Source organism: Platalea leucorodia (assembly GCF_965183815.1).
Source record: "Platalea leucorodia genome assembly, chromosome: 2".
Lineage (NCBI taxonomy): Eukaryota > Metazoa > Chordata > Aves > Pelecaniformes > Threskiornithidae > Platalea > Platalea leucorodia.
Window position 1 is genome coordinate 100,948,656 of NC_138824.1, and position 72,089 is coordinate 101,020,744.

Genomic DNA, 72,089 nt, shown 5'->3' on the forward strand with positions numbered 1-72,089 from the left:
GGACTCAGGAGCCTAAGTCTTCTGCTCTTGACATCCATCAATCTTCTGTTAAGATCAGAAATGGGCCCCACAGAAAAGAGGGACATGAATGTTTGACTGACCCAAGGTCCTAATTCACAACAAATAACGTCACATATTTAATAAGAAGATGGTGGGCTCATCTCTAATGAGCATATAGGATTTTCCTACTGAATGCAGGCATCAACCTAGAAATTGGAACAAATTAAATGCAAAATTTAATGCTACACTGAAGGAAACTGAATAAAGACAAACATACAACATTTGTATGTGTACAACCTCTGTTGACAATCTTCATTTTGTGAAGTTGAAAGCTTATATATTTTCCTTTCTACCGAAAGGAAATCTAGGGCCCAAAGTCCTAGCCAGAGGCAAAGTGACTTTAAACTATAGGCTTTCTGTTCACTTGCTATTTAAGAAAAGCTTCTGAGAAACTTTTGAGTAAAACACATTCTTTAAAGCATTCTGTATTTCCCTACTTCTAGTTTGTGCTTTCTACGCTGCGAACCTGAATTTTCAGCAGCCCACCAGAAAGGGCGGCTCAGGGAGCCAAACCCGCAGCACAGACTGACAAACCTACGGCTCCTCCTGGCTAAGCTCACACCCGTATGGAAGGAAGGTCTCTCCTACGAGCAAAAATCATTGATAAGAAAAGCTCTGCCTTGAGCAGGCACTGGTGCACGCAGCAACCACATGATCGAAACTGGCAGTAACTACACAAAAAAAAAGCACACCTAATATAGATCTGGCTTCGGTAAGCGTGTAGTGCATTCTCTCTATTCTCCCAACATTTTTTCCAGGAAAGGAGAGACAAAATGTGACAGTCTGCTCTTAAAAGAAAAGCAGATTTAAAAACAGAAAAAGGAAAAACCATGGGGATTGGGGGGAGGCAGGGAGCCACGAAAACCACAAACTCACACACATTCATGTCTCCTAAATAAAGATGTAGAGAAAGAAAATTTCCTCTTTCATTTTTCTCATTCACTTTTTCCTTAAAAAAAAAAAGAGACACTCAAAAGAAACACTCATTTCTTTCTCCCCCAAAGTTCAGAATCTTAAAAAAAAAAAAAGCAGCATTCCCCCCCCCCCCCCCCCCCGAAAATGACGCAGCTACCTCCACAAAAGAGGACAGACAAACTCATGATGAAATAGCACGCCAGAGAGCAGCCTGTCACAGGTCTCCGGGAATCTGACCTTGGCCTCCAGACCGGCCTTCCCTTTGGCAACGCACAACACTGGAGTGCCAGAGGAGGCAGCTTCTAGGTGAAGGTTATTCATGTAAAGAACATCCTCTTTGCCTAACAACTCATCTCTGTCAACTTACTTTTTTCTACAGAAATTACAAACACACTCCTTAGTTGTGAGAAATGGCCCGTGCATTCCTTCGGTAGCATGGGGGAAATACGGAGATCCTCTGGAAACCACTGAATTTATGTTAGACTTGCAGGAGGTCACACTGCATTAAAGTCATCTTTCACACCCATCGCTGTTTCTCCTGTTTCTACAAGAGCAAAAGCAAGACAAAATATACGTTAAGACCTTTGTCCTGACGTTTTTCTCATATTGAAATGTCCACCTGGGTCTAGCTGATGGTAAAACAAAGCTTCTTTTATTCTTCTGTTCATATGTAAGCATGGTTATTCTCTAACCTGCCACCTGGAAGTTTCTGGCCTTTTCTATAGAGAATAATTTTTCACCTGTACTTTGAACAGAGTTATTACCTTAAAGAAAGAAGTATGACGTGTCTTTTGGCAATGTAAGTTATTTTTTCTTGTACCTTTTCTGCTTTTAAAAAAAATGAGTCAAGTTTTATTTTTAATCACGCTTTTATTACCTTTTTCCAAAAACAAGCAAAAAACCCTCCAACAAATCACATCCCATACTGCTATATTTACACTGTAGACTTCTTAATCTCTTATGTAAATACACATATTCTGAAGTAATCTGTCTGTAGAAAAGAATGCTATTTTTAGCATTCTGATGATGGATAAATCTTCATTATCAACGTAATGCTCTAAGAGAAAAGAAAATCAATTTTCAGAGTTGTCAAATATCAAGATAAGCATACAGATTAAGTCTATTCAAATCATTTGAAACAAAAAGAAACCTCAAATGTTACAGTAACTTAAGATAGTGTACTATACCACACACGTAACATGGCCAAAACTCATTATTTTTGATGGACATTAGTTATCACAGTTGTTTTCCAAAGCAGGAATAAAAAATTTTTTAAAAAGTTTCAAACATGCTATTTGGAATATTCACTTCTTCTTGGCAATTAATTTATCTTCATAGTTGATTGGGATTATGCCACTGCATTCTTCTGTCTTTGATACAGGATGCTTTATAAAAGCACGTCTAATTACATCAATATCACGTCCTAAATGATCCATCATGGTCGATACAATCGAAGGTGGGCCCTCTAAGTCTATCAAAAAATACCTGCAATGAGAAACATACACACAATAAAAAAAAATACCTGTACTGCAACAACTTCAATTCAAGTAACTGTTCTGTGGGATTTCTTAAATGAAACTTTCTAATTATTTCTTACATTTTGGTACCAGAATTGTTTTAAATAGAAGCTCAGTATTATCTTGATTTCAAACAAGAAAAATTCAATTGAAGCAGGCTCAGCCTGAACTTTTCTTTGTTGTACAGCACTGCTTACCCAAGGAGATTAAGAGAGATCTTACTCTTCTTGTACCTATTCGATTCATTTCCACACCTTGATTTGAATAGTCTTAAAAAAAATAAAAAAAAGGTAGGGTGGCACATTCATTTCAGTTACAACACGCATTCTCCTTCTTCGAATTCACAGCATTGTTTCTTTGGGGTATAGATGCCAGTGTGAAACATCTCAAGCTTACATACATACAGGCACATTTCTTCCTTGAAAGTTCTACTTCGGAGCTGAATGGAAATGAAAACAAACAGCAAAAGAAACCCAAGGAGATGGACTTATCCCAAATTAAGCACATCTCTAATGTGAACACGTCTTAAATTTTCAATCTGAGGGCGGAAGCCGAAGCCGCCTACAGGCAATGCCCACTTGCGCAGCTGGCACCTGACAAGCATACTGCCGTGCTGACCTTGGCAGGACTGAAACGGTCTTACTTCCACACGTGCACAGTGCGTATAAAATGCAGAGCTCCAGGTAAGCACTTCGTGTCCGCCACACAGCCATCTTTGACATCTATAAAGAAAAAGCCAACCGCCTACCTACAGGAAGGAGATCGTTGCTCCCCATTAATATCTCAGGTCACCAAGGTCACTTCTGCAATAAACTCCTTTGCTGAAAAACTGAACCTTCTTCACGAGCTCAGCTATGATTTTGCAAAAGGCTTTTAAAACTCCAGTACACCCAAACAAGCAAAGAGGCCTACTGCACTTCACGAGCTCCATTTCAGACAAGGGACACAACCATGCACTGCGCATTAACTTAATCTCAGATATGCCAATTCAGACCCCATCTCTTATCATGAGATGTACCTTAAATTCATTAGCAACATTATGTCTGTTGCTCCTGCAAGTTATGAGCGACCTAGTGCCAGCCACCATACTAATGCAAAAAATGAGTGAGCCATGTCACTGGCCATCCTTCCTCCCTTGAAATGCTGTGAATGAACCAGCGTTGTCAATGGAGCTGTAACCAGAACACTTTTTAATCACTTTGCATTTCGGATGGCACTAACTATAGTATAGCAACAAGACACTGCAACTGTCTCAGAAATCCTACTGAAGAGAACTAACCACTCACCTCGTTTCCAAGACTAGCAGTAATTTAAAGGCTAAATGTACAGCACAGCACTTCCCACCTAGCTATTTCATTCTAATCTTTATGCATCCTCTTATTAAAGCTCCCCTTTCCTCCTAGTCCACTCAAGCACACCTCCCCATGAAGCATCGGTATACCCTGAAAGCGATGTCCCTTAAATGAAGTCATATTACCCAAGCAGGAACAAGCATCCCAGTTTGATTTCAAAAACTGTACCTAACAGAGGGGAATTCGTTCTGCAAGAGGAATGGATTCTTACTAAGTCAACTACAGCGTGAACATCACACTTCACAGTCCACCTTCATAAGGGTAACCTTGAATGGTTCAGTCCCCAAGACCAGAAGCTGAACTCGGGAGTCTGAACAGGAAATATGGGAAGATGGGGTCACGAACAACAGACGCTCATGTTCTTCATCCTGCATCGCGTTCAGTTTCATCCAACTAAATGTGTTACTTCAAAAACATTACACACAGAGCAGACCCGTCGGGCCAGAAATGACTCAAGCAGCGTGTGCTGGATTACTGCACAGGGGTGGAACCCACCTGTGGAAAACACAGTGAAGAAACTTCTCCTTAGCCAGACATCCTAATCCTGAAAATCTTAATAGCCACAATTTAGCTCTGAAATCTTTTTCAGAAAGACTAGACTGAAGCACTGAATTCTCATATGTGAGGGGTCTGATGGAAAAAAAATCTCCCTGCAGCCTGTACTGAAGCAATGAGTCCTCCAGAAGAGATGCCCAGCTGGTGCGGGCTGTGGCCGAGCGTCACTGAAGCCAAGGGACCAGTGCCAGGTCACGTCAGCGAAGGTGCTGCTCCTCCGACTGCAGCGGGGCTACCGAGAGCTACAGGAATAACTTGCCTCAAAAAGGATTTGGAAGAACTCTGGTGGGCTCAGTCCTCCTCACAAATCCTCACAGGCTTCAATGGGAACAGGATTCGGCTTAATATATTTGGAAAACTGAACTGCCTGCTGTTTTCTGGTCTCCAGAATTAAGAGATGCCACCCGGTTAAAAGTTTAAGCAGAGAAACGATTTTTAAGCTTGGACAACTTGTTAGAAATACCGCACAGCAACATCTGAGAGACGCACACCCCTTAAAAAGGGGAAGTCGTATTTTCTGTTAAAGCCATTAAAGCCACTGGTAAATTTACCAGATGACACTTAACTCTTCTCCTTGGCAAAAAGCCTTCCAAATCCTCTCACAGTTGCAACTAACAGAAAGGAGGATGGGGGTAGAAATTCTAGCTAGTGATCCACCACCACCACTTTCATGCCCCCTTCCTTTAGCAAGACCATTCGTTCGTATCGCAAACCGTGCTCCTTGCCACGCCATTTTAGCCCCACCATTTCTCGAGAATTTAATTTCATTTCTGCTTGCAAGTCGTATGCTGCTTTTCATTGTGTTCCTAAAACGGCAATACGGGTTTTTTTTTTCTCCAAAGGCTGCTTTGCAACTTTGTGCTTTCTCTCACATTAGCAAAGGGTGGAAATTTCCACTGACGCACTGTTGATAACTGAAGGAGAAGGGGGGGATGGGAGGATGAGCTGTTACAGCATATCTTTATGACTCCTCGCAGAATAGGTATTTTATCTGACGATACAAAACTGCAGTAATTGGGGACAATGCGAGTTTTTAAAAACAACCACCACTCTTCAACGTTAACAAGCAACGATTGCCTTCCTCTGCCAAAAAAGAGAGAAGGAAAAGAGGGCGAGCGTAAAAAAACATTATTTCTTCATTAAAGAGAAGAAACTACCAGCTACAAAAGCAATAACCAAACACAATTGACAATGCAGTCCCTGAGGAGATCTGGAACCCTTTCCCCCCCAAATATACACATTTAAATCAGCTGTCATGAGGCCATGGGTTTTTTTTAACCCAGCCTCAATAAGGCATGCAGCAACCTTAATTTCAGGCAGTGATCTATGACCCAATACACAACGCAGTAGCTACTGTTTGTGTAGTAAACAAAACCAAATCCCAGTGAGACTTAAAGACAGGGAAAAATACAGGAATGCAGGAGGGAAACCACCTCATTCTTGCAAGCAAAAATGCAAAAGCATTTAGGCTCTCTAGGAGTCAGCCGAGTCATCACAGGAGAAATGCAGGAAAATTCCACTGATTCACTACAAGACCACAGTTATTTTTGTCATCCTGCTCAACTGTAAATAGCAGGATGATTTAAACACAGGAGAGCTGACTGAAACATATTACAACAATGCATTAACTGAAAAAAAGAATTAAAAAATCATATTATCTCAAACAAAGGAGAACATACCTTTGCCGGGGGGGGGGGGGGGGGGGGGAGAAAAAAGCGAGGTTTCATTTATTCTTTTTAACATCTTCAAGGCAGAAATTGTTTGAACCTTGAGTCCTAAGGATACTCAAATATTTTGCTTTCAAATGGACAGTATAGGACTACAAAGAACACTGAAAAGCACCTGGATCACAACTCACTTTTGAATCCTCCTAGAATACAACTCTGTCAGCCTGGCGAGCCAAGGGAAAAGCACACATATGGTGGAGTTGGAAGAGGCTGTGTGGTCCCGTGGTTGTGCCCAAAAAAATGCCTGTATGCTTAAATTTCTCCTTTACATAGCAGCAGTAAGTCTGTGTAAGCTTCCCCAGCAGGGAGGTGGAAGATAAAAAGGAAAGATGATGTTCTGATGAACAGGTAGAGGTGAAGCATCAACCAGGGAAACAGCAAAACGCCTGGAGGAAAGCAAGCTGCAGCACTCGCGTGAGAGCAGCTGGACATTTGTTCTCATTCAGGTAATCCTATAAAAATGAAATTGTTTTGCTACCTGAATGATCACTTCATCTTTGGGACCACTGCATTGCTCTGAAGAGAGATAGTTTGCTTTTCTTCTCCACTCTGGTGGTAGCTACCCTTCCTCAGCAGGGCAGGCAGGCAAGTTCATGCTCATAAGGATTATCATTTTGTAGCTGGAAGGACTAGTACACGTGTTACTTTTAGCTTTTAAAAAACAGGTATGGAATAGATGGACATCCCTTGAAAATCACAAGGACAGCAACTGGGAAGGACCAGATCAAAACCAAAAGATGGTATCTTAGTAACTAGACTGTGCCACAGCAATGACGCAAATAATCCATAATGAGCAAGTACTTTGGGGAAAAATACATTTTACCATCCAGAGTCTTCAGAAATTTCATTTGCCAAATTCTATACATAGACGCCTGTTATTAAGCTAATTAAATAATGGAAAGACATTTTGCGGCACAGCAGAAAAATACAAAAGAACACTGTTAAACTGCAAAAGAGAAACCAGCCTGACATATTTGGAGTATTTGAAAAGTCCTGCTCACTGGGCAGCATTTGAAAAGTTTGCAAAGTTGTTATGAGCAGGGCTGAAGTTACTAAGCGGGTATTAATTCTACTTGTGTCACTTCTCTGCCTTCCGTATAATTCACAGCTTAAAAACCACCAAAATGGTGACTGATTCCCATCCCACCAAAGCCACTATTTAAGAGTGGCCATCACATTTAATCAATGTGCTTGCACAAGGATGCTACAGAATTTAGTGCATCAGAAAATGACACTGGCGTCTCAACGTCACCAATTACTGCACCGTGCCATTTCTTCTGAAAAGCACCAAAGTTGCAAATTGCACTCCCACAGATAAGGTGAAGGAAAAAACCACTTCAAGGCTCTGATACCTGAGGCACATGCACGCATGCATGTGGACAAAAGCATTTTAAGGAAAAGTAATGGTTCAACTCATCAATGAAGAAAGCCCCATCTAGTGGAAGAAGACAATCAATTTAGCAGAAAATACTACAAACGTAATACTCAAATATTCAAACTGGTTTTGTTCTCATCCAAGTGCATTACAGACCCAGAACTCCTTTTTGCTGAAACAGATCAAGATGTTCTAAAATCTGAACAGCAACGAACAACACAGGTTGTGCATTAGCTATAAATTTAGTTTGATGGTATTAAGAAAGGAAAGCTTGCCGTCTCTTTCATCTGTTTTTCTTTGCAACCTCTTTCATCTCTTTTTCCTTCCTCCTCTTTGGTCTTCAATAGCCATGAAAATCATCAAGACGGTCTACCTGAGTGAAGCTAAACACGTCGGTACAGTTATCTGCAGGATGAAGTCCTTTAACTATGCAATAGTTTGTATTTTACTAGGGGGTGGGGAGAAGAGAAGGGTTGTTAAAACTTGTAAACGCTCCAGAGAACAATTGTGATGGGTAACTATTATTTCACTCTTACAAATAAAGTAAATAAAATTGCATCTAGACAGCGTAGGTTATTGGAAGACACTTCAGCATCTCTTGTCCACGTGGAATACTATTCTGCCACAAGCTGCTTGTTTAAAAATAAGTTTTGTAAGTACAGTTCTTCAGCTCAGATACTTTATGGAAAGAGGAGAAGTTTGAACATGTAACATAATTTACATGGATGTGTTTCCAAAATATTCAGATCCCTTAAACAACATGATGCTCAGTTACTGAAATACTCTTAATAACTATTTCTTGTGCATTGGGCCACTGAGTCACCGAGAAACGGGAGAGTCGTGCCCCCTTTCCTGAGCAGGCGCTTTGGCAAAGCAACGTTACATCACGCACCACATAATGAAGACAAAACACGAGGTGCTCCCGCAGGATGGCCAACCGCTTCAGACCCTAAACCACCCAGAGGAGGTGGGAGTGATTTGTGGGAAGGCCAGGACAGCCTCCAAGCCTTCCCCGCTGTAGCAGAGGGGAAACCGGTACTGAAGTTTGGTGCTCCCAGCTCCTGGGCAGTAAACGCAGCACTGCAGGGCCTGGAAGCCAAGTTGAGTTCATCATGCTGCGTCCTTGGGACAGGACCTCCTTGCCTTGCCATCTTCCCCCATCACACAAACAAGTTCACAGCACAACTAACATTGCAACCTGGATTTTCTGTCTCCTGATCCCATTAGATGCTATCTGTATATACCCTGTGCTCCTCAGCGGACCCTGGCAATCACCAGAGTCCCTGCACACCTCCCACAGAAAATTCCCCATGCACATGTTAAGATAAGCTCCCAAAATACAATTCAGCAAGAACAAAAGTAAGACCTGAGGAGTTTGCTATTTCAGAGAACAAGTGGGTTGATGAGATAACTAGGAATGAACAGCAAAACAAAAAGATTAAGAGACAAGCAAGCAAATAACAAAAGAAAATTGCCATCTTTTCAAAATCAGATTTGAAAGGGAAAAAAAACAAGGCAATGAAAAACTGGCAAATAGAACATGGAAATTGTTATGAATAATCAGAATTACACACAGTTTCGCTGGAGAACTCACAAATAGAGTAAATGAAATAATAAAAATGTGGGGAGAAAGGTCTAAAAACATTACTGTGTTACAGGTAGATTTAATAGGGGAAAGCACACACATCCACAAAACAAAATAGAAGGGAAAAGCCACAGTGCTCTACTGATTTACAAAACTGTACTAAATCTGAGCATTGACCAGGCTGATGTATGTCATCTTTTCTACAACAGAGATAACAAAAATAAGAATGGAAGCAACATTTGGGGGGGAAATAAAATCACTAACAACAAATCTCTAGGGGACAGCAAGATACCCAGTATTCAAAACCCAGTTACACCTGGCCACTTTCTTCTCCCCAAAGCCCCTGTTGTAGCTCCTTCCAGTTTAATAGATTCCTGGTCTGCAAAAACTTTGAGCCATTACCTTCCCAAAGGAGTGTCTGAATCTTATTTTTTAAAAGATCTGTTTTGCAGCCACCCTTGCACCATCTCCCCTGAAGTAAAAATATCCTACATACCAACCACGTCCCCCAAACCACCTCCTTTATCTGATGCCCTGAAGCATGAAGTGTCACAAGCATATGATTAAGGCATAGCCTGGCAAGGCCAAAGAAAACAGGTATGCCACAAAGTGCAAACCCACAGACCGTGCTACTGAGATCTATCATTTTACAAGCAGTTGCAATATTCTCCAGTTTAGCACTGACCAAATATGCAGCAATGGCTCTGCAATGTCATCCCCCAACCCCAGTCTGGACCCTTTATTTGAAAGCTGCTTTGAGGGATTCGATGCTTCTGTATCATCTTAAACAGTCAACAAATCCAGAGTTTAACATTCCCTGAATTCAAATACTAGTACACACCTTATTTAAATCAGTTCATCTTTGTTTGTTCCAGAAATAAGCACCTCCTGACACATGTAATACAATGTTAAAAAAAAATGCACTGTGTTAGAAGCAATTTAAATACAACTCATTAAAAATTATAAACAAGCAGCAACTAGTAGAACAAATATTTGGCACAAATCTATTGCCCATTAGGAGATAAAGTTGGGAATCCTTATTTACATTCTTCCACTGTTTTTTCAGAGGCACGGTGGCCACGGGCAAGTCACTCAGGCTCAATGCCTCAACTAAATTTACATACATAACCCACACTGGAACCAATGTATCCTTGTCACATTTTATTCATCTGTAAGGTGAATACTATTTGTTACAATTTTGTGAGATGTTACTTGAATCACGCTCTTAAATACTTTAAAAACAAAATATTAATGTTCTACTATGGCAATTAATACCATAAATGTGAATTAGTAGCTAATTCAACTTCAGTTTAAAATATCAGTAAACCATTGATTTAAAAGTTTGATTCTTCAGACATATCTACAGAGTTCCTGAAACATACTATTTTCATAATTACTTAAATGCAAATGCTGTCAATATTAGGTCTCTCTCTCTCTCAAAAAAAGGGTGTTTTCTGCCAAAAGAGATGCATTTAAGAGAAAGACCTAAATTTGTTTTAATATACCCTCAATGCACATGCACCACCTGCTCAGTGAATATAATTTCCTGAGAAGAAACAAGTCAATTATATGTGTGATCTGAGGTCTTCAAAGCTGCCTGGGAGAGTAAAACTGCTCATTCCTGTGACAGCTGTGGGCCACAATCCCCTATGGCAGGCTTTGAAAAATCTCAGCTTTACAGATCAATTGGCAGTAAAATTCTCATTCTCTGTGAAGTCTCCTGTATATTCTTAAATTTGTAATGTGCCTGTAATGCAGTATATCTGGGACAGATGATGCCAAAGCACTACAGAACTCAGAGGGGGGAAAAGCGCTTTATTAAGGAGACAACTATCCTCCCTATTGACCTATGAGTAGGTGTTTTGCAGTTTAATTCTTTACTGTTCACTAAAGACACTACCAAAACCTGGCTAAGTCCAGCAGTAGTGTTGCCGTGCACATCGCGCTTGTGTGTCCTTTTGCTGTCAATCGCTCAGTTTTATGATAGGCTGTATATAAAGACTTGAATTGCCGTTAAAAACGGAATTAACTAAATGAATAAAACGTACAGCAAAAGCCTGGGAGAAGGTTGACTACTAGGCGTGCCACAGAGCAAGTCTCAGTCGACCTGCAAATAGCTGGTGCTGCCCTACTGATGGCCCTTGATTTGAGGTTAAGAGACGCAGCCTGGATAGCACTGGGTGTTTTATAAGGGAGCAAAGCTAGGCTCACTACGCTGGTGAGGAAGATCGTTCCGGTCTGTTTTTCAGGCAAACACCCCACGCAGGTGGGGGGGATTCCATACCATTCTGAGTGACAGGAAGATGGTTTGTGCAGCGGTCACTAGGACAAGGGCTGTCTCTAAGAGATATGCTATTGTATTGCACTAATTTTCATATAATTTGTTGCTACGAATATTGTGTTCCACTAATTTTCATATGATTCACCAGCCAGGAGGTCCAAGGAAGTAACGGGTTCAGCGTACATCCTAAGTCTCCAACCATCTACATACTAGTGGAAAATAAACTAGCTGAAGCTCTGCTAAGAATCACAAAACTAAAATAAAATACAATTAAATTTTAAAAAGCAAACAAAAAAAAAAAACACCAACCACAAAATGAAAAGCTTTGAAAGATTCAACACTCTCCCCCGCCACAGACACACAGTATCATTTGCACTCTCGCAGAAGCCCTTTCAGTTATTTCAGAAAAAGCCCAGACTAAGGAAAAGGTGACACACACTGTACTACCTAATACACCACTCTATACCAACTTGCTAAGAACGGGAACATAGACAGAATTAAAAATTGGCTATGAAGGAGAAAAGATCTTAGGATTTCTTAGTAAGTACAGGTGTATATTCAGCTTAGTGAGGTGTCTTGAAAAGCCTTTTTGTTCTTTTTACCTTTGTCCTGTTAAAAAAAAAAAAAATTCCTTTTAACAGATGGTGTAAAGTAGAACTGACTGATTTTATAAGGTGGATCAAGAACTGACTTTTCACTTCCTATTCCTAGATTATGTTTAACATCCTGAGTAACAACTTCTCCAGACCACATAAAATATTGGATGGTATACCAGGAATCCACCATACCCGTACACTGAACTGCAGTCTCCTCAGCAAAATCTACAGAAATACAATTCTCCCACATTACTAGGTACTAAAACTGCCTGCTGCTTCCTCTTGTAATATCTCCTGTCTCCTGTATTTCAGTTCTCCAATTAAAAGCACACAAACCAACTATTTCCTGTCGTATCCTCTCTCAATTGCTTCTCCCTTTCAAGAAGCCAAGCAATTTAGGGGAGGGAACTGTCATATTCAAATACAGCGGATCCAAATCCTGGGCAAGCAGAATAACTGCTAAGTATTTAGAGACACTTGACCTGGGAGGTGGAGGACGAGCAGAGATGGCGACATTCATCTGATGGCTTCCTGCCCATGTTTCAAGACACAATTGCAATTATTTCCTACTAAAATCTTGCCTCATTCGCAACGCAAAATATGTCTGCTCTAAGGACTCTGCAAAGAAGAGGATTATAATCTACACATCCCCTCATCATGCTTATTAAGCAGGTAATCTGCTACAGTAAATGAGTTAAGCTAGTTTACATGTCTGAAAGATCCCCTGAAGAAATAACTTCTATTTATCTCTGCTACATAGTTCTTGTGATGCTGGTTACTGTCTTCTCCTGTCCTGGTTTCCCTGTTGAAGAATCCAAGACCTGATCTGCAGAAGTACTGCCACCCAAGCCAAGCTGAAACTGTCATCCGAAGCAGTGAATGTTAGAGAGTGTTAAGTACTCGGGGGGGGGGGAGGGGGGGGGCGGGAAATAACCTAGAAGCTAAAAGTCTCAACTTCAGCATCCAAAATTAGTGGAACTGAGGCCCTCTGCCTTAGCTCCCCACCTGTACAAGGAGAGTTAACACCATCTCCTTGTTCTGCTGAAGCTGTCGGAAAAGACTTTAATGTTTATGAAATGCTTCTACTCCAACAGAAGCACGAGGTAATTAGTAATTCTGTCTTGAGATGAGGCTTTGATTAGCTCCCGTGCGTAGGCAACAAAACTTCATCCTAAAATGCAAAACTGGCAGGATCAAGCCATGTTTTGAAGGACACCACGGAGCATGAGCGCAAGACAGTCACGGCCACAACGCCATTGCTTTCAGTTAAGTAACAGGCACGTGGTGGAGATTCCCTCCCTTACCCTTTCTGTCAGTCTGCTCTAACTGGCAGCTGTCACCTCTCCCACTTCGCAGAGAATGAAGAGGTCCTCAGATGAGGGAGTGAAACTGTGAGTCACCCCCGGGGAGATGATCCAAGAAGGGCTTCGTGAAAGGTGCACCTCTGGAGTCGCCTCGCCTTCCCTAGCGCCAAACGCCCCTCAAGGAAGACGGCAGGTAGGCAGGCTGGCCAACCATCCCATTACGCACAGTTGCATTACAGGGATTAGGAGGAGTGCGTTGCTAATTGTTATTTTGATTACCGCAGGCAGCCCCAGCGCAGTGCGGGTTGCCTAGCAACATTTCCCAGTCCTTGCGAGAGCCAGCATCCATTTCGGAGGTAGCCTCAAGGAGCAACAACACACTGGCGTAAGCGAGCAGGGGGTGCGATCCACAGCACCTTCCTCCTGCACTGCGGGGGAAGCCCGACATCCGAGGTGCCAGTTCACAGCTTCATTTACATTTACTTCCCAGAAACCACACGGTCATCTTTAACATCCTTAACAAAAATTGTATCAGAAACACAAGCGAGTCTTACAGGGTACACATTTAAATTAACATTTAGTTCAGATGCATTAGAGAAAAAGAATCAATCCTGCCAATTAGCAACCAGCAGATTAAGTACAACTTTTATCAGTAAACAGCCTGACTGGCTTGGAAAATAGTTATGTAAAAACGACATAACAAAATAACATTGTGTATGTCGAGGAAAGTGGTTCTGCAGGCCTGGACTCAGGCTACTCCTAACACGATGACTAAACATCAACAAAAAGCCAAAAGCATGCAGAATAAAAGACACAGACCACCTGAAGCAGAACGCACGCATGCACACCCAGCCACACGCAACCTTACCGAGATCACAGACGTTACAGGCGTACTCCCAAAAAGCACAAGGAAGACCAAACAATGAGAGTTACAGATGTACATTTATAATGGAGCACTTAAAGGATTTTAAGGAAAAGTGCATCGTGCATACCCTCCTCTTCTGTGACGCTCCTTGTGCTTGGAGATTTTGTAAGGTAGAGACCTTTCTCCCAGGTTTTCTAAGTTCCTCACAACAGCTCCTCTCTCCATGAGAGCCTCAACAGTGCGCTTCAGCACAGCTGCAGTCTCAGGCTTTAAAAGAGAAAAAAAAAAAAAGAGAAAGTGGGAAATGTACACAAATCTGGTTATTCTTATTATGCAATCAGAAGGGACACCTGTACTCGCACAGCTCAGCACTGGAAGAGATTGTTCCGTAATCCGGGAGGGCAAAGTGGAAGCAGAAGCAGACCTCTTCCTAAGGAAGAAAAATTTTAAGAACAAACAGCCTATTCCTCTGTGAATTGTGGCAACAGCAAAGTTTTCACCGATTTCAAAGTCAGGCCCCAACAACACCAGAAAAAAGAAAATAGTTTATGGATTTAACTCACCTGGTATCACTTTGGCTGACCCTTGCACAGGTGTAAGTAAACATATGTGGCAAAGAGCAATTATGAATTGGCAAGTTTTAAGGTCCCTGGACCATCGATGCTCATGAATATTATTCACCACTATATTTAAAGTGAACGGGGGGCGGGGGGAACACAAGTCCATGGCTTGCTACAGAGACAATTAGCACCACATTCCTTTCCCATGGTCATTTCAACTGCACGTGCGTGATAGATATTTGGACCCTTGGGTACATCACTGCACGTCTCATTACTTTTGCATAGCCGACGTCCAAGCCTCTTTAAGAGTTAAGGAACTGACATGCAGTAATTAGTCTAACATGCAGAGATTTCACTCCTTAGAAAAACAAGTTTGAGGGACAGGCAGCCAAAAAACAGTAGGTAAAACAGATGCAACGTTTTCTTGCTCATTGCGTATCAGAGCTCTTCAGAGTGCTGAATCATTTCGGTAATGACACTCAACAATATCTATGAAAATGTTAATAAAGTACAAATTAGACTGTTTTGAAAACAACTGCAAACTTATACACTCAGCAACAAGAAGTACTTTAAGAAAAACAGATCTCCTCCAGAGAAAGGAAACTAAATGGATGTCCAACTGAACACAAACCAAACTGTATAGCTTTCTTCTGCATTCCTTGCAACATTTCACATGAAGATATATTCCCAAGTCTACTTGTCCAGTGAGACTGCAACAGCTGTAAATGGAAAAGTAATGAAAGAGCTGATTTTCAGCTTTATTCAGATTTTATTTTGTTAAATCAGACCACCATAATAATTCCACTGTCCCTTCTCAGCCAGAATAAAACTTCTGTAAGCCTTCAATCACCTTATGTGTAAGATGACTAAAAGTTAGTTTCCTAAGTCTAAGGTAGAGATGTACAACTTGACTAAGAAAAAAAGGCTGTTTAATGTCCATGTCCCGTAATGGAAACTGGTAGAAAAAGGTGGTACCAGAATCTCACAACATGCAGTGCAGCCCATGCTCCGGCATGTGAAATTTCTCTCTCATTTTCCTGAGGATACAAGGTGATATGAAAGAGCCTCCAAACGCAGAGCAGAGACGTTCAACGTATGACGTTTTGCAACGTTGACTGCTCTTGGAGAGACCTGAAGTACAGACAGCCCATGGAAACAAGAAAACGTTTCAGGCCTACTGCCCTGTGGCAGTCAAGAGTCAATCACGGAATCACACTTACTGCCCCTCACCATCAATCAGAAATTTTATCCCCCTCTCTCCAGCTGCATAAACTGTTTGGGAAATTTATTTTCAACACGAAGAGCCTAAACAGTTATAAGGCCAGCAAAAATGCCTGGACTTTTTTTCAACATATGTTTAGATTGTGTTGCAAAACAATTACGGGGACCAGACAAGTATGTTCACACATGAAGAACTGTTGCTACCTTGCCAAAATTCATCAACGCATTAAAACTATTGTTTCTCACAACAGACAAATACTAAAGGTATCTCTTGTCACAGCGTGAAAAGTTAGGACAAAGGGATTAAGAGATCTTATGGATTATACTAAATTAATTTAAATCATATTTTAGCTCAAAATCAGGAATTACACTATTTTTCAGTTGACTTCGGATGGCTGCCTCCATTATCACTCAACTATATTTTCAAGTAAGCACCTTTCATGCTTAGGATCTCCTTCCCCAAAGTGTCTGCAGAACTAATTGGGTCTCCTTACAACGCTTTTTGGTGTTTGTGGTCTTTTGCCACGAAGCAAGCCATTCCCACAAATGTTACAGGAGTCTGAATTTCTGAAATTTCCAAAACCTGTTCAAGCTTACCTGGAACAAAACCAGTGTGTTCAAAATTTACAAAGGAGAGACTGACAGATGGACAGGCAGACTGCAACTACACAGCCCTTCACTAGAAAAATAGCATAAAACCAATTTTGTAAGATCATGCAGGCACTCGCATATCAATGTTACAGCTGATGATGCTGACCATGTAAATACTTTCATTCCCCCCTTTAAATCTATCTCATCTCTCAAATACTTCTGCATACTAGATTCAAATACTAGAGAGTATTGCATTAACACAAGGATATTCTTCCAAGACTGGATTCTTAGTCTTCTCTACATGCTCATATTTTGTGTTACTTTTCATCCTCTAATATGTCTGACAACTACCACCAAGCAGTCACATGCAGTCCTGTCTCTCTCCACAAACCCAAGGAAAAGGACAAGCAAATACTATCAGAGAAGAACTGGGAAGCGACAGCTGTGGCATGTTACTCCCTCAGTACTTTGAGCAGTACTCAAGGAGTAGGAAGGGTGACTGAAATCTGTTGGCTGAGCTGACAGGACTGAAGGTGAGGAACAGAATGAAGAAAAGCCAAGTAAGGAGATCAAGTAGTGTCTTCATAATAACACCAGCAACTAGGACAGATCATAGAAGAAAATCTTATTCTGCCTTTCACCCACGTGTTGTTTGCCATAGTGGAAAGTGTTCTTTCAAACTTCTGCTATTGGAGAAACAACAGTAACAGCCAGAGAAAGGTAGCAGCTCCGCTTTACTTGACCCTGTCCTCCACACTCCACAAATGCCAGAACACAAGGGGAGAGATGGGAGCACAGGCTCTTTTCTTAAGACTTTCCCCATGAAGAATTTCTACCCAAGCTCCTTATGGCTGTTTTAGCTCGACTTACATGGCACAAAGGCAAGAGAAGCTGGCTCAAACTCTAGACAGTTTTTATGCTGCTTCCATCAATGCAGGATCTCAGCATTCAAACCCATCTAAATCAGGAGCTACTAGTGAGATACCTTCATTTGTTGTGAAGCAGCAGCTTCACACAGACAAGCCAAAAACTAGGGTAACAGAGCTACTGGTGATAGCCGTAGTTTAATGTTGTAAGAACCATACCAGAAATGTGGCTTCAAGAAAGAAGAGAAAAACAAGAACAAGTGAGTTTGTGAAGCAGGCACCAAGGTACTCGTTACTATCTAAAAGGTTCTGCCTTTTAAACAAGAATCTGACGCCGACCATTAGGATTTTACTTACCCACATTAGTAAGGGAAACGAGCAGTTTTAAGAAAGAAAGGGCAGCTAACCTAACAGCTTTAATATCTTGTGCACTGCAGCGCACCTGTAGTGCTTCCAACCCTAGGCTTGAAAATACGCTCTTGGAAAGCAATAGGATCTGCCATGCAAGTCTTCTCCCACTGTGCCTGCTGTGTGTGGTTAGGTTGCAGAAGCCTCCATGGTGCTCAGACAATTATCACAAGAGAAATCTGTCAGGTCAATGAATAAAAATACTGTTAAGTTTACTGTTCCTACTTGTCTCCCACTTGCATAAAAAATGCTGATCCATAAACAGCTCTGTTCAAGAGAGATTTTAATTGACTGAGACCTTCAGACAAAAAGCTGTATGTCCAGCGGTGGAGTTGTCTGGCATACCCTTCTTAACAACCATACCCATTTAAGTTAAATGTTATTGGGTAAGCTTACTCCTCTACATCCCTCATACCCTCAATGACACACAAGCTTTTTGTCTCTTTTATACATGCCAACAGATCAGCACATTCCCCGAGAGGCTGCATGTCCAACATGATGTGCAGTTTCTAAACACAATGAAGCCTAAGATCAAGTCCCATGTATTTAAAAACAAAACAAAACAAAAAGAACAAGAAAAGAAAGCCACAGATTTCTACATTAAGGATTGTAAAATATTACGCGTTTTTGCAACCTCCCCACTTGTGGACATACTTTGAAAACATAAACTAATTGTTGGTTTTGAAAGCTTGTCACTGTAATCCCTCTCATTCTTCCCCTCCAAAAAAGATCATGGTTTATCATAGCTTGCCTAAAGCCATCAACCAAACTATATATAGGCTAGCCTTTGCTAACCATAATATCCACAGACACAGGTTCCTTGGTTTGCCTCAGAGCCAGACCAGTTGAGGACATAGGAAATGGTATTGCCTGGCTCCCAACCCAGGAGCCACAACATTTTTTCCTGAACAGCCAGCACTAATTCCAGTACCACAGATGTGGGGAAGCAAAGATGGGGGAGAGAAAAGGAGCAAATGGAAGCCAGCGCCAGGATATCCATGCCAGAGAGCACGAAGCGCTAGCAAGAGCGCGTAAGCCCTGGTATGTAATTCTAGCTCTGATTCCCCCTCCTGCATACATAGTCAAAGCCAGAGCCCTTTCAACTGCCTTCACCCTTAGTGAACTTGGTGAACTTTGCTAGTGAACTCGGTGAACTTTGCTAGTGAACTTGGTTCACTATCATTTGGCCTTGAGTAGTGACCTTGTTCTTCAGAAAGGTACAGCTCTACGGACTCAACCAAGCCATGGAAGGAAAAGGAGAGAGGTCACTGCAGACTGTCCAAGGGCTTTTCCTCGGAAAAATGCCCCTGGAAGAAGTAATTGAAGGACTGTTGTCTACAGATCAAAATTCCCCACTCCTCTACCCCCACATTTTTTAAACTTACAGCCGCCCAGAAGAAACATGTTAACTAGCATGTCAACCCTGTATCTGCCAGGCAAAACGCTCACAACAGAGGTACATTACAACACATACTTTCTGTGTATCGTTGGCTTTCTCCACAGATGAGGATTGCTGCAGCCACGTTTCCCAGGCGGCTGCACTGCCAGGGAGACCCCACGCAGCTGCTGCCGATGCTGCAGGAACTACGCACATCGAGATCACCGGGCACCTTTCCACAAAGGCTCCAGTTCAGTTTATTTAAAACTCCACCATTCCCATGAAGTTATACATAGCCCCAGGTGTCAGGCAAGCCACAGCTGAACGCCATGCCCGAAGCACTTCCTTCATACCTCTGGCTTCTACCCTTCCCCTCGCCAGTCTTTCAGCTTAGCGTAACCATCACCCAAGCGAGCAGAAAGCTGTTTAACGCACAGCCTTCTTCAGCATCTCACCAGACTGCGCACATGGAAATGGATGGGGGTGCACCATCAATTACCTCCCAGGATCAAAGCCACAAATGCACAGTAATAACCAGCAAGTACTGCAACACAGCACCATAAATCTCTTTTTGAGGGGAAGTCATATACCACCAGCATGAGTAAAAACTATAGCGTGGTTTTTATCAGTTATACAGAACTCACATGGCAACCAGCAAGTGTATTAAAAATACACGAACAGAAAAAAAATTAAAAATGGGGAATACTCTGATGGCAAAGTATCTTCTGTTCTACTGGAGGCCGAACAGACATGAGCTCGGCAGCCATGAAGCTGCAAAGAACAGCCTGGAGACAGACCAGAAACGTGGCAAGGGCTTGAACCAAAGCTTTTGTAATACTGATATCTTCTAAAAAACAAGGAGCCACCCACCCGATCCTAAAGGTAAGGACAACGCTGTGGCTGGAACTAGAGCCATGTGAAAAGGACACTGCGCAACTGCTCAATTTTCCATCTCGTTAGTTGGCCAGAGGGAGCTCAAGAGAGGACAGAAAGTCAAAGGGATAGAAAAAACAGAACTGGCTAAAAAAGAAGCCTTCTCAAGCCACCAATGCTCCTCCAAAAAGTCTTTAGAGAGAGAAAAGGAAGCAGACACCAAATACTTAGTTTTACGGCTAGGACTGTACTCAAGTTCTTCTGGCCACTTTTTCAGTTCAACGGGAAGTATTTAAAGTCAGTGGGCACATCTCCTTAAATTATAAACAGAAAGAAATCCATCATAATTAGCTGGATTATCCCTTCGATGTAGTAATAGCAGGATAAATTTATGTCTTTTTTTGGTTGTTAAACAGTTACAAAAGGTTTTTCTGAGATTATTTACTAAGGTGGAAATCAAAGAACGCAAAATCCTTGTTTAGAAGAAAGCTGCAATTCAAAAGCAGCAAATCTAGGAGGAAAACAACTCCTTACTATCATTTACTACATAATAAAACACTAGAAACCTATTAGTGAAAATGATAAAAAACCACACATACATTTGTAAACTAGCCAAGATCAACACTGGCATAAGAAAGAAGAGCTCTGCAATGAGAAACAAGGGGAAGCTGGAGTCATTTAATTGTCACACCCTGTTTTAGTACACAAGACTACAGAGCAAACAGATGAAAAAATAATCAGCAGATTAAGAATGGACAGCAAAGAAAAAATTAGTGTTAATACTAGTAAAAACCATAGCCAGGCATACAACACAGCTAGTGGTAGGGCTGTTCTTTATCCGCTTAGGGAACAAACTCGAACTCCGGGCGCAAGATGCAAAGCTGCAATTACTATAAAAGCATAAACAACACAGAACAGCAGTCCTAAGTAGGGTACAACCACTGAAGGATATGTACTATTCAGAAAAGATCAAAATAAAGATAAAAGTGGTAGATCAAGCAAACAGAAGATGTGGGAGCCGTGCTGCACCCCTGCTAAAAATGGCCTGCACGTGACCGATGAGCGCAATCAGGATGTCCGGAAGCTGAGCAACAAAAATGTGAGGACTCTGGACACCTGCCTGGAAGTTCAGACCCGGCCAGGGATGGGGAGGGATTGGTCTTGGGAAAGCTGGACATAGGACAGCGCTGGGTAGGGACAGAGGTTTCTCTAACTACGACAATACAATTTTCCCAATACAGAATAAGGAATAAATGGAAGAAACCCAGGTGCTCCTGAACATGGTAACCATTTCGTATTCCCATCAAACACTGATTGAACAAAAAGGCGTGATACTATTCTAGAAATGGATTTGGCAAATAGCGAGAAAGTTATAGCAGCCAAGTCACCAAAAATAAGTTCAGGGGAGTGATCAAAATTGACTCAATCTGAATTAAAAATAACACTCCATCCTCAAAACAGATCTTTAATTAGCATTTTAACGGGGTGTAAGCCAAGGAACTAGCAACTTCACCTGATGTGAATATGAAGCCCCAGGGACTTGGATGCAGAGGAAGCAGCAACTTTTAAAGTCAAAGTGATGCTAGCATCTCTTCTGTTCTGAAATCCACCTTTCCTCTTCAAAGAATCTAAATTCCACAATATATCTTTTTTTTTTTTAACTCAACATTTAAGATCAAAGGAAATTATTAAAGAAACTGAACTAAAAACCAGCAATACAAGTACTCTATAAATACCAAGTCACAGTTAAATTAACACACCAGTCTCAACACTGAACTGAACTGAATTTAATTCATTTTAGAGAGTTGATACTTTTGATAATTTCTAAAAAGAACTCTAGAAGGTGTCTTGTAAGTCTGAAGTAAACAGCAACCAAATCCTCCATGATTCAGGGCCATTTCAAGGGTTTATTACCAGAAACAGTTAATGTAACAATTTGACACAACTTCAGAATCACTTAAATGCCTTTCTTAAAACTCCATTTAGAAACTTATCCTCCTCTTCTCAACCACAATAAATTATAATATGGACTTCAATGTAACATTCCTGGTCAGCTAAAGTCTACTTATCAGAAACTTGCTAACAAGCTTACCAGAAACTACAAGTAAGTTTTGTTCCTCTCATGACTTTTAGATGTGAATACATTTCATCGAGTTTACTTTATATATTCACTAAGCTTAAATAATCAAGAGTGGAAAGGAAAAAACAGAAACAAACACAAAAAACGCTGGAGGGAGTTATTTTCAAACATGTTTTCTCCCTGGCCTTTGAAATGCATGCACACACACACATGCAGGCACTCACATACGATTCCTGTTGTTTCCACATTTGTGTTTAAGATGAAAAACAGAAGACATTCGAATGAAGAGAAAAAAAAGATAACAGTCGGAGCAGAAAAAGGGAAAGGTGAGAGGGGAAAAAAAAAACAAAACTTTTCCAATCTTGTGATACAGAAGCTGGAACCACAGTCAAGAAGCCAGTGCTTCTTTCACCATCTCCGTACTTCCCGCTGGTAAACCCCTTCCCGACCACATTGCGAGGGGACACGTGGCTGCAGCTGGCCAATTCAGGTCATCAATTCCTCTCCCCAAAGCAATGAGCTGCCAGTTTTAAGATACCCTGGAACTTTTTCTCAAACTTTCCCTGTGATTCCTCAAGCATTTGGACCGCAATTGGCCAGCCTCATGGATCCACCTTCAGAAGACCCTGAGATAAGCAAAATGTAAAGCCAGACTTAACTGCGCAGCCCAGTCCAATCAAGATCTGCATCGAGTCCTCCTTAGACAAGTTTAAAAAAAGAAATCCTGTGCACAACACTATTTTTAGATGTATTCAGGATTTTAACCACCACAAAGAGCAGAAGTTTTGCTCTTCCTCCCCATCTTCCAAGATTACAGCTGACTGTTACAGTTTACTGCCTTCTTCAGAAAGCTGGTCATGCCTCCTCTGGGTAAGAGGTCTTGTGGTGCAATTTTACCTAGCAAGATGTTTAATACGACATAATTCCTATGAAAACAGGCTGTGGATGAAAAATAACGCATACAACCCAGCACCACAATTAAGCTGGAACTTAAGTTTGGAAGCTTACTTCTCAAGGATGTCACCTATACTATCAGATTTCTCAAGACAAGACTAATTTTAAGGAAGAATTTTAATTCTGGATAAGATCTCTATTCTCAAATAAGCTTTTTCTTTCATTCTCTCCCCTGTAACTCAGCCTTGTTTCCATCTCCATACACTGCGTGTACAGCTTCCCTAGTATTTTCTCTCATCAACTTATTTTCTATTCACTCACATATTTAACACCAGCTTGGAAGACTTACAGACACTTACAGAAAGGGTCCAAAAGCGATGGCTGCTATTCCAAGGTAAGCTGAAGCCCATCATCCCCTTGCCCCAAGTGTTCCGCAGGAAAAGGCTGCCTGAACGCAGAGCTAATTGCTTCTTCAGCTGCCTGCCTGGCACCTCCATTCGCCACCTTCTGTGCAAGTTGGGGAAGGGACACGAATCAAACCACCATCAGGCTGCTGCTGTTACCGTTTGCTTCCCTGGATGCTCCATAGACAAAGTCAGTGGTATTAAGAAGGAGAAGGGTTTCAGTGTGTTGGAAACGGTACACAGCACGACCAGAGTTCACAACCCGAGCCACCTCTCTGCCGTGCACTACTGAGCCTGGTACTTTTCCCCGCAGGCAATAGCTCGCTCACGGCACACGTGCAGGCAGCTCTGAACCCGCAGAGGTTCTTCCAGTGTAATTGCTCTGGGCACATTCAGCGTTTCTCACATCAGCTTTCACACATCCGCAACTGGGGGAAATCTGTGCAGCAGCAAAGGCAACAGGCGCTGCATGGCTTCCAGAAGCCAGACACTAGTTTGCTTGAGAGTTGCAGCTGCAAACACCCAACACAGTTAATTTTCACATTCTCTGGCCTGGAAGCATCCAGCCTCAGAGTGCCAGCAGCAGTCCAGTGTTGAGAGAAATACCTGCCACTGTCCAAAGCATCCGTTGTAGCAGTCGGGTGTCAGGATATATTCCAGCCAAGTCCCCAACACTCCAGACCTAGGGTGTACCGCTAGCACCATCCAGCCAAGTCTAAGCTACTGAAGAGCTCCCTTCTATGAGAGAAAACTTTTAAGGACTAGAGATCTGGTTCCTAACACGTAGCTGTGATACCCATCACACACACCCTTGCTGCCGTAGAAGAACAGTCAGGACTAAGAAAAAACTGAACATGGTTAGTAAAAAGCTTTCCAAAAAGAGTGTGAGGACCATAGCCATGATTTTTAAATCCTCACACATGTGCAGAACAGTATCTTTGGCTCTGAACCATAACTGCGTTTAGGGTGGAAGTTGCACTGTTTTGACCAACTGGTGTGCACAACTGAAAGTGACCCTTGGCAATTTCTTGCTCAAATTCTCCTGTACGCTACAGCATATATACTGGGATACTCAAAGCTAACTTACAGAACTAGTTTCATGGTTCAGGTAAGTATTAAAAATAGTTGTTGACTAAGGGTTATCAGCATCACAACCATAAAGTCAAGTTGTCACCATATTTGTATCAGGCTTTGAGCACCTCAAAAAAAAAAAACATCGAAAAAGAAAAAATCACTATGTATAACCTGATTAAACGTGCTTGCTAGACACACAGGAAGAAATCACAGAGCTGAAACCTCCTGGCTGGTTCACTTTCCTGGCATGAGAACAAGCACAGGGCAAACTAGGACAGCCGCATCCAAGGAGGGATAGTTCACTTCAGAGCCAGCAGGCAAAGAGTACTCATTACCACCATCTCCTTGGGTTTTTCCAGTGAACCCTCAAAATAAATCCTGCTGCAGCATTTATTCAACCTGCCCACAACTTGCCTGGGCCAGGACTCCACACCCAAGGAAGCATTAAAGTCTCAGACATGAGTAAACTGGGGACTGACAGTCTTTGCTAACTAACACAACTGGAACCAGCTGGTGTCAAAGAGGCATCTTGAGCCTCTTTTAAAATCAATGAAATGGAAAGCTGCTCACTGAATAGAGAATCACCTAATAAACTAATTAGATAACCAATTAATTAACAGCTAACTAATAAAAACACAGGAGTCCCACTCCCTCCTGGAAACCACAAATCCAAACCAAGTCTGCAGGCTGGAAGCTCTGCTTGTTTCTCATCCCAAATCCAAAGCTTCCTCTCCAAGTATGGTTTGTACCCATTCCTACAACCAACCAACAGCTTCCACTTTTCTTTTAAAACACAGCAGCAAAAGAAGAGAATACCAAGAACTATTTTGATGAATGCAGCATTTCCTCTGCAGCTGAAAATCTGGCTTTAATGTCCTTCCCACAATTTTTGCCAACATACCCATCTCTAGAAGATGCCAACATCCCATCTCTAAAAGGACATCTTCATCCGCAATCCACAGGTGATTAACTACCAGGCCTGCCCCCATCCTCGCTGAACCATCACCACTGGACAACGAAGAGGTCATGATTCACACTGCGCTTTCCATGGCTATTAGTTCAAATATATCCTTATGGGGGAGGGATGAGGGGGAGAAGGAAATGGAAGACTCACATTTGGTCTCTGCTTTCAGAACTGGGTTGGTATTTTAATCTTTTTCAAATAAAAATCACGAGAAGGTATCCTTCCCTCCCCAAAGGCAACTATCTAAGCATTGATGACCACAAGCTGCAACTGCTTCCTACAAGGGAGAAGACAGCATGACACGCATCATTCTCGGAGCGTGACTGCTGGCACGGGCTCCTTGGAGGACGTGGGCACCAGGACTGACTACTAGATTGGAGTCAGAAATGAACACAAGACAGACACCAAGGCATCCAGGCTGGGGCAGTCCCAGAGGGATACCGAAGCACAACTGGAGGTATTTAAGGACACTTCAGAATCAAGTAAGAAGGTGCCTTTCCCACTCAAAAATTGGTTAAGCAGCAGCTGAACAGGGCATTTAAAGAAGATAAAAAGAAAAAACAAGGAAAAAAAAAAAAAACAAACCCGAAATTTTGCATGATATCCAACAAGGCCGCTCTGCTGAATGAGGATTCACCGGTCTTTTGTTTTGCACACAAGCTGCTGCTCTGCAGGGTGCTTCAGGCGGCCAGCCTTGCCCTGCCAGCATCCTGAGCTTCAGGTCATGGAAAGATCAGTCCAGCCCCACCTCCCCGCAGCATGAATCGGTGTTAAGTTTTGCAGCAGCCAAACTGCACAACCAAGTTCTGGATCCTTAATTTCTTCTTGCACTTTTAAAGAATCTAGTTTGGGGGTTTTTTTCCACTTCTCTAACCAAATGCCCATGCCCAGTTTAAAGAGGTCTGCCTTTTAATAATGGGGGCAAAACGAGAAGTATCCTTCTATATAGGGATGCAATGCTTCCTACAAGTAAGAATATGTATGACGTAATTAGGGACGAGTTCTCCAAAATAGCTTCACAAATATCTATTCTGTTTTGTGGATTTTTTTTTCTCTATTTTTATTGAAACTTTGTACAGAAGTTTTAAACATTTCCATACAATACTTTTAGACAGGACAAAATGCCATGGTAAAGGAATGTAAACTGCAAGAAACACAGTCTGAAGTATCCAAATACTCTCTAATAAGAGTTTTAGTTTGAAGACTAATGCAGTAGGCAAAATAATATGCATACAGTATACAAAGAACAGTATACACAGGGCCAGCAATGCTAACTATGAAAATTTTGCATCAGATTTACTTCAAAGATTTATAGCAATATGATAGTTCTATACACTAGACCAAAATTAATTTATCATACATCGTTTCTATGACAAAAAGCTTGTCATTATGGACAGTAGCAACTTACAATATAATTAAGCTGTATTAATCTCATTAACACTTCTAAATCTATATTCCTACTACAATATTTTTTTTCAGTATATTGTCTTGTAAGATCTTAACAGACCTTTAAATAACACTTTACCAAAAGAGACCTGGATCCATTATAGTGATCTTATCTACATGCCCATTTGGCTTATTTCAAAAAAACAAGGGATAAGGAAAAAGGCAGGTTTCAAATGCTATATGATATCATTTGGTTTTGGTCTGAAATGTGTTTTAGTTGAATAGTTAAAAAAAAAAAAACCAAAAAGGCAGTTCATTAACTGGTATTTTATATAAAATCTGCAGAAAAATACAACAGCAACAAAAAACAAAAATACTTCACAGATATCTAAAAAAACATTATATCAGAGATACAAGGTAAAGCAGCATCACTTTGACACTGTGCTTTAAAAATAAGAAGATGAATGAAGAGACTGCTCTAGTGATATTAGAAAATTTGCTTTCTTCTTGAAGAAGACTACTAACATTTTGCACAGCAACTATTTTTATAACCACCTCATTTAAAAACGTGTATTCATAGACACAGAGAATTGTCATATCATTACCATTTTTGCTCAAAGTGTCTGACTTTACACAGTGAAACTGATAATGCTAAGTGTCACCAGATGTCACTATACCATGAATTCAGTATTAGAACAGAAGTGAAGCAAATGCCTTTAAACCAACACCATAAAAGAAATAATAGAAAGTGTTTTGTAAACAAAACAAACCACTTTGCAAAACAAGAGAGTTCAGAGATCTCACAGTGAAATCAGAAATCCTAATTATATATGTTTACATTCTAGGACTACTCTTTACCTTAGGCCAATTAAAGCACATTAAACCATTTAATTATATACAAACATTTTCTTAAAAAAAAAAAATGTAAAACATTGCACACAAGTCTGCTTTTTAACATCACATAACAAGGTTAGTTTTATTTTCAAAACAATTACATTTAAGGGCACAGAACATACAGAATACCAAATTAACAGATGAGTACTTTTGCTTCGCTATACATGCTAAATCCAAAGATTTCCTCAAGAAAGCTAGAGCTAGCAACTCTAACTTCTTCCATGTATCCTGTTCTCTGAAAGGGAGCATCTCCCAACACCTCCTTTATCTTAGGATTTAAAAAAATATATATATAAAAAAAATAAAGCTGTACGTTTTTAAGTTGTAAGCATCTTCTGCTTTAACTGTTCGCACAGAGATCCTTTGATGGCTCTCCCTGCTTCACTGCAACCTTGTGGGAAATCCTTTTCACTACTCAGTTACAGTACTATCATGACTTGCATCAGAAGTCTCATGCTGGCCCTTCTGGGATTAGGGTGGAAAGGGGAACACAGAAGTGGAGAAGTAGAAAATACACAAGCGGTATACTGAAGCCCATTTTAATTTCTTACAATCTCTCACCGTTTCCTTTCAGGTATTAGTAAAAGCTAACAGGAAAAATAACAAAAAACAACAAACCCCAAACTTTGGCAGAGAATAGCATCAAATCATTCATTTAAAAAAAAAAAGTTAAATAAGAATAGTCTCCCAGAATGTACTATTAAGCTCTCAAGAAGCCTCTTTCTTTTTTATTTTTATTTTCTTTTTTAAATAAAAGGCTTCTAACAAATTTCTGGGAGAAAATTCAAATATCTTAACTGAAAAATAAGTTAAGGGAAATAATAACAAAAAAGGTGTCATTCCAAAATAAGTTTTTCGAGACTGTCGTTCTAAGCTCAAGGCAATAAATACACCAATCGCTGCGACACAGAAGCACATGTCCTCCTGGATCGACCCCTGCATGACTAGCCAGTCCCACCGAGGAAGAGGCTAGGCATTAACATTTATGGAACTGATTGTCCATCATGGGAGACACTTGTAGTTTTACCGGACAAAAAAGTTGGTGTTCAAACCAAAACGTATTAACCTGGGTTAACACCCCTTCTACATAGATCATGGTCAGAAGATTAGCAAAGGCATGTTTACGCTATAAAAAAAACCCTCAAGCTACTTCTTATACTAAGGTCCATAACACAGGGCAAGGGACTTGCTCACCAATAGACCGTTTGCTTGAAGCCTTATAATTTTTTTTTTTTTTTCCCTAATAAGGGCCTTATATTAAGTGGTTATATGCAGCGAAGAACATTAGCAAGTTCTATGACCTCTAAGACATGAAAACAGAATACGACTGAAGAGGTCGGCATTAGGCAGAGAGTAGCATAGAAACACATTTTTACACGACTTAAGCAAATTACTTCTCCAGTGCTTTTTCTCCTAAAAGCTTCTTCACAATAACAGGTCTAAAGATGGGGGGGAATGCAAAGTATTACTTTATTAAGATCCTGACTGACTGCCAATTACCACTGTGATTAATGAGGCAACTTGTTAGTTTAGTGAAAGTGAGAATACATTAACTGGAAGATGGAGTATCTCAGATTCAACAGTCAAAGGCTGCACCGTACATTTGCAAAGGATTATGACTCCCTACTACAGTCAAAGGATAATTTCACCATGAATCTGACTGCAGTTATACTGCACAGGATACAGGCATCTTGTGTATTAACTGTTTAAACAGCGTTCTCTTTAAATAGCAAGTGACTTGGGCGGAGGGGGGAAGAGAGGAGGCAAAACAGGCTGGGAAAAGCCATTGTAAGCAAACCACTCTTCAGGTGGCAGTAAAAGCCATGCCTTCAGCTTCATAACCACGTAAGGCACCCTGGGAAAAAAGCAAGCACAGATGAAGTAATGGCAGCCAAGCGTAAGGGTCCCTGAGCTAACCTGGCTTCACAGGTTAGGTGGCAATGCATTTGTTAATACTGAGAGCAAAGAGGACCAGTCTGGAAAATCCAAGTACCAGTCACTGACAGAAAGACGTGCCAAGTTACTAAGGGACAGTGCCTGGTACATGAGTCTCTCTTTCCTTGTGTTGAATTAGGCATATTAGCCAGATCCCAGCCTTTTCGAGAAGATATTGTTGGACTGAGACTTATCTTTACCCTCCCCAAGTTGTTACTTTTCATCCCACCAAGATCAAATTTTACCATAAATTACTTTATCCTGCACAGAAACAATTAACTGGTTTACATCTTTCTTATGGTACCACCTTCCCAACTCAGCCCACTAATGAATTAACTTGAGATGCCATTAACGTATTTCACATACGTATTTCACACACTACAATTTTACTATTAAAAAGGATTTCAAATATTTTTCTGAACGAAGCCAGCCACACAAACCATAAGAAAATGTGTCCTGTCACACTGGTATTAACATCAAGACTCTGGTATGGCAGCTCTCCTCTTCTACATACATTGCAAAACTGCCCCTACGCTTATTACTGTACTTCCAGTTAGAGTAGTCTACTTTCCAGCAGCAACAACTAAACAAAGTAGAGAAAGGTGGGACATCTTGGCCTCTGTTTGAAGTCTTGTAATTAACAGGATTCAATTGATTTAAAAAACAAAAACAACCAAAAAACCCAACAAAAATCAAGTTAATAATTTTATCTGAAGATATGTATTGTACCTCATACTAAGCTATTTGGACGGCCTGCAGCTTACAGCACCACTGTACTGGAAAGCAAACTTTCTCCAGCAGCCAATGGCAGGAGTAACCCAAATTTCATCTCTACAGAACTATTTCACCCATAGCTATTGGTTCTTGTTTATATTATTAAATTATACTGTGCCAAGGAAACATTTCTGGACCCTTGAATTGATGCTGTTGAGTTGTCAGCATGGTCCCTTAGACCATTTTTGGCCCAGCCAGTTCATGCTCTCCCAAACAATTCCCTACATGAGCTTGGGAGCAATGACAACTGGAGGAATTATTTTCATGGGAAGCCTGGATATGACCGCTCTATCCTGGAGGGTAAGGGAGTTTAATACTACAAGTGCAGCCACACACTGTCAGCTGGCCTCTGCACCTGAAAACAGGCCCCGACTCAGTTTAGCATAAGGGCAAGAGCACCCAGGATGGCAACACGTTCTCCTGCTTTACCAAGGGGGAAGTGGACCGAGCTCTGCCACCTTTCAGTCTGCTGAGCTCCGCCAACTTGCTGCACACACTTGTCCTCCACACCTGGAAACTGTTCATCCCTGCCTTGGGCATCCACCCTTCGGCAGAAAAGAACCTCAGCATCACAAGACCTACTGATCATCTGTCATTTTGCCTGGGAGAAGTTTCACTTTTTTTTTTTGGAAGAATCGTAAGGGCAGACCTCAATTGCCGACACAGATTACAACTGCACTCTCTCCTTATCTCCTGGCACAGAATCCCTCAGAAGTCATTCCTTAAAAAAAAAAAAATAGGTTTGACAGGGTGAAAGGTGAAGTGGGAGAAGACAAGAGGCAAAAGGACTCTGGAAAATAAGGACCACTTCCACCTCTTTCCCCCACTTCCCCTTCCTCCCGTTTTCCCACTTGTTCTTCTCCCCTTACAGACTCAGTATGCAGCAGTGGTAGGGCTGCAGAGTATTTCTTTCTAGACACACATAGCAGAGGAGAAGAGTTATTCTTCAGTGTGCTTACCAAACCGAACACATGCAAAGTCTCACATTTTTCTTTTTCCCATGTGGCAGAACCTATGTACAGATTTTTCTCTAAGAAGAGGTTAACCCTAGTTATGTCCTAAAGGTTTGGGGGCTGAAGAGGCTGAATATACACTCTTCTATTCCAATATACTACAAAACCCAAATAAAGAGTATTTCTTTTTTTTCCTTTCCCCCTCTCCTCCATTGCCAGTTTGTCATCTCCAGGTTGGTTTTTTTTGTTTGTTTTTTTTTGTTTGTTTGTTTTTTTAAATACAGCAACTTTTCAGTAATGGAATTTACAGTGGATAAAATCAAAAGACAAAAATTCTGTTACAGAGAAAAAAAAGATAGAAAGCTACTAACAGCTACAGTGTTTTAAGTGCTACAAGATGAGACAAAGTATCATCCTGTTGTTGCCATAAGAGAAATGAGAAACTGAAAAAAACTAAAAGCAGTGAGCAAAATTAAAGAGTGCTAAGTTGGCCAAGGTAATATAGCTATGTTACAAAGAAAAACTACACAACCATGTGCATGGTAGCCTTACATTTTTAAAAAAAAAAAAAAAAAAAAAAAAAAAAAAATCTTTCGACACAGCTTTAATCATTTAGATTTTACACATTGGTAAATGATTATTTGTTATCTGCACCCTGATGCTGACTGAGCTCTGTAACTGCCTGACTTCAAACACAGCCACCTGCCTGCCTTTGGTATATTTATACATGTATACATGGAAAAACAAAAGGTTAGTATTGCAAATGGGAAAAAAAAAAAAGGAAAAAAGAAAAAGACACCACATGACATGTTCTGCCTTCAGCAGAGATAGGACAACATGTCTCAAATGGTTTCTAAATAGGCTAAAGTTGAGTTGATCTTACAATTATAGCGTAAACAATGCCTGGGTTGCAGTTATGTTATTTGAAAAGAAAAAAACAAAACAAAACAACGAACAAAATCTCCAGAGACCTGTATCAACTTCTGTATGTTTAGCCATACCCTTAAAAGTTCACTATTCACTCACAAAGAGAAATAGACAAACATGAATATTCCAAGCGAACAGACACAGACCAGTCCAGTATTTAGTAATAGTTTAACTTTTGGAGTCTCTTCCAGCATTTGTAAACAAACAGTCTCTTCCTCGATCTCCCGAACAGCTCTCTTGTTCATGTTTTTACTTTTAAAGCCACAGAACCAATCTATGAATTTCAAATGTCTCTCTCTGTCATCAGTCTCTTCCTCATGCTTTTTCTCCCCCATCAAAGCCGCTTGTCCGTTCGAATAACAATCAACTGGTGTCTCGACTTCAGAGTGACTCACAGAAATCACTGGGTTGCTGTCATCTCTGCAAGTAACCAGAAGATTGATATCCTCCGGCTTAATATTTTTAATATTTTCTTCCGATTTGCCGTTTGGAATGATATGGTTAGTGTTTTCATTGCACTTCAGGATGCTCTTTTCTTGCACTTTGTACAGCTCCCCCTTTGCAGCGTTCTCTTTTACATTCCTGTTTTTCACGGCCCAGAAAGTGGTCGTCCGAACCTGCTCCTTTGTAGGCGGAGGCGTGAGGAGGCTTACTACAAAGGTCACGATCCCAGTGATCCAGAACAGAGCTGTCGCAACATACATGTAATGGATGTTTTTGATAAAGCTTGGCCTAGTATCCGGCTGGTTACACTCCGGAGCACGATAGATAAACGCCAGTATCAACCGTATCGCTCCAAGAACAAACCCGGCCATTCCACCATAGAAAGCTCCCTGCTCATTGCAACGCTTCCAAAAGATACCCATAAGAAACAGAGCAGCCACCGGTGGGGTCAAATAGTCCGCTACCTCTTGAATATAAAGGTACATCTGACCACCTTGCATTTCTACAATTATCGGGACCCAGGCAATGCTTATAACTACCATGAACGCAACAAAGACTCTTCCTACAATCATGAGTTCTCTAGACGTCGCGCTCTTCCGAATGAGTTTGTAGACATCAAGTGTGAATATGGTGCTGGCACTGTTGAATATTGAGTCCAAGTCACTCATCAGTGCAGCGATCATCACAGCCATCATCAGTCCCCGCAGACCAACCGGCACAAGTTTCATCACCAAACGTGGGTAGGCAATGTTAGAGCATCCAGCTCTGCTCCCGCAGACTTGAAAACAGTGTTCCGGATTAATGCAGGCGATATCATCTGCAAACAGTATTCGTGAAATCATCCCTGGGACAACTATAATAAACATGGGCAGCAGCTTTAAGAAGCCTGCCATCAGAGTGGATCCTTTGGCATGAGCAATGTTTTTTGCAGCTAAAACTCTCTGAACTATGACTTGATCGGCACACCAGTACCAGACAGAAGCCGGGGTCTGTCCCAACAGAAATCCAGGCCAGGGAATATCTTCATCTGTGGGCTCGCGCAACATTTTAAGAGCATCAGGCTTTGGGTTGACGTTGCAGGAATCGATATTGGAAATGTTGTAGGTTAACAAGATAGACGTAATATTTGGTGATGCTAACATGTACCTTCTTTTAACTTCTTCAAACCCACCAACCTCCGTAATACTTATGATCATAAGTGTGAGGGCACCAATAATCATAAGCAGAGCTTGAAGGGTGTCTGTGTAGATGACAGCCACAAGACCTCCAGTCACAGTCAACAGTGCAGTCATTCCAATAAGGAGGATAACCGACAAATAGAGGTTCCAACCTAGCGATTCTTGAATAAAAAGTGCCCCTGAATACAAGTCAACTGAGAGTTTGGTGAAGATATAAAGAATTAGAGACAATGCTGCAAAATATATTTGAATTCTATGCCCTCCAAAACGCTTGGACAAGTATTCAGGCATGGTGTATACTCCCGACCGGATGTAGACTGGGACGAAGACCCATCCTAAAAGCTGCAAAAGCATTAAGGCGTTGAATTCCCATGCACCTACTGCAAATCCACTCGCCGCTCCAGATCCTGCGAGCCCAATGAAATGTTCACTTCCAATATTGCTCACAAATAAAGATGCACCAATAGCTACCCAGGTCATAGAACGCCCTGCCAAAAAGTAGCCACTTACGGTGCTCCGATTGTATTTCCACATGGCAAAAAAACCTATGCACATTACAAGCACGAAGTACAGTGCCACAATGGCAATGTCTGCTGTTTCCAAAGAAGCCCTCATTTTTGTAAACAAAATGACTTCGCACAGCTGACGTCCACTTCTCGCCCCCCAGCAAACGTCTTTTAAGCAACACGTGAACCAGTTAACATATATCAACACTGCGGATCAAATTCTTTGTCCCTTGGTTTGCTGTCCTGATGCTGGTGGTTGTGGTACATTTACTTTCTCCGCTTCTCAAATGGAAATTTGGAACTTAGCACGCACTTTTAATCCACATTCCACAAGAGCATCAGCCTTAACTCAGTTGATGTAGGAGAAATTCTTAGTTGCAGCTAAGTTTAGTGAGGCCTACTGTACCAACCCTGCAAGGCAGCAAAGACAAAAGACAAAGATTGAATTAGAGAAGAATTTCATGAAGTAATGAGAAAAAATTTGAAGTCTAGTAAAACAATGACTGAACACCACAGATTTTTCCCCCTTATATTTCCTGCTGTATTTATGCAATCCATAATACACATAATTAAATATTTGTAGAACTAAGTAGTAATGCCTTTTACAAGTCAGCTTTAATGTTTACAAGTACCTTAAGGGACGCAGCAATTCTGGAGTATTAAATGACCCAAATTCCCTAGAACAAGGCAAGGAACAGAAATATATTTTATTTTTCTTTACTTTAGAGTCTCACAAATCTACTTCTCAAGCCACTAAACAGGCCTTCCTCTCACAAGCAATCTGAGGGGAAAAAAACCAAACAAACAAACAAAAAACAACCGCTAAGGAGCGTTAACCTGGCTAGTCATTTCCTGTATTGCTTTAGCACTGCACCCCACAAATCTTGGTAGATCATATGCATGCACTTGAAACACCAGCTGGCTGCTAGAGCAAAAAAAAAAAAAAAAAAAAAAAAAAAAAAATCAAAGTGAAGTCACAATGCTGTGAATAAACAACACAAATTTAAGATCAGCTGGAGAATCAAGGTTATTCCGCAGCTTTTAGATGAGTTTGCACCTGTCTGGGGTATCGATGATCACAGTGTTACATTTTACTCTGAAAGCTCTTCATACATATCCCATGTAATCTAAGTGAAGAAAAAGTCCCATTCAAGCAAGTGACAAAAGCAAAACTATGCCTGACATCTGGCTTTAGGGTATTTCTGTCTGCCATGTGCCTTTTGATACCCACACCTGCATGGTTTCAGGATTTTTTGGGAGCACCCTAGGCACAGGAGGGAGAACCAGATGGATTTTGGTAGCAGTCACAGTTGCTAGGATGCCAGGAAGCGCTGTTCCCAGCACTGTCCATTTGCATCCAAGCATGAAGAGGATCACTGACATCAGAGGTAGAAGGTTTTGAGGCAAAGCATACCCTGCCACTGTATTCCTGAACCCCCAATCACACCCAGTTCTACCAAAGCATGTCAGGAAGCAGGCACTCATTTATGCAAGCAGGATTGAAGCACTCAAAGTGGAGGGAAGGGGAAAAAGACTTGATGGCAGATAACTGGACAGGTGGGAAAGGAAAGGGCACTGAAGAGCTGCACGCTGGCTCCTACCTCTGCCATGGAGATAGGATGCTCCTATCTCCTATTTGTGCCTTCGGAGGCATCGTTTACCTATACCCACCTAAAACTACTCAATGGGTTTAGAGAGTGCTGGACATAAGATTCTTCTACTTCCTACACTGAATGAGCACAGCAAGGGAAGAGGAGACCAAAGCAAAGAATCGGTTTAGTCTAAAGATCAGAACACAAACCTTTACTATTCAAGATAATTACAGAAGAGTAAGGAACAGGGTCTGACTCCAGTCCTCTTTCCCACCCACTGCTAAAGGTAATGCAGGCACACACAAAAAAAAAAAAAAAAAAAAAAAAAAAACTCACCAGATCTTTTTTCTGCCCATAAGGTCTGCCAGCCTTCAAAGTCTTACAAGCACCAGCTTCAGGCATTCCCCCTCCCACTTCATTTGCAGAAGTGCTTTGGCACTATGCTGAAGCTCCCATTTCCCTATTAATTCATCTATGATTAATACAAACACCTAGGTAAAATATTCTAGTATTTGGGTGGTTTCCTGTTTAGCATCCCTGTAGCATATTCGCTTTGTTTAAAAAAGAGTAAATAAAAACATTACAAAGATAGATCATGATAAAAACTATAGTTAAGGTTGAAAATGCACGCACTCCCCCCTCTGCCTTACTTTGTGCATTACTGAAGGCAGCAACGGTGCTGATGTAAGAATGTGCACTTCTCATTAAGGCAGATGTATTTTTAAAATAGCTTACAGCAAACCACAACTTCAGCCTTAAGGAGAAATTCACAATCATGTTATTCGTACGAGCTGGCTGTTTTTCAGGAGTAGTTCAGAATCAAAAAAAGATAATAAGGGTTCCCCACCACCACAAACCCACATGAGAATACAGATATTCGTTCTGCTGGAGTTATAGCCAATAATGAGAGACTACGGAGACATGGCACAAAATGGACTGATTACAGTAGTGTGCTAAATTTATCATGCTCATAAGCCTCAAACCACAGATCTATTTTAAATTCTTCCATAGAAGAATTCACATTTATCCCCACCCGCAAATGCAGCAGAAGTTAAATGGTCTATTAGTTTAATCCAACACAAAATTATAAACACTTCAGATCATATGATGCCATCAGATACAAGTATAATGTACTATTCTTAGTTTTAAGCACTTTTGAGTAACACTTTAATAGTGTTGCATCTTTTACTACATTCAGCTGAATTTTCAAATGCAACTGCATTATAATGTTTATACCAAAACTATAAATATTTTAAGGAAAGGGGAAGAAGAGATTTTACTCAGACACAGTGGAAAGAAGAAAAACTACTATACAGAAAATTAGAATAATGGGCAAGCTAAAGAAATAGTAATAACCGATATTTTCCCTGATCTGTTGCCCTGCTCTGTTACTGAAAAATGTTAGACTTGAACTTTAGTTCACTCTCCACCATCTTCCCTGTAGGTTAATCAATGACCTTGCAAAACGATACTATACAGTAGTATGCATAAATCACAAAAATACTCATCAAAACGATGTCTATTTGATACAAGAGGTAGCCAGCTCATAGTACGACTATTACAAGCATGTTCAATCCCTCTGAAAAGTGTGTAAGTAGAAGATGCAGCTGCCCTTGAATAAATTGTGACATTTCTCAATTAGGATACTTGCCAAACTACAATGGGCTCATTCTAACCAAAATAAACAAAAAGTGAAGTTTCTTGAGCATTTTCCACTGGAAGGTAGAGCCAGACCATGCATTTGAAACAAGCAGTCTACAGAGACCTGAACCATCACCTTTGTAATCAACATCTCAATTTTGCAGGGTTCAGCTTGCTTGAGCAGGAAGGTGGAAAGTTTTCAGTAGCCGCTACAAATTTGCTGCACTGTCACTAAATTACTGTACTAAAGTAGCTTCTTGTACCAGTTTCTTATTAGACCTAATTCTAAAATAACCCTGGAACTTTTTTTCATTATGAAAATGAGACTCGTCCCTCTGAACTTTCAGCAAGTTATGACCTCAAGTCTTTGAGACGCCCCATGCGAGTTTAATCTCAAGTTATTAGAGCAGCGTACATTGTGGCACTGACAGAAAAAAGACAGAAAGACAGCACTGCTGCCAAGGACTGTGAATTTTTTTCCCTAAGGCTGTTTTCTGGCTGGATCATATCAAAGACACAAAACAATGTGCTTCCCTCTTGTCTGAAGATAGAGGGCTACAGCTTTGGTGAAACAATGCATATGTCTCTCCAACAGGCAGCCTGTCCTTTAAGGAAAAAAAGAAGTCTCAAGCAATTCCCTGAAGAGATGTTAGATAATGTGAAGCAGATTTAGGGTGGGATTTTTAGGAGAAATCTGTATGATTGTTTTAAAGGAAAACTTTCTCCGCAGTGCTTTTTTAATAAGACAGGTCTTAAAATACGCCAGAATCAAACTGCTCCAGCCCTAAAGCAACTATTTGTTTTCTGCTCAGTCTATTTCTCTTCTCGCAGATGGGAGTTTCTCAGTTGACTTCCCTTTTCTCTTACAGTTAAAGAGTTGGTCCCAATGGCCAACGCTTTTAGGGTTCATTCGAGGATGCAGATGCCCACATATCACACATGAGTGCCCACTGCTATCATTTGTTAGCAAATTAAGTACATACTTATACTTTGTTCATAGACTTCAAATTAGTTTTGAGGTTCTTAGAGACAACGTTTTTCTTCTCCACCTTCTTCAAGCAGGGGTATGTTAACTCATACTGGTAGCATTTTACCTACTGAACAAATCACTTGCATGGAAGAAACGTACCCAGATTGCCAGGCTCAACATCGAAAATATTAACAATCTCTCTCCCAGGAAAAAAAAAAAAAAAAGAATAAAAGTCTCATGCCTTGAGCAGGCCTGTACAACATTCAACGCCTTGAGTGTGTTGCCTAGCCTGCTCCCACTACAGGCTACCTGCTACGGACACGCAAGTGAGTTCCTACCTGTCCACTGCTCCACAGTAAACACAAGGTTCTCTGAGGTAGCCTATCTCTCAGAAAAAAAAGAGGAAAAAGGTTCGTTCCATTTATTGCAGCACTCTAGAACACAAAAAAAGGAGCACAAATGTTCTTCATGGGATAACTGATACATATCAACTTATCCTTATGTAGTACATGCCCTTGAGAAAGCAGGGGCTATCCTTGTCAGCTGCACAACAGAGCCCTAAACATTCAGGACTGCAGTTTCAGGACTCTCCCTTGTAAACCAGGAGCTGGGGCAGAGGAGCCGGGCAGGAATCCCACCCGAGACAAACAGGCTGTCATAAGAAGCAGGAAAGTTGAGAGGCAGAAGCTGACCTGTAGCATCGAATAAATAACTTGAGTTAAGGTCTGGACTGGCATTCCCAGCAACTCAACAGGCTGGAGCAGAAGAGTACCACATTTACAAGTTACCTGAACCAGCAGCAACCTGACTAACCTGTTTGCCACACGTGCTCTGCTGCCCCAAAGTGGTACTGCATCAACACTTCTGCTGGCCTTGGAGAACACAGGCACCACAGAGGCAACTCTATAATATAATCATCACTATCACAGAAGTCCAATTTGAGGTGCAAGGTTCAAGTCAGTCACTCAAAGGAGTTGTTATGAAGACAAAATGCACTTTTTTTTGTCTGGGTTTTCAGGAATCGCTCCAGTTCTGGTCTTCATTTTACTGCAGCATCAGAAAAAGAAGCTTGCTCCACAGTACATTCTTCTCGATTCTTTTCTAAAGGACTGCTGAAGGAGACATGAGAGAAATAAGTAACCTCACAGCATGCAGCTCAGCAGCAGAAACAGAGAACTACACTGCATTTGCCAGTCAGAAATGTAATGCTACTGTGGACTATTACAGTAGCAGCAACTGGAGTACTGTAAGGCCAACTGAAGCTGAAGGGCACTGTGACTGACAGTGTTAGAGTAGTAGATCAATTTAGCTGTTGTTTTTGTTTTTAACCATTCTTCCCCCCAACCCCCATCCCAAGTGTATACACCTATTTGGGTCTCCCACCAAGTCACAAATTAAGGAGGGAGCACAAAAAAAAAAAAAAAAAAAAAAACAGAAGAAAGAGGATGCAGCTTTATTGCAGTGCTCATTCAGTACTCTGTAAACACAATAGAAGCTACAGTACTGTTGAACTGCAAAGCAAAAGGAAGATGGCTTATTTTCCAAAACCTACATCACCAGCAGTGCCTCAGCAAGCCACTTCACGCCACTGCCTGTGGCATTCACATTTGGATGGTTTCTTTCCCCATGAGTCAGTCCCCTGCACTCTGTCAGGAATAGTGGGTTTATTTGCTTCCACTGTTCTTCCAAAAACTCCAAACACCTAAAGGGGAAGGAGGGGGTTAAGCTGGGGACAGAAGAAGGGAGAAAGTTCCTTTTTATTTGTTAAAATAAAGAGATACCAGAAAGATAGACTATCTTCTCCATGCCCATCTAGGCATACCATAGTCATCTTACTCAGGTCTTAAGAAAAACTAGTCCATCAGCTTAAGTTAAACTGACTATTAGTTTAAAGAAAATACATAGGTAAGTACTTCCTTTTCCCCTTGTCAGCCCAAAGAATTGGCTGATGTTTACATGGGTGACAGATGTTATCTGGGTTCTCTGAAGAGAGCAGAAAGTACAGCTGCTGCTCAGCACCGCTGAGGAACTGGGCCACTCTTCCCTGGCAAACGAGCAGAATCATTCACGCCTCTGCCGTAACTCAAGCAGATGACTACCAGAGGTTCAGATGCCCAAAGACAGGTTGTCACTATAAGCAGCTCCATCCCTCAGCAAGGAAACTATGCTTTTCTTTGCAACTGCAGACAGATGACATCCTTCCTTCTACACAGGAACTGGAAGCAGAAGAGGAAAGAGGGTACTGAGAAGGCACACGGTCAACAGTAACCAAGTAAAGAGCACAATAGGGCAAACAGGGAAGGCAAGCCATTTTAATGGAGGTGGGAGGGGGTTTCTCTTCCAGGAGATGGCAAAAAATAGAAGATTCTGGCATCATGCAGCATCAGGCAGAACTTTCCCTGCCAGGTAAGTGTGTCAAGATGTCAGCTGACATACTAGGTTGGAAGCTGCAGAGGGACACTGAGCCTGAAGGCTCAAATTCCTTCTTGTGGCAACCTGAAGTTCAGAAGCACAAACATTTTTCACTGCCACTGGCAAGTACTATTTACCTAAATTAGTCTGATGAAGTACTTAATCACTAAGAGCAACAGCAAGAGAATGGGTAAAACGAGCATTAACATGCAAGTAATTTGATTTCTATACAGGATTTGGGACCACATAATCAAGTTTTCTGGACACAGAGGACAAACATTATCACCCTATCAGAAGCACACCATCAGAAATTGTTGTAGAATATCTACCATTACTGAAGTTGACCATTTTCTTTAGCTGCAAGGTACAAAGATGCGATCCAGTTGGTTGGTTGGTACCATTCAGCAGTAATTGATGTAACTGGCATGCTCCTAGCCTAGAAAAATGTGCTGGTTCACCCCATTTGAAGAGGATTTTGGCAAGGAAAGTACAGACTTCAGAAGTTACTTGGGGAATGAGAAAGCAGTAGTGGAAGTGCCAGTCTCCATGCAACTGGGCAAAATACTAGGGAGAAATTCTTCCTAGAATTTCTAGGGAGAATAAAAAAATAAAACCAGACTCATTAAGCTTATTTAGGACTTATTTAGGACCAAGTTCCCATCGCATTTATGGCTGCCCACAGTCTTTCCAAGAACATAAAGCATCACAAGTTTTATTGAAAGGTGAGACAGAAGTTTCAGGGGCACCCATAATCCTAGAATTTAAGTTTGAGGCCCTCCAAGCTTCCTAGTCTGCTGGGTGCTCTTGCAAGATTTCCGAGCCTTCTTGGGGATTTCAAGACACCAAAACAAGGCTTAAATAAAGTTATCTTGATTATAAAACAACTAGCACTATTCTACATTAAGCTTTGTAATATCGAACATTGATTTATTTTTCTAATAGTCTCAACTCCACTGAACACGTTCCCCTCCTGTATCCATGCTCTGCATGTACCTTTGTTTTTAATTATCATTCCTTAGATATTTACATAACTGAAGCACAAGAACTGGCCTGCAAGTGGACAAGCCAGGATTAAAAAAAAAAAAAAAAAAAAAAAAAAAAAAAAGAGAGAGAGAGAGAAATAGCAGAACAATAGTTCCTATGTAGTTCCTCACAGTCATATTTCTAGGGTTCATGACCCTTCCTTTACACCATCTGCTTCTTTCCCTCCCCTCCCCAGGGAGGATGCATTTTCTTTAGTATTTCATTTCCAGCACCAGTATTTGCACTAGTGCTCCCACGGTAGAGGTCCTTCACTTACACAGATCTTGCCTCACTTTCCATATTTTTACTTGCCATCTTTCCTGTTCCACTTCTACATAACTAGTTATATATTGCCTATCTGTCCTCCCTTTTATTTCCCCACCCTTCTATCAGCTCTTCTACACAATGCACACCAGAGATATTCCTGCTGGCCCACTGGGCAGGCGGTTTTGAAGGGAACAACCTGGTGCCCGGTGGTTCCTGCTGCCCTCGGATAAGCTGCACAGAGGCTGGTATATGCAGCTCTATCAAGCAACTGTTTCCACATAAGCAACTCTTACATTGCCACAGACTTGTAGCAGAGGAGGTCTGGGCAGCTGTGGCTCAAAGAATTAGCAGCCTGCTCTGGCTGGAGTCTGACAAAAAGCAAGATAAATTACTTGATCAATAATCAACAACCACCAAAGTAATTTTTGGATGGAAATTGCCAGCATTATGGCTCTGGAACACGGGAATTGGAGAAATCAGCTCCTGAAAGAATACGTAAAGAAAGCAAGAACTTCCATCATTACAAAATATGGTATGTATGCTGTATTAGAAGAAAGCAAACAAATACACACCTTGATACTTGAATTAATTTAACAGCTTATTCTAAGTGATATAACGGATATCTTCCAAAAAAAGTCAGTCACTTCTGAGGGTTTTTACAACAATGGAGAGCAATAATACTATTTTACCACAACAGGTTCTCCTTCCTCATTTTTCAACAGGTAAAGGATAGACAATCTGCTCTCATGCTGAAGTTTACAAGCACCTCCCTGTTCATATACAGGATGCATCCACATGTATACATACACACAGTGAACAACTGAGGAGAGATACACAACTGAGAGAGAAGAGCACATTGCTAAGTAGGTAACAGGGGCAAAGAGCAGAAGTCAGAAGTCACATCTTGAAGGTTAAGCCACCATTCCTGCCCACTGAAGAGGGGCTAGCCAAATCCCACTGAAGTCTGCCAGTCCCAGCACGGACACAAGGGCCTGCCCACAGTCCTGCCTCAGCAGTCAGGCTTGCAGCTCTACAGCTTAGGGAACAAGATTGGCAGAGTTAACCAGGGCATCCCATCACATACACTCACTCAAGCACATCACTCAATGCACTGCAGAAGCCTGTATAAGCCAAGAGGCTTTCAAGTCCCTTATTCTTGCCATCAGCTTAGTACTCCCTTTGGACAACTTTGCCAAATTCACCTAGCTGACACCCATTGCTATAAAAAGGCTTAAACTATTCTGTAGATGAGAATAACCCTCTACCTCCCCCCATACCCAAGCCAGGCACATATCCCACACTTGGCAGAAAGTTAGAAGAGGACCACTCTCAAGTCTTAAGATTGAGAAGTGGCAAACGTCAGCCAAGCGGGTATCATTCTCATATGCTGTCTATATCACACATTTGAAAATCCAGTTATTCTTACGGAAATGCTTAAGGCAAAAAACAAAAAGCTGACTCCTACAGGAGAGTCAAGGCTAGATCCTGTGGCTTTCCAATCTTGCCTTTTAGTTCCAACTCTTTGGTCTTCTTTCCAGCACCACCCCCGACACAAGGGTCCTTCCCTGCTAGGCATAATACTGTGAAGAAGAGCCTGTTTCAGCCTACTAAAAAAGTCAAAGGAAATAGAGGAAAAATTTGTGTAATTTTAACCTGCTAAGTATGGGACAGGGGTGGGGAAGATGTACAATTCAACCGTAAGAACAGGTAGGTTCACCAGAAAGGAAAGAAAATAAAACCAGTATCTACCTGCTGACTGCCTTCTTCATTCTCCCCCCACTTCTTCCTAGCAACTAAGATATCAAAAGCCCAATTGCTGTAGCTGCCTACACAGCAATTAATTGTAATAGTCAAGATGTCAAGCAACACTACTGCCCATTACTTTGGCTTTCCTAAAATAGCTAACGACCTCCACAGCAGGTAGGGAATTTTTGAAACATGGCAACCCACTCCAAAGGCAACAAACAGATGCTGAAGACAAGTTACATTGTGTGAACATGCCAGTCAAACTGAGAGCCCAGATTCACTGTAGTATTAGAGAGGTGGGTGGATGGGTCCCCTAGTCCGGGTATTTACTGAAACAAGGTGAGCAGGTTCTAGACTATGACACATACTATGTATTTGTCCTTTGTTACAGGTGAAGTGGGGGAGAAGAGTATGCTGCTAATAAAAATATTGACATGCTTCCTCATTTTTAGTGAAATACTCTTAATATAAAGTATTTTCAAACTGTCCATTCGCTTCCGTTCCAGTTACAAAGTTGTTTTGTTGAAGACAGGTGTCCCAGCTCGCAAGAGTCGAGCAGCAGCAAGAACAGCATGGAAATACCGCCACCTTCTCTCTCTGTCCTAGGTTCCCCAGGCTGCCAATTTTCCTTGGAGGGAATTGCCGCCGCAATTTTCCTTGGAGGGAATTGCCGCATTGCCGCCCTGTGGTCAGTCTGCAAAACAGCATCAGAGCAATAGGAAGCCATTTCCAGCTCTTCCTTCCCTTTCCCCCCCACTTCCTTCCCCGGGCTCTCAAGGGAGTTTCGGCAGGAGGAGAAGGGGAGGAAGAGGAAGCCTCCCTGAAGAGCTCTCCTTTCTCCAGCAAGCGACAACTCCTGCTAATTCACGAGCGGGGCACTACCCTTTCCTGCTGAAGGTCCTGCTCTGCCATAATCCCCCCGCTGAAAGCCAAAGATGACTCTCCTGGGAGAAAGTCAGAAATAATTAGAAATATATCTTTTGCTACGAATAGTAAAGTTTAGAGCGTGAACAGCTGCGTCTTCATTTCTGCACCTCTACCTTCACCGCAGCTGTAGTCTTTGACTCGGGCTCTTGAGGGTAGGCAACGTGTTGTTTACATACATCTGCACGCTACTGGTAACACAGCAGCCGTCAAACTCCCCAAGCTCACCCTGCTATTTGTTATTTGCGTGTTGGAGTGTAGAAAGCCACACACGTGGGCAACGTTCATTATTTCTGTCCCAAGTTCCAGTCACTTCACTGGCCTCATACCTTTCTTTTCCCAAAGCATCTCCTCCATATACTCACACGCAGAGTAACACAGTCCACGTCCCTCACTGCAGCTACTCTTCAAATAGAGCAATACCACAGATAAGTAGGCTTTTTTATTTATTTTGGGGGTGCTTTTAGGGCTTATTATTATTGTTTTCCTAAGAGTCACTGACTGGGGTCTCTGCTGATCAAGGACTCTGTCCACAGGCAATTTACAAATACGCTATTTCCAGTGCAAGTCAATTACCTGGTCACACGCTGCCTACAAAACCGGACAGAGAATGGCTACTCAGCTTTGACTTCAGAACGGAGTCATGAGCTTCTGTGAAAAGTACATGCAGACAACTGGTGGCAAAGCTTGAAAGTAAAAGTTTTCCCTCCTTGCTCCCCTGCCCCCCAAGCTCTTGGGTGTTGCATTTTTAAGACAGAAAAGGGAAGCTGAAGAGGCTCTGAGGGAGGCTGTCAAGAAGCAAGGGGCCACAGGAGCATCAGGCAGGACTGAGGGGTCATGCTCGCCCTGTAGCCACATCGAGGCTAGCTGGGCAGGGAGGAGACCAGCTGCAGAACAGGCTCCATGGTTCACAACAGAAGCCACACGCAAGAGAAGAATGAGGAGGGGTCCCCGACTTGAACACAAGCAGTGCTAGGGAGCAACAGAGTTTAAAGCAACAAAAATGAATTGGAGGGATTTATTCTGCCTAGATCTATGAAAATGCCAAGGTAACTATTAAAAACAATTGTGGGTGGGGGAAACCCCACAGAATCACAAAGTTTGCCTCTGAAGAGAGCCATGAAAGTCTACCAGACTGTAGCTCTGAGAAGGTTTGTGCTCAAGCTGCCAGGGAGCTCACAGGAGTTAATGACAGTCCTAAAGTGCAAGAAAGCCAGGTGGCTGGGGCTTACTTTTTTTTGCAAGGCAGGGTAGCTGTCAGAGATGGGGAAGGATGCCACAGACACCAAGAGAAGAGTCAGCACTTCCTCAAGCCTCAGACTACAGTAGGCACCGGAGCATGCAGCTACCACACAGAGGGACAGATATGGCAGGACAGCGAACACCTGCCCAGGGTAGCTTTATCAGGACTGTGTATGATCTCTCCAACTTCTACAGGAAGGACTTACGTAGTCACTCTGTAATTTCAGATGTTTTATTAGCCCCATACTCAGGTCTCCACATTTTGACTAATTTAAGTTAGCATTACAGTCGAGATTATGCACTGCTATGGGGGTCATGAGAGCAACCCCTTTGCCAGGATTCAGCAGCACCATGTAGCATACAACCACTACAGAAATTTTTTTCAAGTGTTCTCATTACACAAGAAAGGCAGCAGTAGCAAGATACTGGAACACAAAAAAGCACCCAGATCTGGTGTACTGTCAACAGCAACAAGAAACCAGCATCTAGAGACAGACTCTCCAGAGTTACAACCAGGGTAGGTTAAAAACAGCAGTACACCTGAACGAAAACTTAAGTATTTTAACATAATCACAGAGCTAAAAAACATGTTAAGATACATCTGCCAGGAAAGAATATACTAGAGAGTCAAACTTCAAAGACAAAAAGGTTGCAGATGTTAAATCCCAAGTGCATCGATGCTCATTAGAAGCATCTTACAGCTAAAAGCTTATCCCTGCATCTCTGCGCTCAGATCCTAGGAACCAAAGATCCTTTCCACCAGCCAGACAGCACTCCATGGCATCCTTTCAGAGTAGTCAGTTTATTCACGTCTTGGTATTATGTCAGATTTGCTACGCTTTCTGTCCTGCTCTGCATTTATAGCATCTGCATGGCATAATGCATCTCCCACATTAACAGCATGTATACAAAAAGCATCTCATCACCTTACCTATGGCTTATACGCTGATGGGAGGGGGGGGAGGGGGGAAACAACCAAACAAAAAAGAAAAAAAACAACACACGTTGACAATCCAAGTCCAGAAGCAGCGTGTTTTGTCAGAGCGAATGCTGCTCCGTGAGGTGGTGCAGCAATGTCACCAGATTTTTTCCCTGTTGCTGTATTTCTCCACTAGAGGACTCACCTGAGAAGTCCACTACAGCTTAAAAAAAAAAAAAAAAAAGCCAACCCTGACATGTGGATGGTACATGTAAAATGAATGGAAATGTACTAGTATATGCAGCACATGTAATACATGAAGACATGCTCCTGTAACTACAGAAGAAACACAGCAACGCTATTTAGCTTCCTGGTATTCTATGACAAATACACATGTTCATTTAGATGAAGGTTAAATGCGAGAGAAAGCATGTCCATGCTGGGTCAGATCAGAAGGGCTGCAGCCTAGCAGAAGTGCTGCTACATTCCAACATCAGCACTGTATATTAAGCTGGAAAGTAGCAGATAAACAAGGCTATAGAAGGTACTAGAGAAGGGCCAGTATCAGCTATTATTTTCCAAATAAAGGGCCCCATCTACACAGAAATGTTTCTATTTTATTATTATTATTACCGACAAGTACACACACCCCCCTCACTGATTCAGCTCTTGTAAAACAGAAAGAGCATCATAATAAGCTCACTCGCTCACACCACGGCTTATCATCACGCCGCCAAAAGCGGCAGTTAGCAACGGCAGGGGAAAGAAAAAAAAAAAAAAAAAAAAAAATTCTTGAGACTTCCCTGGTACAGAGGGGGGCTGGAGAGGCAGGGAGCTGGCACCGCACGAGGGGAAGCCTGCCGGAGCGAGTCCTTGCTTTCCCCCAGCAAGGCTGACCGCAAGGCCTCCCAGAGGCGAGGGGACCCAGCGTGGGGCTGCTGCGACCTAGCAAGGTACCCAGCGAAGGCATCGCAGGTGCTGGGGGGGTGGTGTGAAGCAGACGGCAATGGCAAGCGGTGGTGCTGCAGAGGAAGAGGGGGACGTGCTGGCACCAATGTACAGGGGCAAGGGAAGGTGTTAAGTTCACCTGCGCCAGGCAAGCGGCGGGAACAAGAGAAGGAGAAATGCATCCCTTTCGCTAAGTGTGGGATCTGCTTACCTGCGGACCCAAGGGGAGGGGGGAGAGAAGGGGACTGCGGCTCTAGGGGAGCAACTAAGCAAACTCTCCCAAGCAGCGGGGGGGGGGGAGAGAAAAAAAAAAAAGAGGAAGGGGAGAGGGCAGAGACAGACAGCCAAGAGCCTGAAGCACGCTGCGCAACTCCGCGCCAGGGCGCCGAGGGGAGGGCGGGGAGGGCAGGGCTCGCCCCGGGGGAAGGGGCCGGCCGGGCGCCCGGGGCCGGGGCGTGCGGCTGCCGCCGGAGGCCGGCATGCGGAGGCACCGAGGGGCCGCCGGGTGCTGGGGCGGGGGGTCCGTCGGGTCCCACCGGGCTCCCTCCCTCCCGTCTCCCCTCCCTCACTCACCCTCTGCATGGCTTTCAGGATCAAAGCCAGTTCATAGCGGGGCATCTTAGAGCTGGCTGTGGCGGGAGGAGCGGGGATGCGGCGGGGCAGAGGGTGGGGAGGAGGGGGCGGCGGCGATGCCGGAGAGGGGGGGACCGGAGGAGGAGGAAGGCGCGTCCCCGGCGGCAGGCGGTGCTGGCGGCGGCTCCTGCCCGCGCGGCTCCCAGGCTGCACAGACACCCGGGCGGGCGGGCGGGCGGCGCGGCTTAAAGGGCGCCGGCGGCTGCGCAGGCTCCGCCGCGCCGCCCCCTGCCCGCGCCAAGCACCGCCTCCGCCGCGCACACGCCCGCCCGCCGGGGGGCCGCCGCCGCCCGCCCTCCCGCGGGCTGCCCAACCGCCCCGGCCCGGGGGGAAGGGGGAGCGGGAGGGGGACGCCCGCCGCCGGGGAGCGGGCCCGAACCGGGCGGGCCGAGCCGAGCCGCGGCGCGGGCGCCGCCTCCTCCTCCCTGCGGCGGGCCGGGGCCTGCGCCCGCCTTCCTCCTTCCCGCCGCGGCAGCGGCTGTGGCTGCTGCAGGGAGTGGAAATTTCCACTGTGTCCGCCCCCTCGCTCCCCCCCTCCGCGCACACACACACCCGAGACCGCACATGGTGGGGGGGGCGGACGGCGCCGGGGGCCCCTGCGCCTGGCTCCCGGCCGCCGGCGCCCACGGCCGCGGCCCTGCGGCCGTCGTCTCCACGCACCTGGGTGGGCTGGCACCGGCGGCGGGCGGCGAGGCAGAAGCGGCCCCGTGCCGGCGGGTGAGGCGAGGGTGCCGTGGCGGGCCGGGGCCGCGCGCGCGGGGCGGCCCCGGCCCTTCCAGAACCTTCGGCATCCCGGCGGCTCGGGGCCCGCTGGCAGCGGCGCAGGTGGATGCGGCCCTCCCGCGGCGGGCGGGGCGGAGGTGAAGCTGCGTGGCTGGAAGGCGGCCGGCCTCGATGGCCCGGTGCTCCCGGCGAGGGAGCTTCTGGGCGAACGTTTCGCAGCTGGCGGGGCTCGGCGCGCACCCGTGGCGTTGTGCTCACCCGCGGCCATCAAGGTCCGCGACGCAGATACCGCCTCTCGGCAGCACATCCGACACCGGCGTCCAGCCGTGGCTGTGCCGGAAGCCTGCGACCACCTGCATCCACCAAAGGGTGTTTGGCGAGCCTGGTTTCAACGGTATTTCTGTCCTCCACAGCAGAGACGTGTCCCTCCGCGGGTACCCCCTTCCCTCACACTCACACGTACCCCAGAGCGCCCGACACACGGCCTGGCTTTAGAGAGCGAGCTCACGCCCAGTTTCTGCCCGAGGTTTTGAAGCCCTCATCGCTTGGCCCTGTCTGCTCTCGGAGAAGATGGAGGCAGGGGATGAGAGAGCAGAGCTGTGGCTCAAGGGGAAGCAGGGAAGAAGGCAGATCTCAAGATGACAAAACTTCAATGAAACACCTATCCATGAAATACCAGCCCTGCCCCGTCAAGAGAGGCCTCAGCATCTCACCTGGGAAGCCGAGCCATGCCCTTCCACGCCAACAACCAGGGTCGCTTGCTTTTGCTCTGCTTGCGCAGGAGTGATACCATAGCTGGTGAAACGAATCCAAGGTGCGGGTATTGCTAACTGCAAACTTTTCCCAGGGCTTCCCATCGTGACGTGCAGGACAGCCAGCGCTGGTAGTGCTTTAGGCCTTCCTCATGTTAAGCAGATGTGAGTCCTAGGTAGTTCCCTACCGGTACTGTGCCCTACAGGCACAACAAAGCCTATGTGGGAGCTCGGAGCTGTTTTGTGTACCGCTACAAGTTATCAGCTGTTCAGGATGAATTGCCTATGCAGAAGTGTTTACATGTATTCCCGAACTCCCACCCCGCCGGTGCTTAGGCAGTAATTGCCAGTCAGCTGACAGGTATCATTTACTGCCTGTTGGTGCTTACCACATACAAGCCCTCCCTTGGGGGAGTTACTTCGCTTGCTTTTTTTTTTTTTTTTCAATACGCTGTTGTCTGGCCTGAGCTTCTTCCTCATTCTGCACAGGTGCCCGGTCAGTTCCAGAGGAAATCCAGATGGTTTGTAAGTGATGGTCCCCAATGGAGGCGAGAACGCCCAGGTATCCCTGCCGTACACGCACAGTCGGACAGCCCTCCCAGTGCACCCTGCCAGTGGTGGCACAGTCACGCGTGAGCCCGCAACATGAAACCCCTACGCCCTGCCACTCTACCAACGCTCTACCTGCTTAAAACGCTCCTCTGCCAGAGAAGAGGAAACACATTCAATCCCTGTTCCTGAAGTCTTTCTCTCTCGCATGCAGAACTTTATGCAAATCCCCAAGTCTATATACTGAAATATCTCATGCCACTTTCAAATGCCAATGTTGGATTCTCAGTTGGTTATACATTTATATTCACCATTCATACTCACTTCTAAGTACATTCCACATGCAAGCCCCGCAAACACACATCTGCATGTGGCCAACAAACCCTCCCCCCCTTTTTTGTGAATCCCACCCACGCCCGTACTTCGACGCTGCGTCTCAAGACCTCGCAAACATAAGACTGAGCCTGAGTCCACTTCTGTCTGTGCCTGGGATTTGCTCACGCATGCAGAAACGCTTGTGCATGAGATCTAATAAACACATTCCCAGGCAGGCGTTCCTATATATATTCACTGAATGAGATCTGTATGCCTGAGGGTCCCTCATGTATATTAGCAACAGAGATCCAGTGACTATTTATGTCTGAATGCCACACATGTACGGGCGTCTGGTCTCCTGCATCATGCCTACGTATAGCTACGCACACTCACTCGTGGACTGACCACTGCATACCTCTGCGATGTCCCCTGTCTTTGTGGGAGTTCCTAATGCTTTCTGACTTTCTCGCTTCTGATGTAGTGTGTCCACCAAGTATGAGCTACCTTGAATCTCACAAGTTTGGTTTTTCCTCAAAACGCTAACCACAAGTATCCAAAGACCGTAGGAAACTCATTTAATATTTAAAAGCACACTGTTATAGAGGAAGGTCTGAGAAACGTAGTGGCCATGCCCTAAATACTCAGTGAGGAAATGTAAACTCCCCTAATACAGATTATTTTTTTTCTTAAGTAACAAGTGTAAACTTTTTACTTTTGAGAGGCTCGAGTCATGACTTTTTCATGCTGGAGGTTGGGCATGCTACAAAGGCAAACCGTCCTCTCTGCATCTTGGTGTCTTTCACATCCATCCCTATGCCAGAGAGCAGCACAGAGCGCGCTAATGAATAACATCACTCTTTCTAATGAAGCACAAGATAAAAATATGTCCTCATGCATTCTATATGCATATGTAAATACAGAACCTATTCTGTGAAAAAGCTGTTGGAAATGTTTTAGGGAATTAAAAAATGTCATGAAATATCTCATAGGCTCCTGACAAAGAAGCTAGTCCAGCATGGCAGCATTAAGGTGGAAAAACAAAAGAAAAAATACTGCACTTCTAAAACCTCAAAATTACCATTAATAGCCTCCCTAAGCACAACTATATTGCGCTTCGGTGATCTCTTTCTTATGACGGAATATACCTAGTTTTGAAACAAGTACTCTGTGCACCACAGAAAAGCCAATTCTCTCCTCTTAATAAAAGCTTTAATTTCTAGCTGTGATATGTCGCACAATATCAAACTAAAATCAAAATTTATGACAGGTTTAGGACTAGGATGTTGGCTGTCTTGAACTTCAGATGAGGACAGATTTTCAGAGGTGTTAGTAGAAAACAGGAATTGCCTGTGGGAAGAGTAATTGCACTGCCAAGTGTGTTTTTGATTGCTTGTACTGGTGTTTGTCTATGGACTATAGACAGGGATATAGATACAGATACAGATGGATGCCCGTTCTCCCTAGTATTTACTCACCTCCTCAGTAAGGTTTGTAGATGAGCACTATGCATTTGAGATAACAGCAGGTGAACTAGGGAGTACAAAGCCTGCATGGGAATACCTGCACGGCTCTGCAGTCTTGGCAGTGACTGTGGTCCAGACATACTCCAAAGAGATGACAGGCAGAGCTGGGTCAGAACAGTGAAATAATATCAGAAGTCATCTGGTCCCAAGGGAGCAGATGAGTGAGAAAAGCTGAAGTGAAGGAGATGATAGTATTAATAGATGGGGCTGTTGTAAGCTTGTACATAGGGCTCCTGAAGTATCTGGCTGGGAATATGGCTCTTTCTTAGACACGTGGGGAGGGTTGCCCCTGGAGGAAGGATTGAAAGCAAACAGCTGAGAAATGAAGGAAAAGTGCAACTGTCAGGGTAAAGTGTGGGCCAGAGAGACCAGAGCAGGGACAAGTGGGAAGGAATGTGGAGGAGATTGTGGTATGGTGCTCTCAAACTGGGACTAGGATCTACTGAGAGGATGTAAAAGAGAGGGTAAGGGGAAAGGGAGAAGTAAGAATGGATGGAAAAAGATTAGGATGGAGAAAGGGCAGTCTTGAAGAAGACTAGGACAGGGAAAGATGGGGTAGTAGGAAGCTGAATGGGCTGTGCTCGAAGAGAACAGGAAGAATCATGGATTTCAGACCTTCTAATAAAACCACAGGTCTCTGGATTCCCCACCCCCACTCACCCCCCACCACCAGTCCTCTTCTGTCAGCAAATACCTGTGAATCCCCCGACAAAGTGAATTTGTCTAATATTCCTCCTGTCCACGCATGGATGACAACCGACTGCTCTTATCACTTTCCCTGTTAGCTCAGAGTGGCAGGGAGCTCTGCGGTAAAGCTAAAGGCTTCAGCCCTAATGACATTTCCAACAATATGATGCTGCATGATGGAAGGGATTTTGATTTTTTTTTTTTTTACTGTTTGCTTTTTTAAAAGCTAGGTAATTGCACACATAAAATCTGCTTTAAATGAGGACTAGGTTGCAAAATCAATACTACATAATGAGGAGTGTTATTTTCTCCTTCGTCTCCTTTGCATATGCAAAGTATATAATTGCATACTTTTCTTTCCATGGGATCTCTGCCACATTTATTTTTTAGGGTGGAGCTGCTGTGGAGCTGTGTCAGGACTGCATAGAGGAGGAGGCTGCTGTCTACAGGAGTTTTTCCACATTTGTTTCAGCAAGTGGAAGATGTGCAGTAAATGACAGCACAGGATCATGCGAAAAAGGATGAGGTCTTGGATAAAACAGCTGAGCTCTGCCTTAGGAATGGATTCAATCTCTCCTTTACCACATAGTTCTTGTATGATGCTGGATAAGTCAGTTAAACCACACTTCTTGCAGGTGGCCACGAATTTCGTGCTCCCAGGTTCTGGGTATCTGAATTGACATTTTGTGGTCTAATTTGCAGAAGTGCTGAATGATCCCAGATGAAACTGAATTCAATTGGTGCTAGACATAAGTGCTCTGAATGAAGAACGTATCGACTTCTTGAAATACTCACTTGAAATATTAACTGTCTCAAACCGAGTAAATCTACAAAACCTTAAACTACAGATAATTCCAATTCAAGCTCATCCCAAAACCATCGCACCCAAGAGGTAACAAAATGTATTTATGGCTGGTGATTCTTTTCTATGGAAAGGGGAGGAAGAGGCAGCTTTCTGCTGTTCAGCCTGATACCCCAGGAGCTGTCCTGCCCACCAAAAACCCAAATCCAAGAGGGTGCGGTAAGGTTGCGGTGACTCACCTGGCCCTCTCACGGAGACCCTCCACTGCTCCTTTGCGTGTGTGTTAATGGTTCTGCCAGGTAGGACCACGAGCAAGTCAAACATGGCTGCACAGTGGTGGGAGTGACAGTGGAGGGCTCAGGGGCTCTGACAGGGTCCAGTTCTTCCAGGCAAAGGCTCTGGCACACTGGAAATCAACATGTGGTTGGGAAGGTGGAGTCACCAGGAGGGCTCAGGTGAGTGTTCAAAACTACTGAGTGCCAGTGGGGCCTAGGGAAGAAAGTGGGAAGAGACGGCTCAGCTGTGTAAGTAAGGCTTTAAGCTAGGAGGTAGGCAGGTCAGTGATACGAGTCTAAAAGTAATTGTAACAAATGGTAGTTTATGGGGAATACAAGATGACAAGGAAACATCTATAAATGCATGAGCAAGTAGAGGAAGACCCTGGAAAGAAAGCTGCAGAGCCACAGCAGGCACACCATCGGTTTCTGTGCCCCAGCTTACAGGCAGCAACATGTTTAAATCTCAGTAAGAGGCTCATTAGCCCTCCAATGTGACCATACACTACAGCAAACTAAGGACAAGAATAAAAGCATAAAAGGAGCCTGTAAGAATAAAATCAGAAAGGCCAAGGCAAAAAAGTCAATATAATTAGAAAAGGAAAGAGAGGGTAACAAGAAAGCACTTCTGTATGTCAGAAGTTAGAGCAAGACAATGGCAAAAAAAATTATCTACCCTTCAACAAGGATGGAAAGCGACTAAGAGGTGACACAGAAAAAGCCAAAGTGATTAATGTCTTTTTCCTCTCACTCCTCAGCAAAAAGAATTAACTATGATCAGCTGACTAACTATTAATGTCTAAGGCTAAATAACAGAAAGAACAGAATAGACTACTTCAGTAAGTCGGTTATTTTCCAGTCAGCCAGACCTGACAGAAACCAACTGAGAGCATGTGGGAAACCGGCTGAAGCAATCCTAGGGCCAGGAGGGATCCTTTCCCACCGCACCTGGGGAACAGAAGACCGGTGACAGGTGATTGCAGTACCCATTTTTAAAAAAGAAGAAAAGTACCTTGAGGAATATAAGCAGAGAAAACAGCCTAGCTTGAATTGCTGGAAATTGAATAATCAGAGTTTTCTTTTGTGTATGGGAAATAATGAAATGATAAGTAGAGGCCAAGAAAGATTTGTCAGGAACAAATCATGCTGAACCAAGCTAATTTCCTTCTCTGACAAGTAGCAAGTCTTATGGACAATAGGCATTACGTATCTTGACTTGAACAAGGCTTTCAACACAGTCTCTTGTGATTTCTTGTAAGCGAGCTAAAACGAAACTATTGTCAGGTGGACTCATAGCTGCTTGAAAAAAAAAATACTAGAAGAGGGATTATTGTCAGTTCATTGTTGAAATGGAAGAATTATGGAAAGCAGTTCTGCAGATGTCCTTCCCGGGACTCGTACCACTCACTGTTTTCGTTGTGTTTTGTAGGGTGGCATATTGAGTATGGCTACCAAATTTGTAGAGAAAGTTCTACAAGCACCTTGGCAGGATTAGCATCTTGATCGATTGAAGAAATGGTCTGAAAACAATAGGATTCAGTGCAGTAAGAACAGGTGAAAACTATTACACTTAGGTAAGAATAAACCCCCAAATGAAGAGCAGCCAGCAAGGCAAAAGACCTGCACAAAAATGCCTTGGGAATTTTGGAAGAGCTCAAGCCGGCTAAGAATTAACAACACCATACTGGTGTGGAAAAGCAAGTATTGTGCTGAAATGTATAAATTGGCTAAGTGAGATATGTGAAATAATTTCTCCACTCCTACTCAACACCGGTGAGGTCTCAAACTGGAAAATGGACTGATTCACTTTGGTCGCTTACCTCAAGAGAGGAATGAGCAATTAGGGAAAGTCCTGAGAGCAACGAAAGTTACTAAAAGTCAAAAAACTGACCCTGGAGGGAAATCTCAAAGAACTGGATTTGTTTAATCTAGAGAAAAGGGGACTGAGAAGAAACATGGTAAGTCTTCAAATACGTAAAAGGTAGCTGCTCAGTGGAAGGCAGTAGGTAACTCTCAATGCTTAGAGGGGATCTAGTATCTAGAGTAGAGGGGATCTAGTATCTAGAGTTACAGTTTCTGCTACATATAAGGAAAGACTTCCTAGCTAGGAGGCTAAGAAAGCCTTGGTGCCAGTGGAGGTCATTGAGTCCTTAGCACTGATGGTTTTAAACACAGCTGAAAAAGGCAACATTTAGATATTGCTGAGTGTGTTTAGGAAGGGGGGTACTAGACCCAAGGGCAACAGCTTGTGAGGCAAGTGTACATAATAACTTGCAGACACATATTTGAAAGGCATATGTAGCATGTGAAGCTGGGAGTCATGGCATCATGAGAGTGTCGTCATTGGATGAAGCATCTCTCAGCTCCCAGTAAGTTTTGTCCAGTGCATGTAACCTCAAAGCAGGGAAAAAGAAATCAGATCTAATATGCAAACTTTGAAAGGTTTCTGACCCCTAGATAATTTCTTGAGGTCTCTTCCTGCCTTCCACAATTGTAAATAGACACAAGCTGTGCCAGAATGGCCAAATTACTGCTGCAGTGGTTTCCTGTTACAGGTGAAAAACAGATCTTATGCACCCAAAAAAAAAAAAAAATCTAGCTACATCATGTGTATTTCTGTCAAAAGGAGCTTGAAATCCCATCACCTGGGAGACAACCAAGTACTAGCATTTCTCCTTTATGAGAGGACTGAAAGGTTTTGTCATGAACCTGAAAGAGTGTTTTTGTTGCATTGCTTTGCAAACATTTGGGAGGTAACAGCCCTTGTCCTTGTCCTGGGGCCCTGCTGTTCTGAATAGCCAAGCCAAGAAGACGGTGTGAGAAGCAGCGAAGGTACAAAGAGGGGGGAATGACATGCATCAAGCTGCACAAAATGTGTATGACGTGAGTGGGAGTAAAACCCAGGGTTTTCTGGTGTTCACACCAGTGCCATCCATCTTCTTGCACTGCTGTCATACTGTAACAGTTAGGTTTCCTTTACAGAGAAGTCATGTGAAGGTTGCATTTCATGTTGGCAATGACCACAGACTGTGTGTATCGCTAAGGCATCTTTCTAGTGCTATGAAAGTGATAATGTAATCCTATGCAATTAAAATGACGCCTCCTACATGCGTAATGCCTCTCCCCAGCTTTACAGCTGTTTGCCATGTTCTCTGTGAGGGCATTTGCTGATAATAAATTGTGTTGTGGAAATATAATAACATGAACAAGGAAATCTAAACTGTTCCAAATGTTTAATCTAGTTGAAACCTACATTTTCTCAGAGGAATCCCTAACCCAGATTAATTTAGAGAAGTGATGAGCTTTGATCCCATCACCTTTATAAAACATACATGCAAACCCCATGCTATTATGTTGCTATTAATAGTGCTGACATGTATATGTATGCTCATAATCATCTTGTAAATATATGAGAAAAGCAAAAAATAAATCAAGCAAATAAATAACAATTCTCCCTTGTTGCAGTGGAGCCCACCTGTCTCCTGCTTCCTGAGGGAAGCCCTGCATCATGGCTTCAGATTATCCTGTTCCCAAACTCTAGTTTATTAAAACGAAGAATGTTCAGCCAGCCTTTGTCTCTGCCTCTGTTATGGAGACAGTAACTTCTGCGCCAGGTTACCATATACCCAGGTTTCCCAGGACATTTATTCTTTTTCCATTAAAAAATTGTGTCTGGGCAGAAAATGCCAATTTTATACATTCTTCAGAATTTTCAGATATCAGACAGCCTGACTGGAATTGTGACTTTCAGCATGCCTGACAGATGTCCAACTATCATTGACTCACCTGTTGCACACCTGCAGATCACCTCTGTGCTTCATGCACGGTGAGGCTGATGCTTCCAAGAAGCGTGGGCGCTATTGTGTGTATATTGTAGAGTTGATTACCACCTATACAGGACTTCTGATGCAACAGGAACGTTTCGGATTTACTATGCATTCGCAGACCAACTATACCACCTTGCAGAGCAAGTCTAACGATTTCAAAAGCCTCAGATTTGGTGCACATATGTTATTCAGAACACGCACAAGTATTTTTGTCTGAGAAATCCCAATAAAAAAAAATAGCCTCTGTAGGTTTCTGTGGACATATTAGAAATACTCAATAAATGAGAAATAGTTAAGGCTAAAACCTAACTTACACTATGCTTTTTCAAAGGTGCACAGGAAAGAGCACGTGAGAATCTGTTGAAAAGAGAGAGGAATATTTGGGAGAAATGGCCACTTTATGCCAAGTATGTTTAGCAGGTGAGGAAGCAAATCTACCCCTCCCCAGGCAGCCTGCCTGGCAAGTAAGCTAGCTGTGACATGCTTTACTCCCACTTTGAGAAGTGCTATATATCCCGCATCATTCATTCCACAAGATTTGAGGAATTCTCTCTTGGCATGGCATAAAGAGTATTCGTCAGGCACCTTCTCTGTTTCCCTCTTATGCTGCCAGCCAGAGGAAGATTGTCATGGGGAAAAAAGGCCCTGCTATTAGTCTTGGTTTCTCTAGTACGGAGTGACAATTTATAATTGTCCATAACAAACAGGATCCCATATTTTTCCCAGTATTAACTCCAGTGAACTGAGCTCACGAGAGTCATACTACAAAGGAATTTAGTCCTAGCAATATTATATTAGGAAAGTTATTCAGTGCAATGTGAATAATTTCAATTAGAGAATTTTAAATCTTTCGGATAATACAGTTATTCACGCATGTGCAGCCTGCAGTAGGTGCCTATACTGTTACAACCGGAAGCTTCAAGTTCAGTTTTTACAGATGACTAATGCAGTTGTTACTCAATTTCTACAATTAACATTTGTGCAAATGTACTATCCTTTACAAAGGTCAGGCTGCTTACAGGTGTGTAATGTTACTGATATCATCTACCTGGGAAATGAGATCACCTGGGAACTATATAGGCCTTAAGAACTTAAGAGTAACAGTTTTTCTAAAACTATTATGAAATTTCTGGTAATTTGTATTTCTGTCTGGATGGGAATTCAGTAGCAAAATGTCTTTTTGATAGCGCTTCAAAATGCCACAAAACAACAAGACTTCCAGACTGAAAGTAAAAGCCAGAATATTTGTCTGAACTCCCCCAAGATCTGGAAGATTTGGGGGTTTGGAATAAAATTAGAGATTCATGTCTGAGTCTCCCTTTATTTTTCACAAGAGGAAAAACCCAAGTCCTGGAAAAGTTATGAGACAGCCTGAGATACACTGCACTGGAATGACTTTGAGAATCACTTGGCTCTTCCCTTCTCCACAAACACAGTCAATTGTGTCACAGGAAAATGATAGATAGCTCATAGAAGGTTAGCAGCTGGCTAAGGAAGCCTTGAACAGCTCAGTCTGAAATCAGGCAGGACCAACACCGTCACGGTGGGACAGGAAAAGCTTTGTAAGAGGCTAGGGAGCACACCAGCTTCTGCCACTGTTTAAAGCACTGCCCTTTTATTTAGCAAGGAAGTATGAAAGAATGACTCCCAATTCTGCAAGTTGCAAGAAATGCTTTCTCCAAGCTTCAGTTCAGAAACCATTTCCCTTCCTCTTAATGAACATACAAATATTTTGACTCTCCTCCTTACCTCTGCATCATTAGAATAATCTCCCATAGCACAATCAAGAGCAGAGAGCAGGGCTGCGTCCTTGTCTAACTTTGATCTTTCTGCATTTCTCAAGTCACACAAGAAAAAGCATAACCTTGGTGAAAACAGTGAGCTGAAGATCATCTCTAACACAAAGGTATTTCTGGGTACAAAACTGGTGTTTGGTCCTAAGGTCTTGCAGTTGTAGGTGCCTACTAAAACGTGCAGACCACAGGGATGCTATCTGGTGGTAGACCAGGATCATCCATGACCTTTAAGAACTAAGACTCCCAACAGATTTCTAAACCACTCGCTCTTCCCTTCTCCTCCTCCTTGCAGATTCAGCTCTGCCAAGATAACTCACCCAGATCTTACAAAACCAAAATTGTTCAGGTTTTTGTTTGTTTTCATCTGTCACATTAATCAAGAAGAGAAAACACTGTAAATGAGCTATGAAAAAGTGTGCAGGTGGTAAAAAATGATCACCAGAAATTAAAGTATTACAAATGCTAAATCGTCTCAGTGGATATTGGGGAAAACCACACTGGGGAAAAATCACAGTATAGGAGATCTTCACAATACAAAAATACTAATACAAAGAAGGAGAATAAGCCAACGTTCTTTCTGCTGGTAGCATATATTGATTCGGAATGACCTGTCGTGCTCACCCAGATCCATTTCTTTCCTCAAAAAAAATTAATTTCTTACTAAATTATCCCAATGAAACTTTCTAGCTAAACAATGAGTATGCAACACAATGATAACAACTCTGCTTTTGGTATCACTTTGTTTTTACCTGTCTGATTCAACTACAAGTATAATTTAAGTTCTCTTAAGACAAGGAACTGATACAAGTTTATTGATTTTTTTCATGGAATACAATATAATGAACATATATGCTAAATAAGTAATCTGCTGTCTCGCTTTTTATTATATTTTTAAAATTCAAGTAAAATATGGGATTCTGTGAAATTATTTATAGCAAGCAATACAACATATCTGCACGGTAAATATAGTCAGCTATATATCTAATACCTAGCAAACAAAATCAGTGCATGGATCTAGTGTATTTAAATCATGGGTAGGTATATTCAAACCAATTTACATTAAGAACTTAGTGGCTTTCGAAAAGCTAATGAAGCTTGTAGTAAGCCTTCAGCATAATATACTGCAAGTTCCTCAGTGAATGAAGTGACAGCACAGTACAAATTTCTCTTAGTGACAATTACAGGCCAGTTCTGCATTTGTGAGCATGAAACTTTCAATTAGTCTGAACTTTTAAATGGGATTCTACCATGAAAAAAGGCCTGAAATAGGAATCAGGGCTTCAATATGTCTGTCTCAATGATTTTTGCAGGAAAGGTGCTCCACCTAGAAATGAAGGCATACTCTGACCTCCAGACCTGAAAAAAACATGGGCTCTGAGGATCAGCCCAGGGATATTTTAACAGCCTGTGCATCGCTTGTTGGCCTTTTTATGCCCTTAATGGCATCTTAGCTATCCCATTGCCTTCAGTGAATTTGCAGAGAGTTAACGCAATGTAGTACAGTAAACAGCTCTGTCTCATCTGTAAGAGGGAAAAAGCTCCAGCTTGTTCTGTCTTTTTTTTTATTCACGGTGAAGTAACAAAGCAAAAGCCTTAGAAGAAAACACTGTAAGCAAGAATATCGGAATGTGTGAAAATGGAGGATCAGCTGTTTCTTCCATACTTTGAATAAAACCTCAGAAACCTCTCTCAGGACCACAACCTCAAAAAAAAGAGACAAAAATTATACAGCCAACAGATGAAACCAGTTTGCCGCATCATTTCTTATAGTTACCAATCTGCGTCCAAAATCTCTAACTTCTAGGCTTTCGAGAAAATCAGTAGGATTTGCTTTCTACTCACAGCCCTGCTGGGTCTGTTCTGCAATTTAACACACAATTTAACAACACAGCAAGCTTGGTAGGAGCAAGAGTATGTTGAACCAGAGTTACTAAGCAGAGCAAGTTAGGGCAAGCACAGAGGCTGGCAGCAATGCACACAGCCCTCACGTGTTCGGCGGGGGGGGAGTGTGGGTGTGGGTGTGGGTGGGTGGGGTGTGGGTGTGGGTGTTCACACGTGTGCGTGCACACATTATTGTCCAGCAAGTGAGAATGAAATGAGGCTGTCTTTATGAGGTACCACAGTGATCCTCAACAGTGCATCTCGTTAAAATAAGGACTTTCAGACTTGCTTCAGCAGCTACAAGCATCTGGGAAAGAGTCACACCTTTTCTTAGTGGAAGGTGATCTAGCTGTCACATTTACTGGGACTTGCAGTGCGTGCAGGGCAATTACAGTATTGACAATGCTACCAAAAATGAAGTGAATCGGAACAGAACTTTGCTTTCAGAACTGTATATCGTATCAGCAAGATGTGAGGATCCACGTACAGAAGTTAGGACTAGGTAAGTCACAGAACAATTTCTATAGCAAATGTGTGTGAAAAACAATATGCGGAAGATACAGCAAAACAGATGACAGCTGCAGGAAAGTAGGAAGTCAGATAGCCCCTTGCAGAGATGTTATGAATGCTGATACAGAAAAAAATTATTCTAGCAATTCCCATTTCCACTGGTGAAATTAGATACAAAAAATGGACACCGTGGAACAATGAACTGTATCATTGCTTTATGGGATGTGGAATTGTCTGTATTGTGTAATAAGATGTTACAAGTCTGCGAGGCAGAACAACTTGTGCTATTCTCAGCAGAATAACTCGGGGCATAACAGCAACTCCTTTCCTTGGTTTTTAGCAGTGGAGTCTGCATAGTTCCCTCCCTGCACAAAATTGTGCGGAGGATATGATACAATCAGTAATTCTCAAGATCACTTCTTTCTGGCGCTTCTTTAATGTGTCACATTCCCAAGTTCTCATGGAAAACCTAGATTGTAAGATAGAAGGTACTGAACACCTACCTCATGTTAATAGGGCAGTAATGCACATAATTATACCCGGTGCTTTACACCCTCTTCCCCTCCAATATTGGCAATGCAGCAGCTGACAATATTGGCATGTTTCCATTGGCACCACCAACTACTCATGCTCAGCGCTGTGCCAGCATCCCCTGATGTAAAATTAGAACAGTAAGACCACATCCTGCCTTCCTTTGTTTGCTCACCTATTTAGGCAGTGGTTTCAACTGAGCCTGAACCGTCCACTCCTATGCACACAGAGGGAACCGTAAACAAAGGAGCTGTGCGATCCAGCGCTCCCACGGCACGCTGCGATAACACAGATTGATACCAGTGGAGAGAACAACTTCTCTGCAGCGGTCACAGACCGCTGCAGACACTGGCGGTGCTCCGGGCAGCATTCACACTAGCGATTTTCTTTGCCGACAGAAAGCCCCCTACAACACCGCTGTCTTTTTTCTGCTCATAGAATATGTGCGATAGAGGCTAAAGTCTTCGCTGTAGCCAATGATTAAATGACATCATGTTTTCACTTACCTGGGGTAACAGTACAATGATCTTCCAGTGGTTCCTTCAACTTCAGAAGATACGAATACTAGCAATCGTCTTTACTCGCTATGATCATTTCCATGGCAATGCTGTTATTTGTCTAGTATTTCGTTTGTGCCAGGCACTCTGTGAAGAGGAAACAAGACAAAGCCCAAACTATTTACAGTTTGATGACCTGTGTCTGCAGCCTATGGTAGCACTTCTACAGTAATTCCAAAGGCACACGTGTGTGTGTACACACGTGTACATGTTCATGGAGGAGTTGTAGCACTTGCTTAATTTTTAGCCATATCAAATCCGTGGTGGAGATGGGAGGAATGAGCATGTGGAGAAGGAAGAGCAGCAGAAGCAAGGTGAGACTACGTTTTTGGTGGCAGCATTAGCATAAACTGTGGAACTGCACTACCAGCATCACTGTAATCTTGTCTTTTTGGTGGCTTAAACTGCCATGGAGCTGTGTTACACGTGCTGCAGAGGTGCGAGCAGGACACTTGTGCAGACAGTATTGCAGGTGAGTATGGGTTGCAGAACCAGGGGACGAATACACAATACAACACCACCAAAGGAAGGAACAAAAAAAAAGAAACAGAAGTTCCGTTACCTGTAAGGAACAGCAGCTCCGCTCTGTGTAGCATTTGTGCTAGAGTTCTAGACAGCCACACTGGAAAGAGCAGTAAAAATTGCACTTAGAAATACATAGGGAGCGACAAATGTCCTTTAGCAGAGTGGTAAGGCCAAATTTGCTTTTTTAAACCTTCACTTCCTGGGCTCTAAGCATTTCTAAGTCTTGAAGTCGAACAAGCCCATTATCAGTATGAAAAGACCAAAGAAACTGGAATGCTTTAACTTTACTTTCTTTCCTATCTTTCCAAAAAATAAAAAAAAAAAAGGCTTTTACCTCTTTGTAGTCCTGCCAAAATGAACAATTAACAATAATGAAATTGTTCCATATCATATAAACTATGGCTTCATATCTCACTTTTTTGTAGATTATTTATATCTAGCCTTTCATTTTGCAAGGATAGCAATAGGTCTAGCTATATTTATAAACAAAAATATAAATACAGGTATCACACAACAAATGACTGTCAAAGTTTTGAACTGAACCTGTGGAAGTTCTGATAAGTTCAGTCCCAGTTTTTTCCATAATGTCACCAACAACCACTGTTTATTATCGATAGTAGGGTGTTCCAGTTTAAACAGATTCTCTTTGGTTTCTCAAATTCGGCAGGCTGTGTCCAAAATCTCTGTACCCTGAAAAGATCCAAGTAATAGCTAGACTTTTTCATGTTGTGTCACATCCAAAGATTGCTCCTTAGATAGATGATCGCTGAAAAACGCACCTTTCCAGAAAACTGTATGCTTTCTAATACTAGGTCTTTGTCAACAGACCAGCTCAGCTGTTTTGCTATCTGGACTGCATGTGAAAGAATGATCCATTTGTTTCTTGCTCTTCAGCTGCCCTTACAGACGACAAACAGGTTTCTGTATGGGACCCAGGAACAGAACAAGAAGGAGTAATATATAATATGTAACTTGGCATTGCACGCTTTGAGAGTGGTGTTTGGAAACAAGGAGAAAGTGAAAAACAATATGTTCAGTGGAATTTTCCTTCATGTATATATTTTATCTGCAGCTGCAATGTACGGAGGCCAAGTTATTAGAGGTGAACTGGAAAAGAAGCAATAAAATGCCATTAACTTTAGCACTTTAGAAGTTAGGGATGGAAATGACCCATAAGACCTCTGCCAGAGAAAGACTGCTTCTTCCAGGACCGTGATAAGTACACCGAATAGGGGAGAGTAGGAAGCACGGGCACCATACTTTAACCCTGCCTTTCCGCCTGCCCTGGGCTTTGCCTCTCTCCCCTCTCCCAGGTGGCACGCCGTTCCAGCGGGAGCGGCTCCGATCCCGCCATTGCCCACCCACAAGCTGGGCCAGCGCAGGAAGCCAGCTGTGCGGAGGAAAAAGCCCGGGGGGGTGGACCTTCAGGGACAGGCTGCTGAGTTTTCATGGGCGCTTTTCAACAAACAAACAAATGTTATAATACCAGAAAATGAGAGGCTTTTCCTCACTGAATATGGATGAGATATTTAATATGAAGAAAGCCTACTATCGGTATATAGTCGCAGTATTTTCATAAGGATTTGTCCTTCAGAGATGGATTATACAACTTTTCTTATTACAGGAATGTGAAGATTAAAGATCCCAAATGCTCTATATTTTTGAGTTGCTGTAATAAATGTGCCAGGAATCTGGGGAGATTTCCAAAATGCATTTTAATCCATGGTAGGCTGGAAGTTGTGCACTGTAAGCAATTTTCATTGTTAGATGGAAGTAAATATAAATTACTGAAGAATCAGAAAATCCTGTTCCAACCAGCAGTTCGCACAGTATTTCAATCGTATGCGTACACTCTTTTGGAAGGAAGGAAGGCAAAAAATCTGTGATAAACTACCACTTAATGACACATTTTCAAAATCTAGATGTTGGTTTGCATATAGAAAAGCTTTTCCCGCACCTCCTAAACTGCACAAATAGCTGTTCTATATGCAAACTAGCATCTGCAGTACGTACGCACCGATATCCAGGGTGGTGCGTACGCAGAAATAGATGTGAAAATTGAGACTTACAATTGTAGAGGCCAAGCTGAGGTCCCTTTTAAAGTTAGTTTTCAGGTACCAATTTAAATACATAAAAGGAAAGAAATTGGGAGCTAGTCTTTCTCCCCTCCCCACTCTACTTATTTCAGACTTTCCCAACTGTGTTAGGTATGAAAGGGTCTGAGAAGAAAGTATTATCGTAGCTAATGCAGTGCCCGGGCTATGAGTCATACACCAGAGTGCCCGCTCCTGCCTGTGGACAGAGGGACTTGGAACACAAAAGGCTTCGAGGAGGAGGGACAGCACTTTAGCAGCCCCCAGCTACTGGGAGGCTGGAGGTGGAGCTGGCTGGTGATAACTGGATGAATTGTTTCCATCACATGGTTAATGACTCAGCATCATTATCCCAAAGTATTTATTTTTTCATCTCTACCAGCTTGTCCAGCACACTTGTGTGGAAAAGAATGGGGGGGACTGGGAGCGGGGAGGTAGGCATTAGGATTTGTAGCCTTTGCTGAGTGAGCATCATGCATATTTTCCACTGTTGCTTTGCCATCTCTAGGGTTTTAACACTACGACTGGAACACCATCAGAGAGATTACCACTGAGTTCAGTGAAGCTTGGATCAGGGCTCAGGCACCCCTCAGTCAATAAATACACCCTTCTCTTCCACAGCAGCAAGGAATTCTAACCCAGTTGCCTGTGTGCACACATATTGCTTCTACATGCACACGTGCGGCTGGAAACCCATCACCGAGGTTGTCAACAGTGAGGGAGCAAAGCAAACATTGACTACTCTCTTCCCACATTCTCCAAAATATCAGGAGTTATGCCTCTCCACAACACTGGCAACTGCTGAGTAGAAATGGCCGTGACAAGAGTGGGAGTAATCAGCGTATGTGCAGTATATACTGATACGTAGCTGCTGCAGCCCTCGTTCCCTTTAGCTGGTTCCCAGAATAAGAAAGTGATAATATGTGTAGGTTTATTTTAAGTAGGGCTAGAGCACACATATAGCTGGCTTGTACAGAGTCCCCTGCAAATACTGTTTACTCGGTGGGATATATTATGTCACCATGGCCCTAAATACCTCTGCTTTGCAGACCGAATTCAACACATAACTTTTGAAAAACAGTAACGCTTCCAACATTTTTTCTGTTGTCAGTGGAGTGGAGAAGTGTTAATGTGGCTTTTGGTGCTTATCTGTATTTACTGCTAGCCCGCTGGCTCTCTGTCACTAATGTTCATAAAGACACCCACAACAATGAACAGTGGAGCCTTGCTAATGCCTCCCACCAGCCACATGGCATGCAGAGCTTAAGGTTGGAAGGTCACATATTCCTTCCCTTTGTTTTTATTCCCCATTTGGTGAAGACCTACCATGCAAGGCCACTCAGCTGGCTGCACTGTTTGGACTGGAAGGCCTTTTTCCAGCAGGAGGTACACTCACTCCCTAGTCTTCAAAATGAAACCCAATCAGCAAAAAGAAGACGAGCCCAATCCTGTACAGAAGTATTTAAAACAATTGATGGTTGTCACTGAAGTGTCAGGGACCATCCTGCCCCTGCGTCCTGCCCCGGTCAGCAAAGAACAGAGATAATGGTGACCCCAGTTCATAAAGAGCACAATCACTGAAGGCCAGTTTGTACCAGTCAGCCTGGTACCATGGGATGCTCCTTGCCCTTCTTTCCTGCACCAACTGATTGCACATTGTATCAGCAGCTGCTTTGGCCGCTGAGGACAACGCGTGCATATGCTAACACAAGAAATAGCCCATTAGCTATTTTCTAGCTACTCAGAGCTACCTCAGCGTGCAGTCTGCTACATGAGCAATATCTTCTAGTGCAGAGAGCAGATTTGTTGGCTGGGCAGTCATACTGCATGTAAGGTCACTACACTGAGCTTTTCTACCATCTGTGCTTCTCTGTTCTCTTACTTAGGGGGGGTGGGGGCAGCCAAAGGCAGAATCCAGCTCTTAATTTAGACCCCCAAATGTTATATAAAAGTTATTCCTCCCAGATGGACTCGGTCCCAGAAGTCACTGCTATAAAAGACTTGTAAACCAGTCAATTTTACAAATAAAGATGAATCAAGGCCTCCCCATGTTATCTATTTCTGTTTCCTATTCCCTACTTCTAGGCATGTGCTCACTTAATAACTCCGGTACACACCCAAGGAGTCGGAAAAGCCCCTTTGAACTTAACAAATAGGCTATGTTACCAAGTAAGAAAATGCAGTTTGTGCTTAATTAAAATTTGCTGAAGTTTGACACTTTCGGTCACCTTGCATATCAAACAGAAACAGCCCAAAGAGACTGGAAAGACTAATTATCTCCTGACGAGGGATATTAATATTTGCAGTAATTTCCAGGAAGAAAAGTGAGATGGAAGCCAGCATTTTCAAAAGCAGCACCCATTCTGCATGCCTTCAAGCAGGGTTCACTTGAGCCTGAATTTCTGCTGGGCAGCCACCAATTGCAGGTGGCACTCCGAGGACTTCTTTGGTCCAAAAAATAAATCCTAGGTATCATCTCAACTTGATAGCTCAGAAACGAGGCATCCTAAACCACGGTACACTGTTGAAAAGATGTCCCAATGTCAGTGCGTATTTGGGAAGTCTGAGAAACACCAGGAGTGGAAATTTCACCTCCGAGTCCTGTCCTGAAGGACAAGACTCGCATGCAGACCTAATGGCATAACACACACTTGTGCTGCCTGATCATGAGCAAGGTTACCAGCAGTTGTAGAAAAGATGTGCATAATGGCCATATCCTCGCTTTTAGGGATAAAATCTTGGGAAGTGAAAGAAGGAACATATCAATTACATGAGCAAGTACGGTATTTGTCCTCCCTTTAACCTAATGTTCTGAAGTGTGTGAAAGATTAGCATTAAGGATTGCCACGGGCCATTTGCTGTAACGTTATCTAGACAACTTCCTGAAATAAAAGAACAAATTTCAGCTCCTAGGTAGAAGCCTTCAGGCATACGAGAATATAACCAAAGAACAATTTACCACAAATGTGGGCTATGTGTAGAAATGAGACAGATCAGTGGTTTACTTGACTCAAGAAGAAGAGGTTCTGAAAGGAAAAAGTCTCCTAAAGTGCCTGTATTTGGCAAGCGTAACCTCACTGAGGCATCTAAGATCTCATGATTATTTCCTACTCTAAGCATAAAAAAACACTGACATTTTACTGATAACATTACATGATGGATGTGGCTAAAAGACGCTTTTTAAATACTGAACATCTTACCTGGAAGCACCCTCTCCTCTCTTTTCAGAGAATTAACCCTGGCCACGGTGAATTAAAGAAGAAGAAATTTACACATTAAAATTGCTTGAAAAAGTAATCACAGAGCTGAAGCATACATTAACAAACCCAATGTACCACGGTGAAGTGGGAAGCCCACTAATAGCCTTACAATATCAGACACAACAGGTTGCCAATTTAACAAGCTTCACTAATACAGGATTTCTTGGCTGTTTCCCCCTTAAGTAGGCATTTTTGCCAGTTTTAGTTCCTCACTAATTTTGATTCCTCACACTCATTTTTCTGAATTTTTCAACATGCTCATTTCCTAGGCATTTACTTATTTGAGTGTAACAAATCCATCTTCACAGTGTACATGATTCTTAATACACCCAGCATGGATTACAGGAGGTTAGCTCTCTGAATGCACAGGAACTAGGGGACCCTAGAGCATACTTGGCTGCTATTCAGAGTGACTCTAGGTGCCACTTGATGCCAGGTGTGCCTTCTATAGACCCAAGACTTCACCCTGTGTGTTTTCAGAGAATCACAAAAAGGTGACTTGGGAGAATTGTCACTGCCCTGCAAGTCCATTCATGTTATGGTGTGAAAATGCGAGCAGAAAACAAGCTAGCTTCTCCACAGTAAGCAGTAAAACTTCCCGTGAACTCAGTGAGACCATTTTGCTTCCTCTACATACTGAATCTGCAATTTCCTGGTAATCTTGCTCTGTGCTATCAGGGAGATAGCGCCGCCTTATCCCAGCCTCTCCACTGGGACAGTTAGCCAGCAGCAGGTCCTGCTCTGGCACCGGTTAGCGGGACCCTCGGCCCGGAGAGGCAGGAGCACAGCCCCCTGCAGCAGAAAAGCTGGCAGGGAGTGAGATCAGGACCCCGCTGCAGGAGAGGGGGAGCGGTCTTTGCAGAAGCAGAGCGAGGTGAAATAAAGTATAAGGTATATAGGTGAAAGTGCGAAAGTAGGAGGTGGGAGGCTGGGACTTTCTATTCCTCAGATGGGAAAAGGGTTGGTTGAAACAGAGAAGAGGTAAGGGGGAGTTCAGGCTGGCCGGGAGCAAGAGGAGGAGGGGAACAGCAGTGCGAGGCAGAAGTGAACCTAGTGGAAACAGAATTTATTAGAAGATGGTTAATTCATTCACCAGGTGATGGCAGGTTAGCCCATGTTCACTGCAGTTAAGTGCATGCAGACTTGCACGCCACACACAACAGCACGTGTATTTTTCACTTGCATGGGTAGGCTTAGCCCATGGACAAGAAGTAGTGGGATTTCTTTTTTCTGACTTCTGGGCCTTCCCTGCTCTGAAAGGGATCAGTGCCTGTATCAGCTGTCCAAGCTGAAAGAGTGAAATTCACCTCCAGGTGACCACGATCCAGGTGTGCTGCAACAGCCAGACACCTAAGGGACAACCAAAGTGTCACCCAGAAAGAGGTACCTGGAAAAGCTTTTGGCACCCAGGACTCTCTGAGTATCACATATAGCAGAAGACCCTCTCTCAACCAACCAGGACAATTCTGGAAAGACAGGTAAGTGTCTCTCCTTCCAATGGAAGAGAAGTTGGCAACAGGAGGTCTGTCATCTACCCGCATAAGAAGAATGAGGCCAAACTGATCTGCCTCCGCTTCAACAGTGCCTTTAATGTTGTTGCTATGCCCTCTCCCTACCTCTGAGCTCCCCCATCATCCTGCTTCTCTCCTTTGCTGGCTCCCAGTTCTTGCAGGCATGATGTGATGAAGCATATGGGAAGGATGTGCCCTACCAACAGGATGCAGGATTTGTTGAAATGAGATTTACACTGAAAAGGTACAGGGACCTGCTCAGACACACCCAAACAGACCTGTGTTCTGCAGAGCTGCCTAGTGGTGGCAGAAAGGCAGTGAGGAGGGCTTGCATCACCCTCCAGAGCTTACCAAAGAACTGGAAGGTCCCAAGGAGACTCCCTTATGAAGAGGACCATGTCTGTGTTGGCAAACCCAACCACTGCTGCTCGCTGTTATTGTGGCTGTGTTGGTAGCTGCAGCAGTGGACCAAAGGCAGATAGAGCATTTGAGGACCTTTTCTTTGCTTTTTAAACCTGTGTCACAACAATAAAACCCTTTGATCTCTCATCGCTCCACTGTTTCCAGCCCTGCCAGTAATGGCTATGGAATGGCGGGCTGAGTCCCTTGGTCCAGCTTTTCTCTGCCGTGGGAAAGCAGCTGCTTTACCTATCACAGAAAGTAAGCTTTGGTTTTGAATAAGCTGGGGAATAATGTAGCAGAGGGTGCCCCTCCAACAGATAAAGCAGAGGGGAACACAGCTGTTGGGGCTAGGCCTAACAGGGCATAGCTGTTTTATAGGGATATAATCCTTTCCTGGGTTACTTTCTACTGAAATAGCATATGCCTTCAGTTTTGTTTGTATTGCACGCTTCTAAGCCAGGGGAGAAAGACCTGGGCTTGTAATCTGAGACACTTCTGGTTCAGAGTCAAAAACCCCTCAAAGATACAAAGGCTAGGAAGGAGGGTTTCGTGAAAAGCGTCCTTTGGGATTTGCAGCTGTCTCGCGATACTTGACCCTGGGCCTTCCCGAGGGCCAGCAAGCGTGTTTCGGGTTTAGTCAATACTTTGCATTCACATCCAGGACAAGTGGAGTTCAAATTCTTCCCAACAGACTAATTAGGCAAAATATTTAGAAATGCTGTAATTCCATTCATGCTTTTGCCTTAACATTTAGAGAAACAACAATGCTTTTCATATTCACTGATACCAAGAGCCTCTGACAGCATCTACA

The 72,089-nt window shown here is 43.0% G+C and overlaps 2 protein-coding genes across 3 annotated transcripts; both read right to left on the bottom strand.

The window, feature by feature from the left end:
- Positions 1-1,844: 1,844 nt before the first annotated feature.
- On the bottom strand, positions 1,845-48,833 carry MRPS6 (mitochondrial ribosomal protein S6). The gene is made up of 3 exons (XM_082303805.1): positions 48,700-48,833; positions 14,260-14,399; positions 1,845-2,460 (listed from the first exon to the last, which is right to left on the bottom strand). Exons 1-3 carry the CDS (start codon positions 48,742-48,744, stop codon positions 2,280-2,282), a joined length of 366 nt encoding a protein of 121 aa, XP_082159931.1. The 5' UTR covers positions 48,745-48,833; the 3' UTR covers positions 1,845-2,279.
- Positions 26,566-48,786, bottom strand: SLC5A3 (solute carrier family 5 member 3). Of its 2 annotated transcripts, none has more exons than XM_082303803.1 (2): positions 48,700-48,786; positions 26,566-34,853 (listed from the first exon to the last, which is right to left on the bottom strand). In XM_082303803.1, exon 2 carries the CDS (start codon positions 34,549-34,551, stop codon positions 32,410-32,412), a length of 2,142 nt encoding a protein of 713 aa, XP_082159929.1. In that variant the 5' UTR covers positions 34,552-34,853; positions 48,700-48,786; the 3' UTR covers positions 26,566-32,409. The 2 variants fall into 2 exon arrangements, with proteins under 2 accessions (XP_082159929.1, XP_082159930.1); XM_082303804.1 differs by lacking the exon at positions 48,700-48,786 and adding an exon at positions 35,280-35,329.
- Positions 48,834-72,089: the final 23,256 nt, after the last annotated feature.

Bases quoted from the DNA above. Each gene is read 5' to 3' on its own strand.
- MRPS6 (XM_082303805.1), bottom strand. From the start codon at position 48,744: ATGCCCCGCTATGAACTGGCTTTGATCCTGAAAGCCATGCAGAGG. The intron at 14,400-48,699 runs GTGAGTGAGGGA...TCTCTTTTAAAG, and splicing joins TCCTGAAAGCCATGCAGAGG to CCTGAGACTGCAGCTGTGCT. The intron at 2,461-14,259 runs GTATGCACGATG...TTCTCATTGCAG, and splicing joins GAGCGTCACAGAAGAGGAGG to GTATTTTTTGATAGACTTAG.
- SLC5A3 (XM_082303803.1), bottom strand. From the start codon at position 34,551: ATGAGGGCTTCTTTGGAAACAGCAGACATTGCCATTGTGGCACTGTAC.